Source organism: Metopolophium dirhodum, chromosome 6, assembly GCF_019925205.1.
Source record: "Metopolophium dirhodum isolate CAU chromosome 6, ASM1992520v1, whole genome shotgun sequence".
In the NCBI taxonomy this organism is placed as follows: domain Eukaryota; kingdom Metazoa; phylum Arthropoda; class Insecta; order Hemiptera; family Aphididae; genus Metopolophium; species Metopolophium dirhodum.
Genome location: NC_083565.1, coordinates 22,676,122 through 22,748,210, shown reverse-complemented (window position 1 = coordinate 22,748,210; position 72,089 = coordinate 22,676,122). Strand labels below are relative to the sequence as shown.

The 72,089-nt window shown below is 30.8% G+C and overlaps 5 protein-coding genes and 1 pseudogene across 10 annotated transcripts; 2 read left to right on the top strand and 4 right to left on the bottom strand.

The window, feature by feature from the left end:
• The first annotated feature begins 12,525 nt into the window (after window positions 1–12,525).
• Window positions 12,526–12,995, top strand: LOC132946393 (ubiquitin-conjugating enzyme E2-22 kDa-like; annotated as a pseudogene).
• A 2,434-nt stretch (window positions 12,996–15,429) lies between these two features.
• LOC132946639 (putative phospholipase B-like 2) lies at window positions 15,430–23,301 on the bottom strand. The gene is made up of 8 exons (XM_061016683.1): window positions 23,087–23,301; window positions 21,741–21,978; window positions 21,566–21,660; window positions 20,784–20,939; window positions 20,122–20,347; window positions 17,067–17,389; window positions 15,938–16,108; window positions 15,430–15,833 (listed from the first exon to the last, which is right to left on the bottom strand). The coding sequence occupies exons 1-8, from the start codon at window positions 23,284–23,286 to the stop codon at window positions 15,572–15,574; spliced, it is 1,671 nt and encodes a 556-aa protein (XP_060872666.1). The 5' UTR covers window positions 23,287–23,301; the 3' UTR covers window positions 15,430–15,571.
• Window positions 23,302–37,928: 14,627 nt separating this feature from the next.
• Window positions 37,929–42,173, bottom strand: LOC132947129 (V-type proton ATPase subunit H-like). Its single transcript, XM_061017327.1, has 10 exons — window positions 42,152–42,173; window positions 41,998–42,073; window positions 41,818–41,899; window positions 39,720–39,903; window positions 39,398–39,616; window positions 38,818–39,023; window positions 38,664–38,748; window positions 38,428–38,606; window positions 38,124–38,351; window positions 37,929–38,040 (listed from the first exon to the last, which is right to left on the bottom strand). Exons 2-10 carry the CDS (start codon window positions 42,047–42,049, stop codon window positions 37,929–37,931), a joined length of 1,347 nt encoding a protein of 448 aa, XP_060873310.1. The 5' UTR covers window positions 42,050–42,073; window positions 42,152–42,173.
• A 5,540-nt stretch (window positions 42,174–47,713) lies between these two features.
• On the bottom strand, window positions 47,714–51,329 carry LOC132947128 (cell division cycle protein 23 homolog). Its single transcript, XM_061017326.1, has 7 exons — window positions 50,813–51,329; window positions 50,131–50,367; window positions 49,707–50,052; window positions 49,459–49,636; window positions 49,050–49,394; window positions 48,731–48,977; window positions 47,714–48,664 (listed from the first exon to the last, which is right to left on the bottom strand). Exons 1-7 carry the CDS (start codon window positions 50,944–50,946, stop codon window positions 48,157–48,159), a joined length of 1,995 nt encoding a protein of 664 aa, XP_060873309.1. The 5' UTR covers window positions 50,947–51,329; the 3' UTR covers window positions 47,714–48,156.
• Window positions 51,330–52,606: 1,277 nt separating this feature from the next.
• Window positions 52,607–56,756, bottom strand: LOC132947334 (MOB kinase activator-like 1). Its single transcript, XM_061017597.1, has 4 exons — window positions 56,378–56,756; window positions 56,121–56,287; window positions 54,624–55,015; window positions 52,607–53,206 (listed from the first exon to the last, which is right to left on the bottom strand). Exons 1-4 carry the CDS (start codon window positions 56,389–56,391, stop codon window positions 53,126–53,128), a joined length of 654 nt encoding a protein of 217 aa, XP_060873580.1. The 5' UTR covers window positions 56,392–56,756; the 3' UTR covers window positions 52,607–53,125.
• A 178-nt stretch (window positions 56,757–56,934) lies between these two features.
• Window positions 56,935–69,301, top strand: LOC132946533 (protein Smaug homolog 2-like). Of its 6 annotated transcripts, none has more exons than XM_061016577.1 (6): window positions 56,935–57,242; window positions 64,315–64,705; window positions 64,774–65,003; window positions 65,070–65,404; window positions 65,476–65,644; window positions 69,061–69,301. In XM_061016577.1, exons 2-6 carry the CDS (start codon window positions 64,323–64,325, stop codon window positions 69,237–69,239), a joined length of 1,296 nt encoding a protein of 431 aa, XP_060872560.1. In that variant the 5' UTR covers window positions 56,935–57,242; window positions 64,315–64,322; the 3' UTR covers window positions 69,240–69,301. The 6 variants fall into 6 exon arrangements, with proteins under 6 accessions (XP_060872560.1, XP_060872555.1, XP_060872559.1 ...); XM_061016572.1 differs by lacking the exon at window positions 56,935–57,242 and adding an exon at window positions 62,922–63,278 and having other exon boundaries at window positions 63,361–64,705; XM_061016576.1 differs by lacking the exons at window positions 56,935–57,242; window positions 69,061–69,301 and adding an exon at window positions 62,922–63,278 and having other exon boundaries at window positions 65,476–66,380.
• The last annotated feature ends 2,788 nt before the right edge of the window (window positions 69,302–72,089 follow it).

The following is a 72,089-nucleotide window of genomic DNA, read 5'->3' as shown; positions in this document are numbered from 1 at the left end:
TTATATCCAATTTTGTAATCAGAAACCACTCTCAAATTTGAAAATCAAAGCATTATTTTGTCTACATATCGGGTACTTATATGTATAAATATACAAAAAAAAACACATCGTAAAATCAATAAATGTAATGTATTACATTGTTTAATGTATTAAACAGCTTTATTTATACAATAATTACAATTTATAGATTCTTTATTGTACAGCTAAGTACACGATAGTATTAATTAATATTTTATTCTAGATTGATGAAAAATTCCAAATTTACACGGCCGCCGCAAATTAAATTCGATCCCGGCGGCCGGCATCGAAATAACGACCCCGGGTCATCCGCACCAACGCCTTACCTACCTAACTACCTACTGAGTTGTCGAATCTATGACTCTTAGCCGTTTCGCCGTCCCGGCGAATTACGCACGAGGATTGGACGTCCGCAGAGGGCTTTTGAGCGGGTGATCCCACCGCTTTGGGCAGCGGACGACCGGCTCCGCCACCCTCGGACGTCGTAACGGCGAGATTTTCGAAAAAAATCGAACCCTCCGACGCATGTATTTATGCCCGTATATAGTAATACCCACTCGACGGCGGCGATATCGGCACTCGGCTCTCAGCGTCGTCCCAAGGCCCCGGGACTCGTACCGGAGACGCGCGCGGTCTGTAAATTTAGCGGGGAACGCGAATAAGGTCCGAGCGGGGACGCGGAGAGTCCTCGGATGGAGTAAAGACGAAAAATCCGAAGAAATTTTGAAAATTTTGAAAAAAATCGTGAAAAGTGATAAAGAGCGTTGATAACGCAGCGACGGCTCCACCGCCGCGGGAGACCGCCTATCGAATTTTTTCATTGGTAGTCTCTTACGCTAGTTCAAATAATCGTCAGAGAAGCACCCTCGGGTTTCTGTTTTATATAGAGAGACTAGCTCTCCGAGCGTCGCTGGGGGAGACCCCCAAACCCCCCGGGGTTGGTGAGGAGTGTTGTCGATGTCGAAAGCCGCAGTGATCTTGTGGTCTGGTCGTCAACTCAAGCCGACGCGGTGTATGGGTGATACAGAGGTCTAGTGATAGGGATCTGTGAAAAAAATTAGTAAAGAGGATTTTGGATTTATGATAAGAACGGTGGATTTGTGATAAGGATGGTGGATTATTGATGAAAATAAGTGATAAGGATTTTGGATTAATGAAAAGAATAATAGATTTTGATAAGAAAAGTGGATTACTGATAAGGATGTTGGATTAATGATAAGAATGGAGGATATGTGATAAGGATGATAAATTAGTTAACCGGACAGCTGTAAGTTTCTTACTGCCGTCAAAAACGCCAAATCAAGTAATGAAATTCAAATATTTCGGACTGGCCAACTAATCATATAGCCACCACGATTTATTTGGGCCATTTGGGGTCTAGCCGGTCAGTCACCTACCTCGACGTTGGACTTATATGTCTCGATGTTCATTACTGCTGCAGAAACCGCAAATTAAATAATAAATTACGTGAAAAAAAATGTAAAACATTTCGGGCGTCCATGCAAATCATATAGCCGACGTCTTTTTTTGAGTGTCTAGCAGGTCAGTCACCTCGAATGACGTTTGCCGTAGTAATAAGGGTAGGCTATCCAACTTCGTCGGATAGCGGACAATTTGCGACGGCCGGGTCACGTCTCACTTCGTCAGGTATGCAATCTGACTGCGTCGAATCGCGGACAGCGTTCATTACTGTCGCCGAAAACGCAAAATTAAGTAATAAATTACGTGAAAAAAAATTCAAAACATTTCGGGCTTTTATGCAAATCATATAGCCACCGTCTTTTTAGGGTGTCTAGCAGGTCAGTCACCTCAGTGGTGCGGGTAGGCAATCCGACTTCGTCGACTATACGAAAACGATTTCCTCCACTTTACAAACTTTATTTATTCGGGAAAAATCCTGGTCACTGAAGATATCGTTCAAGTAATAAGTAATAGTTAAAATTAGTTATATACAAAAAAAAAAATATTTATATTTTATAACGTTTATTTCTCTAGGTTTTGTTACCAGCTGCAAATCTCTTGCAATTAAAAGAAATAAATGATTTTTTACAGTCACAACTGTGCCCGACAAATTGTATTTGCATGTACGCAATAGCTGATATTTATAGCTTAATTTATTTATAGCGAAATTGTTAACAAGTTTATATATTTAAGAGCACTTTTCGTAAAAAATATTATTTTTTAATATGAATTTATAAGGACATGTTATTTATTGTTGTTATAATTTGAATCATAGAGAAGTTATTAATGGTGAAGAATTCGTCAATAGGGCAATTAATAAAGCAAAATGTGGAAAAGAGATAAAAAAAGGTGTTGGAAATGGTGATGGAAAAGGTGATAAAACTGGAAAATAGGTGATGGAAACTGGGAAAAGGTTGGTTGAAATGGTGACGGGGAGAGGAAAAGGGTGAAAAATATGGGGAAAGGTGATTGGAAAACAGCTGATAAAATTGGAAAAAAGTGATGAACTGGAAAAAGGGTGATGTAAAATGGGAAAAAGGTGATGAACTGGAAAAAGGGTGATGGAATCTGGAAAAAAGGTGATTGAAAATTACAAAAAAAGGTGATGAACTAGGAAAAGGTGATGAAAACTGGAAAAAAGGTGATGAACTGGAAAAAAGGTTGATGGAAACTGGAAAAAAGGTGATGAAAAAGGTGAGGAACTGGAAAAAAGGTGATGGAAAATTACAAAAAAGGTGATGACCTACGAAAAGGGTGATGGAAATTGGAAAAAAAGGTGATGGAAACTGGAAAAAGGGTGATTGAAAATTACAAAAAAAGGTGATGGACTGGAAAAAGGGTGATGTAATCTGGAAAAAAGGTGATTGAAAATTACAAAAAAAAGGTGACTGGAAAAAGGGTGATGGAACCGTGATAAATCTGGGAAAAGGTGATGGAAAATAGGTGATGAACTGGAAAAAAGGTGATGGAAACCGTGATAAATCTGGAATAAGGTGATGGAAACTGGAAAAAGGATGATGAACCGGAAAAAGGGTGATGGAAACTGTAATAAATCTGGAAGAAGGTGATGGAAACTGGAAAAAGGTGATTAACTGGAAAAAAGGGTGATGGAAAAGGTGATAAAAATGGAAAAAGGTGATAAAAATGGAAAATAAGAAAAAAGTTATGGAAATGGTGATGGTGATAAAAGTTGTGATGGTAATGGAAATTGTAATGGTAATTTTTCTTTCATGAAACTGTTTTTGTATAGTAGTCTGGTTGTTGCATAGATGCCAGCCTGAATTACCTTTGCCATGAATCGTGATGACGAGATCATTGAATGCGGAGCGTAACAAAAAATAGTATGTGTGATTTGTGCGGGAAGGCAATTTCCTCCCTTGCCACATTACTATTTAAATGACAAACCAATGAGTGATTACTTACAGCTGGTCACAATATTTCAATACAATTTTGATGATGTTGCCTATGATTAAGAAACTTTATACATTATTCATTAGACGTTGAAGATGAATATGTAATATACGAATCGACAATTTTCTTATCGATTTTCCTGGTTCATACCGCATTGTGATAGGTACCTACGAAATTAATTCGGTAACAATTCTAAAATACAATAATTTTTTTTTATTTTAATGTTATTCGATGTGATATAAAAAAATCTGCCTCCAAAGGGGAAATAAAGTGGTTGTAAGTATACAACAGTGGCACAAATACATAAACATATTCATTTTATCTGTTTCATCTGTTGGGGTGGTAAACTTGGCTCCCTCATTATGTTTTTTGATTTCTAAGTATTCAGGTGATTTACAAATTCGGGGAATATATTTACAATTATTTATAATGGATTTACAATTGTTTACAATTTGTACGGAGTCGATAGGTGAAAGTGGGGGGGCCAGCTTCATGTACGTGATATTACGATGTCTGCCATAATCCGTTGTCACTGGTTATGATTAGCTGGTGGCTATAGTAGTGTTATATAATTCGATAAATAATTGCTTTTTGGAAAAAAAAAACAATCATGCAAAAAAAAGAATATTGGGTAATTAATACCATTGGTGATTGGTTACAGGTAAATGGTAAACATAATTTGTAATACGTAGTTTATTAGTTCAAAATATGTATACCAGGGAACCAATTTGCAATTATAAGTTGAATATTATCTATTTTTTTGCATAGTTTTGGCAAGCAACTTGACTTGCTAATTCTGAAAACCAACTTGCTATTACTTGCTAATTATTCGCTATTTTTGGGCATACTTTTGATGTGTATTGGTTAACGTTGTTCCATGCAATATTATATAAACTAAAAAGTGTTCAATTACTTTTGGTTTTAAATTTTCCTGCAGAGTGAAATACAGTAATTATTTGAACGGATTACTGAAATTTCGTATATATTGTATTTTATTTGAGTGTTGTATAATGTTTTAAATTCGTATTATGATACGAACGTACAGTTATCGTATTATACATATTATTGTTACGTGCAATATTGAGTATAACACATTTATATCTACTATACGATTGTTAAAAATAATTGTTTTCGTATGCTATTTTTCTTGTGTGCTCCTTTTAACCCCTAACTGCTCAATTATTGAAAATTTAAATATAAAAACGTACCATGACAGATGAAAGTAAAAACAATAATGTTGTTTTGACACTTGAAGTGTATTAAAGAAAAATACAGTAAACAAACTAGAAAAGTACGTTCATTATAGACGTATATTACAAAGAGAAATCAATAGAGGCGATAAAAGTTTTTCAAACTTAAGTCATTAAATTATTTCCATATTTTATTTAACGTTTATATACATTATACATACATATATATTACTTGTATGTACATTTATATATTATATATATTATATTATTGTGAGTAAAGATATAAGATAATGCACGTAACAGTCAATAATTATCTCGATAACGTCGCTCACGAGGGAATACAAATCATCAAGACTTTATCGGTATATACAAATTGTATTTGTAGTCCGTACTTGTAGTGGCGTATTTAGGGGACATAGGGGAGAAATTACTCAGTGGCACGAAATTCCTAGGGACGCCGACGCTAGAGGTAAACAATTTTTCAAATAATTAATGATATTTCTACAATTTAAAATTATTCATACCATAATTATTGCATTTTTTATAATATATTTTGATTTATTGAGAAATTCAATACTTGTAGTGATAACCGTATCTTAATCAAACTAACAATTCCATTTGCACACCACGTTTTTAGACTATGTCTCTGGCATGGTTATTGATATCATAATATATGTAAGTACATTTTTTACCTTTGACCCCCCCCCCCCCCCAAAGTACCAACTAGATTCAATATCCTATCAGAAAAGATACTGATGAAGAAAATCTAAGCATTTTTACTGTCCTAAAAGGTGATGACAGACACAAAAATTAAAAATTAAAAAAAACACACATCATTGTAAAATCAATAAATTCATTGCTCCGCTAAGAGTCTAAAATTGTTGAGGCAAATTTAAAACATGAAGATTATTTATAAATTATTAATATATTTTGTTTTAAAAAAATACTGAATGTACGTTAAAAACGTAAATTACCAAGTTACAACAAACTTTCAATCAAAATTGTACTATTGTATATTTTATAGATTACTATTAATCGTAAGTTGGTATCTGCTGTTCATTAGGTGTCTAGAGACTTTAAATATATAATAAATAATATTAGGCAAATATATTTTAGGGCAAGAGATGCTGTAGCATCCTAGTATCCCAACCAGTCCACGCCTGGGCACCGCCACCACCACCCCCAAAAATCAACGGAGCCACGGCTCAAAAAAAACCGCCTCGCCACGCCACTGAAGTACGTTGTACAATGGGTTAAACAAATTCAAAAATCTATTACAAATATTATGTAGGTATCTTATTTATATTTTACTTCATACCTGCAGGTCCCCACTGACTAAATTCAATTTTTACTAAAACTCAGTGAACCAATCATGAGCTAGTAAATTACCTGTGTTTTATTATTATGTTAATAAGTTCACAATTGATTCAATAAAATATGTTTAGTGCATGCTTAGCTATTTTGCACAGGTTCCACACCTATCATAACAATATAAATAAGTGATCTTATTACATTAATATTTCATATTACTACAGTTTTTAGATTGTGAGCGAATCGATGAATGTATTGATTTTACAATGATGTGTTTTTTTTTTTTATTTTATTTTTTTTAGTTTTTTTGTGTCTGCAACACCTTTTCAGGACAGTAAAAGTGCTTGTATTTTCTTCAACAGTAACTTTTCTGATAGGAAAGTGAATATAGTTGGTACTTTGGGGGGGGGGGGGCGACGTGAAAAACAAAGAAAAATTTAAGAAAAACTTGAATTTTTACGCAAAATCTGTTTTCGAGACAATCGATTTTGGTTTTTGGTGCAACTCTAAAATAAATTACCGTAGGTACATGAAATGTTGACTGAATGTTTATAATAGCATTTTCTATACACCATAACGGACATTTTCAGTTTCCATTTTATTTAGTTTTTTTTTCTATACATATCAATATAATTTTATTTGTTGTTAATCCATAGTCACAATTTTTTTTTATAAGCATTTAAAGTTCAAGTATTGACAAAATAAGGTAAAAATGACGAAAATTTGCAAATTATTTTGAGTTAGAAATTTATAAAAAATTTTCTTTCTAAATCTAAGATTTAGAAATGTAATACAAGATTTCTCATAAGTTTGTCTACTTTTATCAAAAAAAAAAATGTTTACAAGAAAGTCAAATTAAATTTTTATAAGCGTTTAAAATTCATATTTTTACAACATTTGATATTCACTCGATTTATCATGTAACGATTTTCTTATTTTGTTATAATTAAAAAACGAGTGACTGTAGATACTTGAAAATTACACTGAATGTTTATATTAGCATTTCCTATACACGATAAAATTTTGAAAATAATTTGACTCTTTTTGAACTGTTACGGACATTGTCAGTTTTCAATTTTCTAAGTTTTTTTTTCTATAAATATAAATAAAATTTTATTTGTTGGGTAAAAAAGCGTGAAAATTTAATTCAAGGCTCCTGATATAATGTTAAAATATCAGTTGAAAAATATTAAAAATACATAGGCACAATTTTTTTTTATAAGCATTTTAAAATTTCCGTAAAAAAATCATATAGCCGCCGCGATTATTTTGGTGTCTAGCAGGTCAGTCATCTCAGTTTTCCGGGTAGGCAAATTACGTGAAAAAAAAATGTAAAACATTTCGGGCGTCTATGCAAATCATATTGCCACCATCTTTTTTTGAGTGTCTAGCAGATCAGTCACCTCGAATGACGTTCGCCGTAGTAATAAGGGTAGGCTATATCCGACTGCGTCGAATCGCGGACAGCGTTCATTACTGTCACCGAGAACACAAAAATTAATTACGTGAAAAAAAATTCAAAATATTTCGGGCGTCATGCAAATCATATAGCCGCTGTCTTTTTAGGGTGTCTAGCAGGTCAGTCCGACTGCGTCGAATCGCGGACAGCGTTCTTTACTGTCGCCAAAAACGCAAAATAAGTAATAAATTATTACGTGAAAAAAATTCAAAACATTTCGGGCTTTTATGCAAATCATATAGCCACCGTCTTTTTAGGGTGTCTAGCAGGTCAGTCACCTCAGTGGTGCGGGTAGGCAATCCGACAGCGTTCATTACTGTCACCGAAAACACAAAATTAAGTAATAAATTCAAAATATTTCGGACGCATATATTCAAGCCTGTATAAGATAGTAATAGCGACACGACGGCGGAGCTCTCCGCGATGTCAATCGGCCCACGGACTCGTCGCGAACGAAGTGCATGTAGGAGGGAACGCGAAAAAAGTTTCAACGGAACTGTACGGAGTCCGAATAGTCGGTAAAACTCGAATTTTGAAAAAAAATCGTAAAATTTTCGTTAATTACGAATAATATAGGCGGAAGTGATAGCAAAAGGTAAATAACGAAAAAAAAAATATGGATTATCACGGCCGCCGCAAATTAACGACAATCCGGGCGACCGGCATCGAAACCACGACCCGCAAGTCATCCGCCTAAACCTACCTACCTACCTAACTATCGAGTTGAAAACTGATGTCAAATCTATGACTCTTAAACCGTAATGCGCAAGAAAATCTATCACTCCGACGCATATAATCAAGCCTGTATATAGTAATAACGACGTGACGCCGCTAAATTAATTATTGTTGTTCATCAATTACTTATTTAAAAACAATATTTACTACACGTACCTACATAAGCAATATCAAATGGTATAGGCATATCATAATCATAGGCGTGCGCACAGGGGCAGCAAGGTGTGCTCTTGCTGCCCCTGGACGGTTTGAATATTGCATGGGCCGAACTGGTCCAAGCTGGGCCAACACACCGGTAATGGACAATACAAAATGAGTTGGTTATCCAAAAAGACAAAAAAACACATCGACAACAGACTTCTACAGTATTCTATGACCATTATTTATTACAGATGTATCATACTATCATGTGCATAAATGCATAATATGAGAAGTTATCTATATAGTAATAGACAATAGTATAATTGATTGAAAAATGAAAACTAAAAATAAACATGATTCCCGTGTTCCGTCATAACGATGCAGTACACAGATACTATTAATAATTTCATTATCAATTTACCACTGTCCCTCACTCCCTCATTCTATTGCAGTTAATACTTTATTACATTCGATTTGTCATTGTCATATTTGCTGTTGATTGTTGTTGATGCATACTCGCCTAGTCGGCACTTTTTTTGTTGTCTTAAGATGTTTACAATCATTCCTGTTACGAGCTAAATTAACTATTGTCAAGAACAAGTTAAGGAACACTATCGGCCAAGAAAGACTGAATGCTTTAGTTTTTTTATTTGTTGAACAAGAACTAACTAATAGTGTTGATGTAAATAGTGTGATTGATGAATTTAAACACTCATTCCCAATTAAACGTCGGCTTGTATTATAATAATAAAGAATAATGTGTTATTGATATTTGATGTATTGTTAATTTTGATATGGTATACCGGTGTTGAGCAAAAACAATTTATGATTAACCAATGATTATCGTTTGAAATAGTTTTATTTAAAGGTCAAAGGTTAAATTTTGATTTTGAGCTTAAAAATATTAACTTAATACCCATGTATGGGCCGGAAAAAATATTCGCTGCCCCCGACTTGAAACTCTGCGCACGCCTATGATCATAATACAATATTTAACTGCCAGAATTTAATTAAATACATAATAAGTTATATTTTGTCTATTAATATACATAATTTGACTCACCTAAAAACTGTAATATTTTATTATATATTTAATATTTAACCACATAGTCGTTTGACATGGGCTCATAACCTACCTATATGTTAGTTTTTTTTTTAATTTAAATAAGGCTTCAACTCCTGAGGTTATGAGGCTGGCCTACCTATATAGTATCCTCACAACCAAGTTACCTCAATCACTTGAACTGTAATATATTAAGCACAACATAATATACAATACTATACATGTACGTTAGTTTTGTTATTATTGTCTATTCTATAGTTGATTTCATATAATACTCATAATTAAACCTACCTATATAAGTTGTTTCAAATAGTATATAGTCATATAATCATACAATTTAATTTCCAGACCTTAATAAATACATACATTTTTACTATGTTTATTAATATTGTATTATTTAAAATCTGTAGCATCGTTTGTATTTTACACCAAATTTGACTCACCTAAAATCTGTAATGAATGAAGTGGGTACTACATAGTATACATTTAGTTTAGTTATTATTAGATAATAAAAGCATTAGCTGTGTATATTTGTTATATTTTATTAATTTGATTTTATGCTAATGATTGAACCTATCAAACGATGCTTAATAAATGTAGCTAATTATTTATCAAATAGTTTAATTGATCACTTAATACTCACAACTAAACCTACCTACATAAGTAATATCAAATAGTATAGCCATATCTCTATACAATTTAACTGCCACAATTTAATTAAATACATGTAGATCTATTAGTTTATAATAATTATTGTATTATATAGTATCTGCAGCAGCTTTGTATCATACATAAAATTTATAATTAGCAAATTATATTACCTCAAACAATTAACTGCCCTAAAAACTGTAATATATTTAGTACTACCTACATAGTATACATGTAGGTAAATTATATTACTATTGTCTAATTCAAGTATAAAAGAACCGTCCCATATATTCCATAAGTTCTATTTTGTTATTATATTAATATTATTTAGAATCTGTTGCAGTATATTTTGTATGCTACACTAAATTTATGATTACCAAATCTGACTCACCTAAAAACGGTAATATATAATGTACCCACTACATAGTATAGGTATTTCATATTTAATATTTAACCACATAATCGAACCCAATAAATATTACTCAATAAATGTAGACAATAAAAGCAATAGCTGTGTATATCAATTTTTTTATTTACCTTTAAATTAACTGTTTATTAATTTGATTTTATGCTCTTTACTATGTAGTAGGTACATAATATATTGCAGTTTTTAGGTGAGTCAGAACTGGTAATCATAAATTTAAAGTTAAATTGTATAATGGTATGGCTATACTATTTGATATTACTTATGTAGGTAGGTATTGTGTATTTAATCATGAGTATAAAATCAAATTAATAAATAGATAATTAAAAGGTAAATAATATATTACAGTTTTTAGGTGAGTCAAATTTGGTAAACAAAAATTTAGTGTGGCATACAAAATATACTTACCGGCAGTATAGTCATATCGACCAATCGATTAATAATAATATATTGTAATACACTCTGCGTTGAAGTATTCGTACATTTCCGTCACATCCATTGTCGACTCGAGCTAGGATAGCCACCCTCGGACGTCGAAAACGCGATATTCGCGAAAAAAATCGAACCCTCCAACGCATGTATTTATGCCTGTATATAGTAATACCCACTCGACGGCGGCGATATGGATACTCTGCTCTCGGCGTCGTCCCGCGGCCCCGGGACTCGTCCCGGATGAAATACGGCCGCCTACGGCCTAGAAATTTAGCAGGGAACGCGAATACGTCTTCGTCCCGGAGGTCGGACCTCTCAAAGGCGAAAATTTTCGAAAAATCGTCAAAAACGTGACGAGGCCGCGACCACGGCGACGGATTTCTCCGCCAAGGCTCTCTCTGCGAACGGGGTGCGGCCGCGCGCGGCCTATAAATTTATCGGGGAACGAGAATAAGGGGCGAACGGGGCCCGGAGACGTGTCGAAGAGGGCTAAAACTCGAATTTTTGAAAAAAAGGCAAAAAACGCGCGCGACGGCGGCGGACGTAAAGCGCGTCGTATCGACCGCGGAGAGTCCGCCGAGAAAAAAGTACGGCCGCGCGCGACCTCAAAATCTGACGGGGAACGCGAATAAGGTCCGAGCGGGGACGCGGAAAGTCCTCGGACGGAGTAAAGACGAAATATCTGAAGAAATTTTGAACATTTTGAAAAAAATCGTGAAAAGTGATAAGAAGGAGTGATAACGCAGCGACGGCTCCGCATAGATAATATAAGAATCTTATATTATCTATGCGGCTCCGCCGCCGCAGGGAGGCCGCCCGTCCGGGAAATCTGATTTTTTCATTGGCTGGTTCACTAAGTCAGTTCGAATAATCGCCAGAGGAGCGCCCAAAAAATATATGAAATCGGAATGGTCACATCTCAAAAAATTTAATTATTCTTATTGGAAGCTGATAAGAAGATCCGCCATATTTCATATATTCTGTGGTAAAACGCAATTATAATTAGGTTAGAGCGAGTCCGCGATAATTGAGTCGTTGTAATATTACCTATAGGTTTTTCCGTGCTTACATTTTTATTAATCTTTATTATACCTCCAGCATAAACATTAGTCCAGTGGCTAGCTGTTTTAGCAAATATTTCTGGATACTCTTTATATGGTTTGGCAACAACAGCATCTTGTGGATCGTCTGGTCTAGCAGCTGCCATAAGTGCCTATAGAGACAACAGTGCTGTGCGTAAAGTCATAGCTGCAGACCTATTAAAGCATATTAAAATTAATAACTTATTGAATTAAATCATAAGGGTAAGTATTATTTGTATATGACCAAGTTGGAAAGATACTGAAAAAAACTAACTGGTAAATAACAAATTTTAAAAACAGGTAATCCTATATAATCCTATGCATTTTTGTCAATTAATTAATTTGTCTTAATTATTTATCTATTTTTGTTTCTTTTTTTAATGTTCATTTAATATATTATTATAAAGGACTTAGGTCCGTTAAATTAATTATAAAAATAAAAAAAAAATAAAAAAATAACCATAACAAATGTAAAACTATACCAGTTTGGCCATTAAACCTGATAAAGGTTTACCTGTTTTTAAAATTTGTTATTTACCAGTTAGTTTTTTTCAGTATCTTTCCAACTAAGTCATATAAAAATAATGCTTACTCTTATGTTTTAGTTCAATAAGTTATTAATTTTAATATGCTTTAATAGGGCTGCAGCTATGACTTTACGCACAGTACTGTAGATACACAGGCACTTATGGCAGCTGCTAAACCAAACGATCCACAAGATGCTGTTGTAGTGTTGTTTCCAAACAATATAAAGAGTATCCAGAAATATTTGCTAAAACAGCTAGCCACTGAACTAATGTTTATGCTGGAGGTATAATATACAGTTTAAGTAATACAATTACATTTATTAGAGATACAGGTATAATACCTAGTTAAAAAAAATATATTTTTAAAATGGAATATATTTACAAATAGTATCTATCATGTATTTTTTTTTGTTTTAATCGCGTATATAATTTTAGTTGCAATTGCTGTTTTAGGTCCAAATAAAAATTCAAACTTTGACACAGAAGTTCAGCGTCTTATAGATAATATAGGAATAGAACGTGATCAAGCACGTGAAGCATTATCTACTTACAATTGGGATTTGGAACGAGCTATAGATCAACTGTTTAGTTAGGATGGACTAATAGTTTTGGGTTATGATTAAAACTATAAATTTATCATTATATCAATGTAAAATATTAACATTATTATGAGTTTTTCAAAACACTGTGTTATTTAAAATTTTGTTTTACACAATTCTGATTTCTAAGTAAGATTAATAGTTCAATTATGTAATTATTTTTTTATATATTTTATAGCTAAGATATTTTCCTCAGTTCATTGTTTCATTTTTTATTGTATGTTTATTTGTGTTTATAAATTCTATACATATATATTTATTTAATATAATATATGTATAGGTATAATCACATATTAGGAATAAAGACATTTTTAAAGTCATAATTAATACTAAAAATAAATATCATTAATTACGATTGATTTTTTTAAATATATATTTGACATTATGTCTTATATTCTATTGAATTTAAAATAACCGATTTTGAATTTCTACTACTAGAGTATACTATTTACACACAGTATGCTAAACTATACCAAATAATTAAAAAACATCAAAAAAATAAAATAATAATAATAATTTTAATAATTCAATAAATACGCCAGACATGTAAATATTCACTGGGTGCCACTAATACATTTTATATTTAAATAAAATGTTTTGATGTTTAATGTTTATATGACAATGACGCGGCCAGCATTAGTAGCAAGCACGAATATTAAGATATACCTTAATCTTAATTCGTGGTAGCAAGTACAATGTACAAGCACTATAGCGGTCAGTCTATCTTATCTCCAACCACCACTACGGGATGCAAGCAGCGCGACCGGGTCGACTCTCCCACCTTGCCGGTAATGGCAAGGCGGGACGGGGGACCGTGTCGCGTAAGACGTACAACGGTCGGCGGAAAAGGCGATTCGAAGATCCATCGTCGGACCGATATGCTATCGGTCCGACGTTAAACTCATTGCCCGAGCGGCACGTCATGTATTATTATTTGTTGGTCGTAGTATCGTAATACATAATTTGTGACATTCAGAAAGTGTTTGTGTTGTGTTTTTTACAGCAATGGATTTTCAACTGGAGTAAGTATAATTATATATAAATATTTTATTCAAATGTTAATATTTTTTTGAATCTGTGCGTGTATGCTTAATCTGTTCTTTTTTCTATCAAATTTAATTATTTCATGAACTATCTTCAGTGTGTAGGTGTCTGTATTTCTATTGACATTATATTTGTATCTAATTATATCAATTACACTTATTGTTTATCGTATTTCGGGGGGCTCCAGTCGGTCGTGTTTTAAGGAAATGAATATACCTAGGCAATTTAACAAGATGAGTTTAAAATGTCTTGTAAGTGTGTGCAAAGTAAACGAAGATTAGTATGTGTAAGTTTAATCTGTAATCCGTTTTCGGTCCATATTTCCTAGATATGTCCTGAATTATAACAGTAGGCATAATACCGCTCAGTAAATCGGTCGTTTTAGTTTATATTCGCCGTCAATTAAATTACGCACGCGCGGGCATTGACCGATCTTTAATTTATGATCAACTTATTTTTAATTTTAAATAAGCGGTTTTAGACCAATAAACTAAACAAAACTGGAAGGATTTGGTTTGGTGGATTTTAATTTTGAAAACGGATTATAATTAATATTACAATTATTGTTAGTGTCATGATGAATAATATAAATACAAAAATATCATATTTTTATTCTTGGATATCACAACTGAAAATATAAATATTCAAAATTTCCTCTAGCAAAACCTAGTAAACTTTTTAATCAATCATAATCCGTTTTCAAAAATAAAATCTGTCAAACCAAATTCATCCAGTTTTGTCTAGCTTATTAGTCTAAAACTAAAAGTCACTTTTTTTCATCGACTGGAGCCCTTCTAAATACAAACATCATCCAACTTAGCCAATCAAATACCTACCGACACGGAATTTTTAGTTTGTATGAACAGATAAGTAAACTTAATAGTTGCAAAGTGCAAGTCTTTGGCGATTCGTATAACAATAGAACGCTAAATTGATTTGTTTAAAATATGTGTAATTTACATTTAACGGAGTTATCAAGGCAAGGTGAATTCAAAGAAATGAGTTAATTTTTCACGAGAAACACCGTGCAGGATCAGCTAATAACTAAACCTGCTATATAAATAATATATCTACTGTAAAAAAATCAAATGCATAATGATAAAACGGATGACCCTTAATATGCAAATCGATCACAGTTGTCAACCTATTTTCAACAAGGCTTAACACCCGAATCAGTTATTGGGGTTTGGGGTATCGGGTGTTCAAATACCGGAATAAAAAATGTAAACTAACGCTCGGGTTTTAATAACCGTTATTATTCGGGTTAATGTTGGTTAAGAGGACGCTACACCGCATGCGTTGTCTCCGTCTTACAAATGCACAACATAGCAAAAACTGTTTGGCGCGGGACAACTAGGCAATAGGTATGCAGTATGCTCTTTATATTAACTATACGGTTTTCTTTTCTAACATATATTTTGATTTTCTAGAATTTGTTTATAATATAATCTTAAGATTTTATATAAAATGCATTTAAAGCTCGTATGATAATAAACACGACCGTTGATTTAACATAATTACATATTTTATAAAGACCATTGATGTAAAACTGGTTTAAAATTAAAGCAGTCGGGATGACCAAGATGACTGACTTTATCGTTGAAATCTGATTTGCTCCAGCAAAATGGTCCTAAACTGTTGTCACTGCCTTGGGTCGGGCCAGCAACCGCTTTGAATTGCAACTGTTTGAATAGCTGGTTTGAAGTGACTTTAACGTCGGTGGCCCCGTGCGACCGATGACCCAACATTTGCATGGGGTACGTACCATTCACAGGATTCAAATCGCTCCTGACAACAACAAAAAATGTTTTCACACAAGTACACAACCGTTGTTGTTATACAAAGAGCTGCGTAATCAGTATTTAAAACTTATTTGTTCGAGCATCAAATACCTAGCAGATATCGCATTTTCCGCCGAATATGGTGGATTACAGTGGCACCGGGCTTCCGGATCACGTGTGTAGTTATTAGACCGCATCAGATGCAGCATACAATTGGCGCAGTGAATCTTTACGTGATCTCTGGCAAATATGCGAGCCCGAGGTGTTTCGGAGTACGAGAACCTTTAACCGCAAATCACGTATTATTAGTATCTATCGTTAAAAATTGCATCTTCCGTTGCGCAATTAACAAAGTATATAGCCATATAGGGTCATTATACATTATACATAATATAGTATGCACAGTTTACTATATAATATTATAGTATTCGCAATACGACTATAGTTATATATAAAATAATAATTGGTGTAATATTACTTCTATGCTAGGTACTTATTTAAATGTACTCTAAACATTTTTAAAAAATAATTGTAAACCTGTAATATGTTATTGGAAGGTACCTACATACTTAATGTTAACATCTTTGATACTGCATGATAATACAATTGATTATCTACTATTATTTTTAATTCGTATCATAGGCCAGCGGCATATCCAAAGCTCAATCAAGGACGGGGAGGGCCTTTAAAAATTGACAACAGTAATACACCTCAAAATATCGCGAGGGGCCACAACCTACTCCCACCCTCACACACACACACACATAAGTCAACAGTAATTTTTTTTCAATGAAACATTTTTCTCACATAATCAACAAATTAAAAAGTTATATATAAGAAATAAACATTAGGTACCTATTTAAAGTAATAATACCTAGGTACAGATCTTTTTTTTCATTGGCATATCCAGATATAATCACAACTTTTTGAAAATGCCGATAACAACAATTATAATTACACTAAAAAATAATAAACAAATTATAAAAACAACACCGCTAAAATAAATCTAAGGGGGACGATCCGCCTATCAACCCTTTATAAAGTTTATATACGCCACTATATATTAACCCCGATTTTCTGTTTGGCTTTAAGTCCAAGACACAGTGCACGTCTATAATGTAGGCGTATCATGATATGTATTATGGTCTATATGGATCTATTAATATTTACTAGATTCTGATTACCTTATATATTTATACTATATCATCGACATATTTTTGTATCTTAGATTTATATTTACCACGAACCGTGGCGTTGTGCCATGTCATAGTTTCCGCTTACGTTGAATATAAACGGAAAATAGGGCACGTTGTAGCTGGCCCAGTACGTCCGGTTGATCAAGTGACCGGTGAAGTCGCCGTGCATCACGATACCGGGTATCTGTTCGAGAACGTGAAGTACGTCTCTGGACGGCAACGGGCTTCCCGGCTGAAAGGCTGCATAGTTGAGGATCATCCACTGATTGTTGTACGTGCCGCTGTTGTAGAGCTTGAATAAGTTCACCCAGTCGGTAGGGTTGTCGGCCAGGCGGTTCGCGACCATCGCTCGTACAAATTCCAGTACCTATATTACAGACGTATTATTACTGTACATATTAATACATATTATTATTGTACTATGATTATGTATTTTACTATTTTAGGTAAGTATGTGCGTGTGTTATACGGTAAAATATGAAATCGGCCGTTGTACAATGTATTTGCATATATTATGTTGATTATTTTATATTTATAATGAATGGACAATAAATATAGTTCTGAGTATGTATGATAAACAACAAATTCGTTGTTTTTATCATTAATATGATTTACGATTTTATTATTTTAGTACAACATTAGCCATTAGGTAAAAATAAAATTGAGACACATAGAGATAATGAATCAAAAGTACCCAAGATAAATGTGCTACAACTCATTTGCGCACAATTTACTAACAATAGAAACCTTTTTTCCACGTACAGGGTAACTATAAGTACTAAGGGTGTACATAATCTGCGTATAATATTTTCGAGTTGATCAACACTGATAGTGGACAATTATTATACTCAAACAACATTTTCCTTCGCCCTTTAAAAGGAGTTTCTGTCTCTTCATATTCTGATGTTATAGACTTGCGGGTTTAAAAGTGTTGTGTTAGCTATTTATTTTAGAACAGCTTCCTTAGAAAGTAATTATTCACAATTTTGTTAAATTACAAATTACACAAATTACAATAAATTAGGTACAATCATTTTTACAAAAAAAGTCATTAAAATTTACAAATTACAGTTAATACATATTTAATATTTATTGGGAGGGGGGAGTGGCCGAGCAGACTAAGGCGTCGGGTATGACGCACAACGGCGCTGGTTCAAACCTCGGTTCATGGGTGGCATTTTTCTTCGGGCAAGTCACGGTGTCCGGAGAACAAGTACCGCCATCCCCCACCCGGGCATGGCAGATACTTACGGGTGCCCACTTTAAAATAAGCCAAAACTACACACACGTGTTTACATCTACTATTCCCTCCCCCACAGTTTATAAACTACCCAATGGCCTAAGTTGCCGCGGGTTCACTAATAAAAGAAAAAAATATATATAAATATTTATTGGTACGCGTTTGCATCAAAAATGTTAAAAGATCAATTTTTTTAGACTTGTAATCGGAATATATTATTTTCATTTCATTTTACTTTTTTAATAGTTCTATTCTACAGGTATATTTCTTTTTAATGAATTTATTTTTAAACTAGTATCGGCTTGAAGTATTTGAATAATTTGGTGAATGTGAGGGTGGGAGGTATAAAATTGACTATTGAAGTGCATGTGAAAGTTTTCAGCTCCGTTCGTTGTTCTTGGGCTATCGGCTGGTTCACTAACCCAATTAACGGGTGTTCATTGATATCAATAATATTGAACGTGTTGAGCAGCTTAAGACCCTGTACACCCAAAATTGTACCTAAAAGCTAGTTTTCATTGTTTACTATTTTGTGCGCAAATGAGTTGTCGTAAATTTAAAAAATATATTAATATGTGCGCAAACGAGTCTCCACCGATAAATGGAATGAAACTCGCAGAATTTAAACCGCATAAAAAGTAAGGCAGTGCAATATTTACTAAACCCACAATAGAGATCATATCCACGGAAATTACGGAAGTAAATGATATTGAAGTTATAACGATAGATCTAGGAAAATGCACGGTAACATCTGTGTATAAACCACTAAATACTCCGTTCGAATTCTACAAACCAAAAAATGTTACCAAAATGCAAGAATTATTCTCGAAGATTTTAATTGCCATAGTAGAAGCAAACCAGAACCCTATAAATATGGCCCAGTACTGGTCAAATGACTTATGACAACTTGCGGGTAACAAATACTGAAACTACCAAAGCAACTAAAAGTTACCAATATGTTACCAATATGTTACCTAATTATGTTACCCTTATTAATTTGACTTGTTTATTTTATTTTATTGTATGCTATAATATTATATTAACAAAAGTATATTATTTGAACTGAACTGCTGCCTAACACGAGTTAATAATAATTAGTATGTTTGACAAATAACGTGCTATAGACTAATATTAATTATTTTGATATATTATAGTAACTAAAAAAACCGAATTTTACTATTGACTTACTTATCTGAATAAAATATTTAATTTTATACTATTTCGTGGAACATTTTTGAGAAAAAATTGAAAAATAAGTTAATTTGTAATTTATTGATGACTCAGTTGTGTACTACAAAACAATTTCAGGTATAAAGCTATACATTAATCCAAAATTAATTTCATTTGTCGCGTATTGGACAGTTTCCATAATTTATATTTTATATTTTTGGATATTTTTGGTACCTACAACCTACTGTTGCGTATTTTTACTTATAAACTTTATCAAATTGGTGTACAAAATATGTGAACAGTAATCAATACTAATCATATGCGATATATAATTTAATTATTAGATACCTATATTTGGCTGTATCATATTTATTTTTAATTGATAATATCATTGATTATAAATACTAGTATTTATAATCAATGATAATATGTTTGTGTTCATACCTATTCGTATATTATATAGTATACACTATACTTATACGATTTATAATTTTACGACTCACAAACATCCTACCTAAACAGTAAACAGCACCTACTGGTCAATGATCTACTATAACAAACGATAAGAACGATAGATCCGAATTCAATATGTATAATATATCTTATCCACATAACTGCAATAACGGCCTTGATAAAAGAATGAAGACCTAAAATATTATTCGTATATGTATGCATATTATATTATATACCTGACCGATCGGTTTCACGTTAGACCATAGGGAATTGTTATAATTTTGGATAGTGGTCTCCATAGTGGTTAAACCAGAGGATATCAGGTAGAAATCGTCTCCGGATTGAATTATGCCCGGGTACGAACTGAACGACATATCGAACCCGGGTATCAGTTTGTTGGACGTTTTGCTCTTTCTGAACCGCAGACTGTACCTCTTCTGAATTCTCAACATCGTTTCATACCTGCAGAGTGCATGAGGTCAATCATCTAGTAAAATGCGTGAAATAACGTCTACCAGTGGCGTATATAGGGGAGAGGTGGTCAAGGGTTCAAACCCCCCGAAGTTCATTGTTGGTACGGCATTTTAATACGGCGATTAATTTATAATATATATTTATAATTAAATATATATATTTTTTTAATGGTCATAACTTGCTTTTTAATAAAAAAAATATCAATAAAAACTTCCAAGACGTCCCTGATAATAATCTTGCCTTTAAATTTTATAAGAAGTAAATTCGCTCTAATTTTAGAAATTCCTCTTAATAATTAATTTTAACGACGAGGTCACTTGAATTGTATAATCCCCCAAATACGCCAAATAACTCAATTATTGTACAATGAGGTTTTATTAAACTGTAAAATTGGGTTATATTAATTATTGTCCGTCGTGTTTACCCGCTCCACGACACGTGTGACACGAGTATGTCTTTGTTTTCCGGCAACAGCTTGATGAGAGCCGAACATGATCCACTTCCCAAGACTCGGTTACTGATGTCTGACGGATTCAAAGATATGGATACGTCGCGCAAGTCGTACAGGGCGTTTAACCAGCTATAGAAATAGGTATAATACATTAATATTATATATATGGAATTTGCAACACATATAACGAAATAGTTTTAAAATTATCGTGTGATGTTTAATATGAACTATGTGAACAATTTCACATAATATTACTATAATATCAGCTATAATATGATATAAGCGCTAAAGGTACAAAAATGACTGAAATCATTTGAGCCAAAATTAATATAAGTAGTTATTTAAAAATGTCCATCTTATAAAAAATTGACAATAAATAATAGAAATTAATAAATTATAGTTTTAATTATTTGGTTGGTTTTTTCGATCTCATAAAAAATTGTCAATAGACAATAATAAATTGTTAAAATATTATATACATACAAATAAATATAATTTGAATAAATCAGTTGATTTTTTCGATCTTATAAAAAATTGTCAAAAATAAATTGTTAAAATATAATATATAAGTAGTTCTAAATTTAATATCTTTTAACCGTGGCACACAGGTACTCCATATCTAGGATTTTGGCGTTATCGTACGATACAACTTTTTTTTCTGATTTAATTTTGGCGCTTACGTCTTCCACCGACTATAATATCATAATATTATACCTATTGTCATTTATAACGTATGAAAATAACAATAAACTCACTATAAATCGTCCCAAGTCAAATCGGGCGTACCGGGTGACTTGCCTTGCATGTATCCGTCGTACAACCCATCAAGTTGTTTATAATACAGTCCGACCTATATAATATTGTATACCAAAATAATCGTTTAAGATGTACGGTGAGACCGAAAGGTGATTGAAAAAATAAATAACATACCTGGTACCAATAAGGGTCCGAGTCGTTTGATTTCGATTTAATCCAATTTTGATTAGTCGTCATATAATCTTTTAGTTGTTGACAGACCTTCGGCCGGTCGGTGCAATAGCCTTTAGCCGTATTGGACCAATAGCTGTGTATGAGATCGGCGGTTAACGTTCCTTCCAAATACCCAGCACCATAAGCTTGATCTTCGTCTTTGGCTTTTTGTGAAGTCCTGATCTCCAAATAGGCCCATCTAAAATTGTGTTTCAAATAAGTCACAAAAATATATTAAACAAAAACGTGAATCGATAAACACTATAAGGATATCATATACCCTAATTTATTTAAATATAAATTACTCATTTTAATTATTATTATTAAAACGAGTTTCCCGAATCTTAAAATAAATTATATATTATGTATGTGAAACTCAGTATTCATATATTGTGTCAACTTTGGTGTAGGCACATGATGTGAATGATTTTCTTTTCCTTTAAAAGTGTAACTTTCCTTTTTCTACTGAATGAGACAACGGCTTATACATTTCCACCAAAAAATAATTTTTTGTTTTAAATTTTGTAAACGAATTCATAATTCTCATGACTATTGTGTCGTACCAATTGAGACTAAATCAAACCTTGCTTACACATAAAAATAATATTACTTAATAAGCGTCTATAGACTTCTTCGACCTCTACTAAATAAAAATGTTTAGTTAATACCAATACTAAACTAACATTACACATAATGTTACAAAAACCAGTTTGATTCTAATCTATATTGCAACAATATCTATAAACATTATTAATTAAATATTGCAGCAGCACCCCCCCCCCCCCCCCCTATAAGCTAAGCTTGTGCTGGGGGCTCGTTCTTATCATTAGAGTATATTAGCAATAGCCAATGACAATATGTTGAATATTAATTATTTAACAAAACATAGACAAAGTAAAATAATATATCTATAATACATAATACATATTATATAATACAACATTTTATATGTCCATGAACAAAACAGAATAAAGAAAACTGTAATAAGCGTTGAAATATTAACAAAAAAAAAAAGTGGGTGTCACTTTGCTGTACAGTAAAATTATGAGGAATCTTTTATTACATTCTAAAATCTTAGATTTAAAAAGCAAAATTTTATGAATTTCTAGCTCAAAATAATTTGCATATTTTCGTTATTTTTACTTATTTTGTCAATATTTAAACTTTAAATGCTTATCTTGAAATTATTTACATTGCTTATACGTCTAACTATTGCTATTCGATATTTATTTAAAACGATTATAAAAAATTACTAAAATCGTTCTTTATTAAAGTTGTTATAGTTGTCTACTGCAATGTATACGTACCCTGTACTGTTGATTCTTTCTATATACTTGGCTTCACCGATAATTATCTCTTTGGGTTTAGCAATGTAGAGTTTAGGCTGAATAGTTATTCGATTGTTGTCCCTTTTCACCGCTAGCAGCGTTTGGTTTTTTTGTATGGCCGAACACTGTAACGCCCAAACAGACAACAATGAGAGAAGTATACATCTTATTGACAACATTGTTCTACTGATACTAAACAAATGCGTTGTGAATTATAAACTAACGAGTCGTGTAATGGCCAATTGCTTTTGATTCATTTGATAATTAAATTAGTTTTACAAATGTGTATGTTATTAGATAAGATATTGGGAACATATTATATAAGTTGTTCCAAATATAATATTTTTAAGTACCTAAATAACTATAATTGCTATAAGTAATTCCTCAAATAAAACAAAAAAGAAGAAAATATTATTTTTTAAATTACTACCTCATTTGATGTATTTTAATGGTAAAATCATGTGCGAATAAATAATATGTTTTTTTATAGGTACAATAAGCGAAACAAATAATTAAAAATGTTAATAAAACAAACTGTACATTTCTTTAAACGATTGAAATATATTTTATTGGATGCACAAAAACTATTTCAAAGTGAATGGGAGGTATTTAAACATTCTGTACAAACAGCCATACATAGTTTTTCGTATAGGTATTAGGTACATATTATACAGGTCATTACTAATTTACCTAAGTCCGTTGATTGTGCGTAGGTAGGTACTATCATTGATTATAAATACTAGGATTATTAAATTCTTGAATTTAATAGTAGGTACATTATTACTTTCTATTTGTTAATTCTGGTAGATACAGTATTAATTGCAAAAAAATATTGCGATAAGTACCTTATATTATAATTGTAATATATAAATAATAATATAATATACATTATAATATTAATAAACAATAAGATGAATTTCCAATATGAATATACCTACCTGGGCGTGGCACATATAACGCAATTAAATTATTTCTATAAAGAAATCAACATTGCATTCAACTTAAATCATACAAATTCATAATTCACAAATTGACATTACGTACCTACCAATAATCAATATCTAGCGACCTAGATTAACATGAGTATTACGCAATAATAATTTCATTTCGATCATCCATAAATAACATGATACATTAATCGTTCAATTACAAACACATACCAATATATTATAATATGAAAGAACACACAAGACAATGCAGATATTGCGCAACAAATGAGTGGGGATGACAAACTTCGCTATGCCTTATATACGGAGACAACCCTCTCGGAATACTTTTTTTCCTCTCGGCATACTCTCATTCCTCTGGGAATGCACACATCTCTTTTCGTATACTCTATGGATACTATTCAGATCACTTGGATTATTCGGGCGGACTCATTCTCGGACCAATCGTTTCATGGCAGCACGATGTTTTGAAGCACTATGATACAGCCAGTAGGCTGTGTTCAATGAAGACAAAGCACAATGCCCTACGTCTACGTAAAATGATTTTGACACACCTCCATAGTCAATAAATTAATCACCAGTCTTTAATTATTTAAAAATGAAATTAATTCACCGTACAACATCGCCTCCACATAGAAGCGTATGTCCATTTGCAAGCTTTTATACGATTATGATTTTTAAAAAAAAATTTAGAAAAATGCTTGTTAAGCCCCCCCCCCTGCGGACGCCACTGATCCAAACTGATGTACCTCAACAAATAATGATCCAACATTTTGTCCAGTTTTAGGATTTTTTGAAATCATTTTTGTTGATATAATACACCGCCTCCCCACCCTTAAATAGTTATCGGATGGTTTCCCCATCGAAAAACATTGTTTTTAATGATGGAAAACTTAAATATGACACTCACCACTCACTTGTGTCAGTGTGTTACTGATTGACGTTTGAATGTTATTCAAGTAATACGTAGATTTGGTCGAGTGAATTGAATTTGATGAAATTATTTTTTATTTCGTTCTAATGATTTTCATTTTATATAGATACCTAGATAATTGTATTTTAATTAAATATCGTTCGTCTTCTTGGTTCTATGGCAGCCTAGAGTGCCTCTGCAATTTTTAAAAGGTGCCAGTCAACCGAGTTTTAAATCAGAAAGGTCACCACATTTTTTTTTTTTTTTTAAACTTGATTTTTTTGTTTTGTTTTAATTACTATTTACTTACAAAGATATATTTAACATCAGAGACTTATTTATGTTTTTGGCCCCCTGGGGCACTGTTCCTTAAGCAGGGCCTCTTTTAAGAATAACTGTTAACTTTGATATGGGGTGGTTTATTAAAAAACATAACAAAAACAAAAACATTTTCAATACAAGCATATATATTAATGTAAATTAATTAACATTAAAAAAAAAAAATTATAATTTTATACGTGAACTTTGTTTTGAAAATATATTTATAATGTCATAAAAGTTATAAAAAGTCATACAAAAAATAAGAAGGGCATAAGCATAATAATAATAATCAAAATACAGATATTTACCTTATTCAAGACTTAGACTGGTATTATAATACAAGGCATTAGGCATACAACATACTAAAGAGTAAAATACATAGGCAAATAGGCAACAATAACAAAAACTTAAAACAATCGTCACAGTTCACAATATAATGTATACTCGTTGGTCGTTTAATGACTTTAATCGTATATATAAAAGATACGTTTATAATGGTTACATTAAATAGTTGTATGGTTTTGTGAAAAAAATAAAACTACGCACAACGGCTCAACGGTAGTAGGCAAAATGAAACTGTGCTCGTCCATTTTTCTTGGATTTTTCTAAGTGGTCATGTTTCTGATCTATACAATATAACCGGTCGTATCAGGGACGTATATAATTATTATTCTTTCATTCTTCGCGATATTGTTCGTGAGCTTAGTACCTTAGTAAGTCCATAGTAACATTTATTCCCAGCTTGGATTCTTGCTGCTACCTCGTTTGCTCGTTTGTAGTTTGTTTTTCCTAACTATTTCTGATTACTTTTGACCCCAAAAGTACAGAACTAGATTCACTTTCCAACCAAAAAAGATGTTGTAGAAGAAAATTGAATTATTTTTTTTGTAGTAAAAGGGTATGATACACAAAAAAAAATAATAAAAAAAGAACACATTATTCTATTCAGAATCTAAAATAAATTAAGTTTTTTTTTATGTAATTTACTATTTTATACTTTATTTGCATGTAAAAATGGTCAATCAGATATAACTTGGTATTTTTTTAATTCAAATAGGTATTCGTTGTTCGTACTCAATATAATAAGTAATAATTAATAACGATTAACGACAGTTCGACAAAGAATAACTAATAATATTTTGGTGATTATTTTTTTTTCAATCAATACTTTATAGTGTATACCTACTGTTTAGCCACAGAATAAATAAAACGAATAAAATATAAAAATTATCTTATCTTCACTAGGTATATTGTACATTAATTAATGATTACTTATTAGTTATTAATAATTAATATATATTATTTATAATTCATAATATAATATAATGTTCTGAACTAATTTTATTGTACTGTTTATTTGAAACATTGAAAATGCAACAATTTCTACATCGAAAATTACAATCTATTTAGTATTTACTACCTAGTATTTCTATTCGTATTTAACTATATTATACTTATAGCCACCAGTTGGATTATTAAATATATTGTTTTTATTATTTTAGGGTCATTACCCACTATGCCCACCGTGGTCCATAACCATATCAGCCTGATCCATTGGAGGTCTTAGAAAACGGGCTTATGTTCTTGTAGGGAGTCATTATCTTTATGTAAATAAGACTAGTATAGTTCATTGCGGATGGGAACGTTGATGATTGTTTGACCAAAAGTGGCTTCTGAAGAATATTAAAAAATCTTGGTATACTGAGGGTGAAGGCAGTAGGGTATTGTACCAGAGATGGGCATCACCTACAAATTTTTCTTTAATGTATTTGATTTTAAGTTGATCGGGGACCAGAGGCTACGTTAAAAAATACAGTTCGGCTTGTTCTAGGGACTCCTCGGGATGCACTGGGATTAGTTTGCCGTCGTAGGGGGAAAGTTAAAGTAGAATCGAGGCTTATACCTGAGGTGTTTGACATTGAAGTATTATTAAGAATGGGATATGACTGGAGAGTGTGTTATTGCATTTAAGGATAAAGAAACTAGAAAGATTTAATGGTGCTGATGGTAGTGTTTGAAAATTTGAGTTATTTAATTTGATTGAATTACATTTTTTGAATAAATAACCTAACCTAACCTAATTTAAAAAAAATGATTAAGATTAGAAAATATAACATGGTGAAACATTTTAAAGTATTTTACTATTCCGAAGTAGTACCAATAATACCATAAAAAATTATTATTTTACAAATACCACCTAATATACACCTTATAATGTTAATTTAGGTATCAATAGAGTGCAATAATAACGGGATGATAAAAATATTGAAAAATATTGTATGGAAATAAAAATACAAATCCCTATACAATTATTAAAAACAAGTGATAAGATCGTCTTCGGGTGCAATAAAAATAGTCAATTCAAATCAGCCATACGGACAAAGTTTATATTATCCAGAAACAACCCACCAACGATCTATAATATTCTACAAAACTAATTTAACATTTTGGTAAACAGGGTCAACAATGGGGAATGAGCTTAAACTTAGGTATCTAAATGTCACCCAGTATAATTAAATCATACTATAAGTACCAATAAACTTGATTCTATTTATTTATGTGTTAAAGACCTCGCATTATGATCATAAATTATCAAACTATTACAAATAGGCAATAGCTTTTAAAAAATTACCTTTAGTAGGTATTCTTGGAATCACTTAATAACAAACCTTTTTTATTTCAATTTTTTTTCCCAATACTACCAATACACGTAAAGTAGCGGCTATATCATTACTTGTTCACTATCCTAATAAAAGGCAATTACAAATAACAATCCTCCTTAATAATTAGAAGTTGCATGAAGCATAGAAGCATGAACACCATAATTAATTTATAGTATATTTTTAATTGAAAAGGCATCAGATAAAGATTCCACATTTGCACTTTTCTAAGAGAGCACACGGTAGACTTGAGTTCTAAAAAATTAATACGATATCAACCATCCGATGTTTACGAATTACGATTTATGCAGCTGCGAGGTGTACTTGTGACGGCTTTTTCAAAACGAACTAAATGTATATATTCAAAACCTTTTGTACTTGAAAGGGTAACCAACATAGATTCAAAATTATAAGTATATTTTTTAAGGCTTTTTTGGCGTGGATTCCAAATATATATGTTTTCGAAACCATTTGAAATCGAAAGGGCATTCAATAATGATTCATAATATGTACTACCCAAGTGCGGCACGTGGTGGACTTCAGCTCCAGAAAAAAAAATACGATTTAACTATACGATGTTTACGATACTGCAAGATTTCGGCTACGCGGTGTACTTAGGAGCGATTTTTCGGCATGAACACTAAAAATTATATTTTCAAAACCATTTTTAATCGAAAGGGCATTGAATAAAGATTCAAAGTATGTACGACCCAAATGCGGCACGCGGTGAACTTGTGCTCCACGGTGTATTTTACACTTTGGTTTTCTAGGACTCTAGGCCCTGTAACTATTCAATCCTAGTTACGCCCATGGGTATGTTCTCAACTTCGTTCTGCGCATGTTTGCAACGTCACTGTCCACATTATCCGAGAATGCGCGCCAAAATGTAATTTAATGTTGTCAATAGGTATTATAGTAGTTCACATGACAATGACGGTCAAATAATAATAATCTTTCTAGGAAAATGTTCTCAACTTTATGTATACATGTATTTATATGTTATTTATTACATTAATTACTTATGTATTTAATATATTATGTGGTTTTCGTACAAAACGTTATCTTATATATTGTGTATAATATATGTGATTAAAATCATGAAAATAATTTGTTTTCTATGATTGATAATAACATTATTACAGAAGTAAGCAGTCAATTAATGACAAATGTCAAACACTTTCTTAAAACAAAATACTGAAAATCTTTAGTGCCTTACCCAAAGCTAAACCAGTTTTCTGACATTTGAAATACATACCTATAATGTACCATAAATAATTGATAATATTGACTATTGTTGAGGATGAAATTCATACAAATCTAAACAAAGCTGGGCATTAACGAGTTAAAAAGTTAATTTAATTTTAACTTTTTAATTTAACTAGTTACTTTTGGCTTTTCATTTACTTAACTGTTAACTTACTAGATTTATTTCTTAATTAACGTGAAATTAACGAGTTACTTTTTCATTTTAAAAAGTAAGTTAAGTTAATTTATTTTGTTTTTAATTTTATAATATTTCACTATTAGAGTCTATTTCGTTTTCATGTCAAAAAATATGTATCGTAAATTGTTTAAAGTTAAAAATTGATATCATTCGAATCTAACTTATATGGAAATACTGCATGAAGTATTAACACTATACGTCTATATCCTATAATTTAGTTTTGGGTTGGAAAAGGCTAGCGTTGTATAAAAAAATTAACTTTTTTTTAAATCAATAAACGAAAAACAAATAACTTTGCAATAAAATAAAATATGATATCAATAAACATAATTTATTAATAATAATTAATAAGCAATGAACGTATAATTTGTAACATAAAATAATAATTATGAATATTACAAATAGCATTAATAAAAATAATGTTTGTGCTTTTATTCTATTTTTATAATTTAACCTGTACAATAATAATGAGTACCATTGACGACGCTTAAAATATGTCATAAGTAGGCACGTTATATAATTTATATTTATATTCCCTATTGTAATTTGTCTTAATGTGTGATTTAATTTATTATAATGTTACGTTTTGTAAAATGAAACCATATCAATAAGGACAGTAAACGAATCATTGTTTCTGTTTTAAACGTCCTAAATTGATGTTACACGTATTTTCCAACACAGTTTTGTGGTTTTTGAAATATTAGGGTAAATTATTGAGCTTTCATTAATTCAACTATAAAAGCGAATTATATAGCCTATAGGTATTTTCACGTTTTTATATTGCATACATTTATAACTACCCAGATAAAAACCAATGAGATAATAGGTAAAATTACTTTAATATTAAAAACGACGACTAAAATATTATTTTATTATACACATATATATATATATATATATATATATTTAATACTACATATTCCATCATTAAAAATACAAAATAAATGTATAAGAAATACGGAATGTGTTTCTATAATTAACTTTGAATTTCTGTACTTACAGTTTATTCTAATTTATATTGTATAGTAATCCTTAAATACGTTTTTCTCTAAAATATGCCATGAAACCTATCCTATAAGCTCTTAATACGTCGTCAAAAATTTCAGATATTATGAAAATACAACTGAGAAATTCACAATACAAAAGCCCTTACCTATGTGTCTTCACGACGTATCGTAATCCGTAGACAGGCACTCTACATTTTTAGTTTTGACTTTTCTAAAAAATTATCGATAAACACGCGCGACGGCGGCCTCGGTTTGCACGTTATCTCTGCCGCGGCGGGCACGCCGGGAACAAAGTACGACCGCGCGCGGCCTGTATATTTAGCGGGGAACGCGAATAAGGTCCGAGCGAGGACGCAGGAAGTCCTCAAAGGGTGTAAAGATTGATATCTTCATACACAAACTAAATTATTTATATTAATAGATTAATAAATAAGCTAATCAATAAAATATAAAAGTGTTGATCTTTAAATATAAATACAAAGTTCTTCGTAAATATACCTTTTTTTATCTGATAATATTTTCTATATATCTTCAAACTCATAATCTCTAAGTTCTTCGTAAATATACCTTTTTTTCTGATATATAATATTAGAAAGCAGAGGCCTGGGAGACCGCCCATCGAATTTGTTCATTGGCCGTCTCAAAAATCGCCAAAGGAGCGCCACACGGGTCTCTGCTTTATAGTTAGGTTTATATTTTATATTAATATAACAGTACCTTTTATTCTACCTATTATTCTGTTGAAATAAATAAAAATTCAAATACACTATTAATACGAAAAAAAGAAACAATATTTTAACCACATAATTTTTATTTTTTTTGAGCCGAAAGAAGTTTTACACAAAATTGTCTGATGACATATATAAAAAAAAAACTTATTGCTGGTGAGCAAAGGATAAGTAGTTTGACGCAAAATGGTCTGAATTAGTAGTAATATATAAACAAAAAAAAATGTATGTTTGTTGAGCCGAAAGATAAGGTTTGACGCAAAGTGGTCAGAAAATTTAACAATTTTGAACATGAAAAAAATGATAATATTAATAATAAAAAAAAAAAAAACACCAGACAAGACACAAAAGCGGGGGGATTGATACGTGATGGCGAGGTGCGTGCAGATGCAAAGGCCACTGGTCACCTCCATACGTTTTCGCGGCCGGTCCCTAAGGCGGACGAGTGTGATCGCTGGCGCGTTTGCTCGCGGGTGACGACCATCGTGACGGCGGGTTGGACCCGACTGCGAAGGCCGCGGGAGCGACATTGGACGACGATTGACGGCAAGCGGCTAGTGCGCGATGTCATGCGCGTCGACGATGCGCAGGTGCTGAAGACGACTGTTGTGACGGCGACGACGGAGACACCAAAGCACTGAGCGAGCGAAGACAGCTATTTGGGGCTGTGGAATCAGCGGCGACCGAAGGCGCGGCTAGGCCGGCGGAATTACCACTGGACGAAAAGGGGAGAGAATCGGCAGACCACAGCGCAACGCACCGTGGTCCTGATACCCTCCGTGATTTTCGTCCTGGCTTTCCGACTCGGCCGGCGGGACCACCACTGGACGAAAAGGGGAGAGAATCCGCGGACCGCAACCACAACGCGGCGCGGTCCTGATCCTCTCCATGATTTTCGTCCTGGGGTCCCGTCGGCACAGTGTCAGCCGCGCCGATGGCCCCTCCGCCGTGGGGTCGCGCACCGCCGAACCCTGCAACTTGACCAGTTTCTGCGGGTCGGCGATGCAGCGACGTCCGTGTTCCCATAGCTTACCTTAGCTCTATCGCTCACCCATCGTGCTCTGAGATCTCCGCCGCTGCCGTCACGAGTCGCCTTCTTGCAAGCTGCAGCTATCGTCGAAATACCGTCGGGGCGGTATCGTTATTCGTTGCCCACGTTGGTCTAGCTAGCCGTCGTATGTCGTCGTCGTCGTCATCCGTCCGTCGCTCCTCTCACGACCTACGCTGCTGGGCCATCGCCGAGCAGCCACAGATGGTCTCGCGTGTCGGCAACCGCGAGCTCGCGACGCCATCGACCACGACCTCGTCTTTCCGCGGGTGACCGGAAAACGTACTGGGTGACTTACCGCCGTACACCGTAAAGTGCTCTGTCACGTATCAATCCCCCATGTCGCCGCCGTCTTGTCTGGTGTTCTTCGGTCCGAGGAGGAGGGAGGGGTGGACTGCGGCTTCACTCTCCTCGGAGGCATCCACACAGCATCAGGCGTGTGACCCGCCTCACACCCTTCCACGTGGTGGCCACTATTCGCCTTGCGCGTCCACGTGGAGGTGTGGGGTCCGCTGGTTTCGGTGCTTCCGATTCAGGTATCCTGTCCAGTCCATTTCCGTCCCTCTCTGTGCCCTCGGCCGGTGTCTCTGTCATCTGTTCCGGAACTTTAACTGTCTCTGCGTCTCCGCTGGCCATAGCCTCCGATGAGTCTTCGTCGCAGACAGCTTCAACAATCTCACCCAAAAGGGTGTTTACGACGTCATTTGGGTCTTCTTTGTCATAGATATCCTCTGGAACCTTTTCGTCCATAGGCTCTTGATGGTTCTCGTTTTCAATATCTCCTTGATTTTTGCCGTTATCCAAATGTTGCCCTTCGTCGACTTTGACGCAGACAGCTTCGACTATCTCACCCAAAAGGGTGTTCACGACATCATCTAAAGCTCGGTCTTTCATGCTGTTGATGACCTCTGGAACTTGCTCTTCATCGATATGCTCTTGATTTTCGTCGACGAAAAATTCGTCAATAAGACTGTGAATCATCTCCCTCAGGATTGCGTCTATATCGATCTCCGTCGTGGCCATGTTATTTTATTAACAGTGTTTTTTTCCGGTATAGTATGAAACAAGTATCTAATACTGTTGGAGACAAAATTGTAAGTGAGTTATAAAAAACAATTTCGGTCTAAGCAGTCACCGAAAAATACAAACATTGCCTAGACGACGGTTACGACGTCGTTTATTGCTAGCCAGCGTGAGTACGACCGCGTCGTTTATTTAACGGCTTATTTTCCCAAACATCATTATTATCGATACGTACTTATGCCTACGGGTAGGTACCTATAATATAATATCATTTTAACGAGGATTCGTCTTTCGAATTGTATTGGTGCTCGTCTTATACTTTTAGGTGAAGTCTTTTACATTCACTGGGCGGAACGATGAATGTATCAATTGTTTTACAACGACGTGTGTTTTTTCGAGTACGGGCGTACACGTTTTATAGTAGTTTGGACTTCGAGTTTTTAGCCGATTTCTAATAGCATTTGCATTTACTTGGTACTTTTAAAAGGTGTCAATATATTCTTTGTTATCATTGCTGGTTTTTTCGAACCTATCGATTATCTGCAGTTAGAGAACTTGGATAGTTATTAATAATTTCGTGTGGTATTTATTATTTTTCATGTTTAAATATCTTAATTTATAAATCTAAGAAATGGCTCCTAGGTTTGCCGATATTATTTTTTTTCATATCATTATGTCCTTTTGTGCAGCGATCAACAATGTGTATACTAATTAATCCTTTAAGCATTGTTACGCGAACACCCAAAACAATACACCAATAATACCATAATAATTACGCATATAATAATAATATATTATTTATTTAGCAAACAAATAATTGCATTCAACGATACAATATATTATTATAGTAAAATAAATTGTAGTGATAACAACTCTCCTTTAAGCTATAACTATAGTGTGTGTTGGTGGGTATAATATAAGTCTGAGTGAAGTACAACACTATATAGTTTTATGCTAAGTGATATTTACAAAAATAAAAATGTTTATGAATCGAAAATATTGTTAAGACTAATGTTATTATGTATAATAATTAATTAATTTCTTTCATATTTATATATTAACATAATTTAACATCAATAAAATATATTAGTTTTTATCTTTAAATATAAAAATACAAAGTTCTTCGTAAATATACCTTTTTTTCTGATAATATTTTCTATACATCTTCAAACTTATAATCTCTAAGTTCTTCGTAAAAATACCTTTTTTTTCTGATATTTATTATTACAAAGCAGAGACCTGGGGGACCGCCCATCGAATTTTTTCACTGGCCGTCTCTTACGCTAGTACAAAAAATCGCCAAACGGGTCTCTGCTTTATAGTTTTAGATTTATATAGGGAGATGTAATATAATAATCATTACCTATTGATTATTTTAAACATTTTGTTTTCTTTATAAGGATTTGGGTTTGAACCACGAGTCTATAAAGAGGGGCTGAAAAGTAAAACCTTTTAGGGGGGCTAAATAGTAATACGGGAGGGCTAAGCCCCCCCTAGTTACGCCGATGAACATACCAGTGTATTTAGCCATGGGTGCGGGTTCATCTGTCAGTACGCACTTCGGGCGGCAGCAGTTCATGTCGTATGGTTAAACATTGCCGCCCGTACCCGACTTTTTTTGCATTTTTTTTTTCGATTTTTTTTTACGTAATTTTACGAATTATTAATCTTTTCTCTTTATTATTATTATATACAACTTATACATTTACTTTGTGAATGTACCTATTGATAATTTTTTTTTTTAATTATTCTACTATATTTCATCATTAATTGTATCTATTATACATAGATTTTTTAAATTATTATTTAACGACAATACAACATAACAATAAAGCGTTTAATAATATTATGTTGGTTAATATTGTTAATATTACATTATATAAATTTTATTTATATAATATATACCTACTTAAACTGACAACCTTTTATTTAATGTCTTATTGTCTTATAATAAATAGGTATAGGACATAGGTATTTATTAAAACTATTAGTAATTTTACTTTTATATAAATGGTGTGTTATACTGTGTTATATGGCTTATGCATATGCATTATGCCTTATGTATACATAATAATGATATATAAAGTAGGTATATATCATAATATGCATATATATGAATTAATAGGAGTTAGTTGGTAGACGATTAATGTAGTTCAATATAGGTACACTAAGAAGTAAGAGTACATAATATTAGTTTGAAAGTATATAATATTATAATTAACACACTAGCTGATCCCATGCACTTCGTTGCTATTAAAAAATGACAACTATTTAAAAAATTGTGATTGTTCAAATCCTTTTGGATGTAACTCGCAACAGTAAGTGCAATTCAGCCACCCTGGTAGGCAGACAATTTGCAACGGTATATCAAGTAGACAACCGATGAGAGGCTATAAGTGAAACATATTGGTTGGCAATATGCGACAATCGAATTTGATGCATGCCTGATTAACCAATATACAAATAAAATACTAATACTAATATGTCATTGATAATTTAACTAACGATTAAACAATGGCAACCAATAATAATTATTATTATAGCTTTAAACCATTTATAAACACAAATTTCCACTGTAAATCTCAAAATCCCCGTTTGAACACCTCCCTGTGTTGGACCTAGAGGTATCAAAAAAAGTTTACTTCACTCTCTCAGACCTACTAAAAATACATACAAAATTTCATTAAAATCGGTCAAGCCGTTTCGGTGGTATTTGGCGACATACATTTTTCATATTGTGACACGATACATTTTTATATATCGTAAGAGATATATTGTAATAAATTAGTAATTACTAATTGCCATCTTTAGTGTATATAGTGTTTTAGAATTATATAATTATAGGGGGGGGGTGTCTTAGAGTTTGACCCCCCCCCCCCCATCGGCTGTATTTTTTTCACTATTTCATATGCGTATTACAATTTAATATTTTTTTACCAACAATATCACAATTATTGATTAAGTGATTAAATTAATATAATAAATAAAAATAAATGAATGTATTGAATTTGCAATGATGTGTTTTTTATTTATTTATTTATTTTATTTGTTTGTGTACACGATAAGTAGTCGAAATAATTCTTCGATTTTCAACTTCAGTATCTTGTTCGATGGCAAAGTGAATCTAGTTGGTGCATTGGAAAGGTCAAAATCCCATACTCCCATTAATGTTAAAAAGCGCCGGGAATTTTTACACTAAATCGGTTTTCGACCAAATCGATTTTGGTTGTTGGTGTAACTTTAAAACAAATGACCGTAGATACTTGAAATTTTCACTGGTTGTTTATATTATCATTTTCTATACACGATAAAATGTACTATTAATATTATTTGGATTTATTTTGAACTGTTTACGGACATTTTTGGTTTCCAATTGTGTTTATTTTTTTTCCATGAATGTCAATAAAATTTTATTTGTTCTATAAAAAAGTGAAATACTTAAGACATTTTAACAAAAACAGAACGTAAACTTAATAAATTATTAACCATAATGTAAATCTAAGTTTTAAAATGAAAATAACTTGATTAGCTTACGGTATATTTCGGTACTATTTAGTAATAGGCGAACTACCATACCGGGTATGGCCTAACTAACCTAACCGGGGGACTGTTTTTCAAACGGCCGTGGTATGACGCGTATAACTGGTATCCGTTCATGGTTTTAATTTTTTCGACTGTGTTACGGAAAGAGGCGAAGCATCTATAGTAGGTACATATTCGAAAATCCAGGGAAATTCTCTACAGTCTATACATGATGAAAGTAAATCTAGAGTGCACGTGACTTTCTAGATAGGTACTGTAATAGTTGATAATTTGCATGTGGTTGTGAGTACCTAATATTGTAGTCTGGGGATTTTTTTTTCCAAGATTCATATTCTGCGATAAGGAATACGTATTCTGTAATGGCAATGACGATGAAGGCTCAGGATGAGCAATGACGACGCGTTCGGCGGCTCGTGCGATCCATGTCGGGGCCCGGGTCTTCACGCAGGCCGCAGGCCACACTCGACCGCCGGTGCCGTGTTCTGTTCCTGACCTCACAAACATTGAAAAAAAAATTAGCACAGAACGGCGTACATTAATGATGAAATTATCCATAAATCGGAGTTGTCGACTTGTTTACGAGTTAATCTGTCTGTCTCGAATTTTTGTTGACAATCTATAATTCGCGCCGTTCTGTGCTAATTTTTTTTTTCAATGTTTTGTGCAGTTCAACATTTTTGAGGGAAATTCTCTACGTGATGAAAGTAAATCTAGAGTGCACATGGCTTTCTAGATAGATACTGTAATAGTTGATAATTTAAAGAAATTTGTCTAATAGTCACCAGCATATTCCTATAAACTTGATAAAAACATACAAAATCGCCTGAGTGTATCGATAGTAAATCGAAAAAAAATTAATAAAATTTTAAATTTTAAATGTTTATTCAAATAGTTAAAAATAAAAAAACCAACCGGGAATTAAAAAAAATACTTCCCCATTGCCGTAATGCAGTATGCACGAACTTAAGAATTCTACCAGAAATCACTCTCATTATTGATGATTGAAGAATTTTTTGTATAAATTATTTTTATCTTTTCCTGTAAGAGCGGTAGTTATGTCTGTACTGGTACACTTTTCTTTCCCCAACTGAGGACTAAGATACTCCCTAAAATAAATTTAAAAAATCAAATCAATAATATATTAATTTAAATTATTAACCAACAATTTATGATTTAAAATCTTACCATTAGACAACCATAAATTTTTGCATAGCTATTAGTGCTTCATAACACACATTTGCATCTTCGTGAATTAACATTTTCATAACAAGTTGTTTTCCACCTAGCTTTTCAATAATGCTGTAAAACATTAAAGAAGATTCAATAATATGAAATAAATAAATTTGTTATAATAAAAGTAAAATATATAATTTTATACTCACTCTTTTCCACGGGGATAATGTTTTACATATTCACCAACATCAAAAGTAGCAACACTTAAAACGAGTGGGTCTCTGCTTGTATCCAACAACTGCACTAAGATACGCAAAAGTTCATAGTTTCTTTCATTTAAACGAGATGCGTTTTCTCGCCAGAATTGTACTGATCTATGCACAGGACTCCATTCTAATTGGCCAGATTTTACTTCAATTGCATACCCATCAAAGAAACTGTAAAATAATAATGTTACAAACAAAACTAGTGAATTGCATTACATTATATAAAATTAAGATTCTTCTACAAAACCTAAGATCTTGCACCGTTGCTTGTAGACGTTTATTTAAAAATTGTATATCTTCAACAATATCTTCATCATTAAAATTCCTTTGTTTAAAAGTATTAAGTTGTTTTAAAACTTTGCTCTGGATCATTGCAATGCAATGTTCTTTGGAAATAGTGTTATCTTCTGGTCTCTCAATTAAATTCTAAAATTTGATTAATTAGAAAAAATGTTTAACTAATTTAATAAATTAAAAATTTACCCGGAATACAGCAAATATAATTCGTGCAACTTTTTCTCTCTCAATATTACCAAGAATATCTGCCAAAATTGGAATAACATTAAATCTATACAAAAGAAAACACAGGTTAGTTAATAATTATTGAATTTAGGTTTTTTTTTTATTGAAATCTAACTTGTTGAATTGTTCAGCCCAGCGTGGATTAAATGTCAATAGCCACACGCAGAATATCAGTTGATATTGAAGTTGGTTGTCGGCTCGCCCTGATAATATACTCAAAAGAGTAGATATACCATCAACATAAATGAAAGCAAGTCTGTATTCATGAAGACGAAGTAACCTTTGCAAGAAGCGAACCACCGATTTCATGTATTCATTGTTCTAAAATCATTAATCAATATTTTGAAATTAAAATACCATTAAGAAATCATTATAAGTCTAATTGATCATTATGATGAAATACATAGAATAAAAGTAAATTGATTCTAAATATTTTTGGTGTCTAGTTTAGTAACGGGTGAGATGTGTGACTTATACCTATATAGAAATAAATATAATGATTCAATATTTCTATTTGGCAACATTTGCATCGAAAATATTCTAACTTAGTTTGTCATAAGAATATTGATGCAGCTTTGCAAATATCTCGAACAATATCCCAACCCTGTTGAAATACTTTAGTTAAAAAAGTATAATTGCATACATAAGTATACTAACTAGATTAATTGTTTCATATTTGTTTTAAAGAGACTTACAGCAGATAGCAGTTGCACTTTAATCCAATTTAAGTAAGACGTAAGATAATTTTCATTGATGAGATCAGTTGAATAACAGGCAAATTTTGCTATGATTTGAGCAGACATATTTTTTATAAGCCCATCCTCAGAAATCAACAGGTTAAAAAAAATGTCACACACTTGTTCCTTTTTTTTAAGAGCATCTTCAAAAAATATTTCCACACGTGATCGGTCTTTCTGTGAGATAACATTTTTGAAAAAAAAATTATATTTACCATATTGTTGATTACCTTCGACTAATGATTTGGTCAGAAATCTTAAGAGGAAAGAAACAACTCACGGTCAACATATCATCAATCAAAACAAGTACATATTGTATTGTCGATTTGTCAGAGATATGTTCCAATAGACTGAAGAAGGACTTTGCCGACTGTAGACGATTGTCATTCAAAAATTGGCTTTTGGTATCGGTCACATCGTAGGCACTGATGAAATCGAACACGTCTTGCGATATCATTTGAGACCTGCGACAGAGTTAAGCTTAGGCTAATAAGCATACACCACGGCTATCAGTGACGTAGCCAGAAAATTTTTTTTCTCTTGCCTTTGAAATGCTATAATATCTAATTATGACCCCTTCGTTCATTAAGTGTATCTACTCTGTTTATGACTATTGACTATATATTATTTATGTTAACAACTATGATACCTACATTTAATATAACAATATGTATTAATATTATTGTAAACCAGGCACCGGCAACCCGCGGCCCGCGGGCCGCATGCGGCCCTCGGAACTTTTTGCTGAGGCCCTCCAAATATAATTCATGGTGTTTAAAATTTTAATTTTGTAGCTTAAATTGTTATAAATATATAAATAATATTTAATCAATGCGAGATAAGCTATGATCGAAAACGATTTTTACGTACAAGAGAATAAAATCAAATTGTTTCAAAACCCTTTTTCTGTCGACATTGACGATGTTGAATCTAATTTACAGATGGAAGTCATAGAATTGCAAAACAACGATATTCTTAAAAATGCTTTTAAAGAAAGTAATGACCTAAAAATATTTTATTCAAGTCTTTCTGAAATAGATTTTAAAGGCATTAAAAGTTTTGCTAAAAAAATGATTACTGCTTTTGGTAGCACATATATTTGTGAGCAGACATTCTCAATACTTAAATTCCGAAAAAATAAATATTGTTCACGGTTAAGCGATGAACACTTGAACGCTGTTTTAAGGATATCAACATCCAATTTAAAAGCGGATATAAATGAATTGGCGGGAAAAATTCAACCTCAAAAATCACACTAGTAACTTAATATTTGTATACTAAATTGCATTCAAGAATTAATTAATAATTATTTTTAAACTTTTAAATTGTCTCTACTAATGTATTTAATTAAAAATTAGTTAATAAGCACAACTGCAATGTTAAATTCATAATCTGTTTGTTGCTATCTGTAAAATTATTAGTATTATTTGTTAAAATTATATTTTTTAATATTTTAATTTTGTATGCGGCCCTCCATTAAAAACTGAAACAAATTATGGCCCGTGTAGGTAAAAAGGTTGCCGACCCCTGTTGTAAACCATAGGTTAATGTATTAATTAATATATATTATCATTATATCTAAATGTGTTGTAAACAAAACATTCCATATTTTGTTCGAATATTATTAAAATTTACTAACAAAAATACAAGACTATATTAGGGCTGTTGAAAGCTGGTTGTTTTTTTTTTTTATTTAGACCTATAAGCGGGAAAAAAATATGCTTCCAGAAGTCCAATTTGAATTTCGAAAAAATATAAGAATTTTTCCCTTTATGTCTGTGTTTGTAGGAAGCGAATTTTTTTTTTTTAGTAATACTAAAGTAAAATTGAATTTTGAAAAAAAAAAGAAAATTAATTTGGTACTATACTAACTAAACAATACTACAAAGTACAAATCAAAAATCCATTTCCTACATAACCTAGAAAAGAGAATTCAAATATGTTTTCAAAATTAAATTAGGGCTTTTGGTGCTGGGTGAATTTTTCTTCCGCTTTTTGGGAGTTTCGTGGCACATGGGAATTGAACATTTTTTTATCACAAAATATAGTGACGTGACTGCGCGTATGTACGTTACTGAGGTCCAAGAATCTTAGTTGTCGTTTATTTTTAATTAGTAATTACATAAAGCGTTCGGGGAACTCACACTGCAGCACTAACGATGGATGTACAATATTTCCTAAATCCCGACCACTTCAAAATGGTTCGCTTTGACAGCCCTAACTTTTAATTTTTATCAAACGTATAATATAATATAAAACAAGCAAAAAAAAATTTCGGCGGGGGCACGTGCCACCAGTGCCCACCCCCTGGACAATATTATCTATAGCCGTGGCATACACACACATATGGGGTGATATCGAATAAAATAACTATTTACTGTAAATAAGAAGACCAATTGGGTTTCAGGTTCCTTATTTCGGCCGCCCGTTGTTGCAGAACGCAGGTGGCGATATACATATCTGCGAACATAAACAAGTCCCGATAAATTGTTTAAACGGGTCTTCGTGATGAATATTGTCCGGAGGTACACGCACTTTTATTCCGGACATTCGCTTACCGTTATATTCTTTCGCTGGCAGAATTTGTTCCATATTCGCTGTTCCTGTCATTCCACTACAATTTCTGATGAGAATCTAGATTCGGTGGGTTCGGTGAGAGAAATCGAGAAAAAGATTAAATTATTAGTGTGGATTCAGAATATATCTACAAACCTTCTGATGGTGGTCGTTGTTTTTTTACTATGAAGTATGAACAATGAACATAGATTAAAGAATAGGGTGAAGTGTACTATTATTGGCACTTTTTTTTTATTTTAAAAATATTAATGTACATTTGAATATATTTTTCTTTTTATTAGCTGGCCAAACTGTCAATGTTTCGTTATCAGTTGTTGTTGATTTCGAGTTTTTTGTTCGTTATTTACACGGACTAAGATATAAAAAACGTATGACTGTAGAAACTTAAGAATTTCACTGAATGTTTATATTAGCATTTCCTATATACGATAAAATTTTGAAAATAATTTGACTCTTTTTGAGCTGTTTACGGAAATAGTCAGTTTTCAATTTTTTTAGTTTTTTTTTCTATAAATATTTGTATTTGTTAGGTAAAAAAGCGTGAAAATTTAATGTAAGGCTCCTGATATAATGTTACAATAGCAGTTGAAAAATATTAAAAATACATAGGCACAATTATTTTTTATAAGCATTTAAAGTTCAAATTTTGACAAAATTTATGAAATTTAAAATTTAATACTTATTTTCAAGGCTGGGCAAGTCAACGTTTTTTTTAACTCGTTAAGTTATGTTATTTTAAAATAATAAAGTTAAATTGATTTAAAAGTTACTCGTATTTTTTTCGTTAACTTGTTAAGTTAAATGTTAACTTTGAAAAAAAATGTAACTTAACTTAGTGTAAAGTTAAAATTTGCTAATTTGTAAAAATAAAAAATTCCAGACACATAATATGGTTTATTAGTTTTTCTTTACGCTCAAGAAAATTACTGGGGAAATTTAAATTAATACATCAAAGTTAAAACCCATTCAAAAATTTGCATTATTCTTCGGACAAAAATTAACTTAATTTAGATACTTTTGAAATAAAATTAACTTGAAGTTAACACGTTAATCTTGAAAAAAAGTAACTTTTTAAGTTAAAAATTAATTTGGAAAAAAAGTAACGAGTTAATTGACTTTACATTTTAACTTAATTTTAATTTTTAACTCGTTAATGCCCAGCCTTGATTATTTTGTCGTTAAAAATGTATAAAATTTTCAACTTTTATTGCTAAGGTTTGTAAATTTAAAACAAGATTCCACGTATTAGGTTATATATAAATTACTTTATTCACAATTATATCATCAAATATACTTGATAATATCATAGGCTGACTAACCGTTTTCGCTCAGAATCGTTTTTCTTATACAATGATATTATATCATTGGATTCAAATTTAACACCATCCATTACAGTGACCCACTTGTAACCTACTGTACAGCCGAGCGACATCCACTTACCCACCTTTATTTTATTGGATTTGAATACAATATTTTTTTGTACACTTGTTTACCTAATGTACCTCTTTATCCAAACAACACAAATATGATATGTCTTAAAATTAAATATTTAACAATGAAAACAATGAAATATTTTATTATTTTCTCGGACTGTCTTGCCTATAATTGTTGTCTCTAAATTTAAATGTTTGTTTCATTTTTTCCATTTGTATTCCACTTTATTATGAGCATCATTCTAATAAAATTGTGTAATTTTTTAGTTAAAATATCTGTATATTCACTGCACATATATGGCATTCCTTGTTATTTATTCTAAAACTCGTTAGTTCAATTTTTTTTAGATTTTCTCTTAAACTGTTTGTACTATTACTACATTGCAAAGAAATTGAAAGTAAAATATTGCTTTAAATATTACCAATAAACCTATTTAAAAAATATTACCTTTTGTCCTCCTCCAAAATATGAAATTCCATTCGATTATACATTTTACCATTATAATCGGTGGAGGATTTAATATCAGATTATAATTAAGAGTATAATTTGATTCCGGGTCTTATCATGTTCATATAATAAAATAACCGGATTGAAATTTTTCGGGAACTTTTTCATCGTCTTAAATAAAATGCCTTAATAGTTATAAAATGATAATATATAATTTGCTTTCGGGATGTTCAATTACACAGTTTACCTGTCAAACGTGTGACATCGCCTATTAAATAGCACTAGATAAAAGCACCCAGAAATTCATTGCATCATTTGTATAGAATATACGTTAAATTAAAAAAACGCTTATATTTATAAAAAATGAAAATATTAAAAAACTGTCCGGCCAAAGCACAGAAAATATTCTTCTTTATAAAATATATAATAGGTGCATTTACTCCATGAACTAAGATAGTAATTACTCTAAATCATGAACTAAGATAGGTTCAAAAAAGAATCTGCTTCTTAAAAGGAAAAACTTAAAAGACTTTGCCCAACTAGGTGGGTTGAACGTTATAATTCAATAGAAACGTTTAGTGAATTTTTTCCTGCAATTATTTATTGTTTGGAAGAAATGATTATGTGGAAAGATATTGATACATCGAGTAAAGCTAATCAACTGCTTTTGGCATTGCAATCTTCTCAATTTAATGTAGCCCTTGGTATTCTCAATTACATTTTTCAATATAGGTACACAGTCTCTTTGTAAATATTTACAAAATAAAAATATTGATTTGGTGGAAGCTGTTGAACATATTAATCTAGTAAAAAATCAATTGAGTTTTATTAGGGTAAACGCCACTACCGAATTTAACAAACTATTTGTTGAGATCAATAAAAGATTAAATGATTTTTAACTTTCTATTGAAATGCCTAGAATAGCTAAGCGTCAAAAAAAACCGAGCTAATAATATTCCAACAAAAAATCCCGAAGAATATTTTAGAATCACTTTGTTTCTACCATTTCTTGATTTGTTTGTACAACAATTAAATGATCGTTTTGTTAATCATCAAAATATAATATGTGGATTTCAAATGTTACTTAAAAGTTCGGCGTTTGATGAAGAAAAACTTAGAGAACTCGTTGAGTTTTATGCCAACGATGTTGATGATTTTGATCAAGTTAAATCAGAAACTATTTTATGGAATCGTTATTTGACTGACAGTAATATCCAATATAATAGTGTAATTCAAATACTTAATGAATGCAATCCCGGTTACTTCCAAATATTTATAAGCTATTGCAAATACTTATCACACTTCCAATTACTCCATGTGAGGCGGAGAGATCATTTTCCACACTTAAAAGAATCAAAAGTTACTTGAGAAATACCACATCAGAAAGAAGACTCAATGGATTAGCTGCTCTCAATATCCACTACGAAGACAGTGTAACACCTGAGGAAATAATACATCATTTAAGCAGTACAAAACATCGCTTAGATTTCATTTTATAAACTATACAACATTGTACATACCTACCTTTATTTTTTACATTTAACTATCATTCAGTTTTATATTATAATTACAATATTTACATTAAACAAACAATAAAATAATAATTAAATTTGCATGTTAATTTAAAATACCTAATTATATTTTTGGACCCCCCCCCCCTTTAAAAAAATCCTGGTTGCGCCACTGGGTCAATCAACTCTAATTTTTAAGCTGACGGAGCTAAACGTGATCTGCTGAGCGTAAACGTTCCGAACTTGTAAGACGAAGACAACAAATTACCGTGTAGCGTCCTCTTAACCACTAAAGCCTGGGCCTATATCCGGGCGTTTCCTGGCGAATTCAAAATTAATTGTCTTATATTATCAGAGGATAGAGAGCTATACACGACGGATGCGATACACCGCGTTTTGAACGCCGAAAATAAATATTATAAACGCTTACTCCTAATTTTACATTGTTATAAAATTTAAATGAACATGGGTTGTACTGGTGAAAACGCTGCGTTTATACCATAATTATTATAGATACAATAATTTATCGTGTATATTATGTTATATTATTCACTTTTAAATGTAATGATGTAAGTGTAATGTAATGCTTAAATACAACTTTGTTAGAAAAAAATCACATTCATAAATATAAAATCCTATATGTTCGTTTGACAATAGTTTTACATAAATCTAACAATAATAAATATTAAATTGTCTATCAAATTTAAAGACAACATAACAAAAAAAAAATTAATTAGTTAATGATACACTTACACTTCAAATTAAATATCTTTATGGTACTTATATTTATAACATAATAATATCAAACAATAAGACATTTTACTTATGATATTTTAAGGTAACTTTAATGCCGACTAACAAGTAACAACTAACTGACTTAGGTTTACCTTTCACAATAGAAGAAAATTGTCAAACGCGCAAATAGTTTTTTTCGGTGTAGTGGTATTTGGTTAACTAGCATGCTAATTTTAAAATACTTTTATAACTTACCTACATGTATTTAATATCTCGTAATTTATGTTGTCAATTAACATAAAATAAACACGATAATTTTTATTTTTTACATTTGAACAAACTTTGTAGTGTTTGAAGGTAAGTTTATCTTTGTAGTCCTTTCTCAAATTCGTACATTATTTTGGTAAACTATATAACTTATTAAAGTAAATTTAAGTTATTGATTGAATTTGAAGCATACTTACCACCACTGAGTACCTATAGGTCAGGACCATCGTGTATATTGTCATAGCATTATAGAGCAGGGTCACCAAATGGCGGCCCGTGGACAAATTTTATCTGGTCTGTACAATTATTATACTGATGATTATTTACAGTGAAATCAATTGGTCAATATGGAATGTTATGAAAATTCTATATTCATTGTTAATTTATAAACGAAAAACACTCTGGACACTTTTTTATTGATATTCTTAATACTATCATAATCTTATTTCTATTAGGCACACTAGTTATTACTTTAGGTATAAGTTTAATGACATGGTCAGCTAAAGGGTATGGCTTAGGGTGTAGTTACATGATAACGGAAACTTTCTAAAATTGATCAAATTTTTATCAATGTTTGATCCCAATAAAAGAACAAATAAAGAGAATATCATTGGGAGAAATCAATGATTGTCATTATTTACAAAAAATATTATGACTAATATCTTCTAGTCTGTTATATTATGTTTGGGTATCTTAATCTTGGCTATTGAGCTAACATGCTATTTTATATTTTTTACAGACATTGGATTATTATTTTCACATTTATCATGCTCTGTCTCCAAATATGTATTTGAAAATGTATCTAATGAATTTACAATACATAATGACACTGTAATAAAATAAGTGGTATAAAATATATTAATCATTATTACATTTTGAGACATTTTTCATATTACTAGTTAATAGTAAATTTTTTTCTTCCTATAAAATATTTTGTTGGGCCAATACTTTAAAATTTCAATTAAATACAATTCACATTTTATACTAAACAAAAATAGCATTATGCGGTGGCCAAATAAGATAGAATTTACAGTTTGATTGTTATGCTTGGAGAAATTTGAATTTTATTACAGAAACAATATGTAAATGCAAACTGGTAACATATTCATATTCCTTTGAGTAAAATGCAATCAATAAGTTTGAATTCATATTACTTTAACACTCAACACATCTGAATAAAATGTGATAATTAACAAATCATAGAAAATTACAAAATATATAGTATTTTTTATCACGCATATCTGCGTATAGCTTAAGGTAAATTAATTTTATTTTACAATAATATGTACTAAAAATATTAAAACAATTATACATATAGTTTAATTAAAAGTAGAAAATATAGAAACATTTTCAATGATAACATTAAATACTACTCATAAAGTTTAAATGAATACTTTATCAGTCTTATTGACATAAAATATAGATATTTAATAAAAAAAATACAGTGATCATAATCAAGATTTTAAGGAAAAAATATTGGAGTGTATCGATACGTATCGGGTCAATTTTGAGTGTTCAAGAAGTTACAAGTAATAATATACAAGTGATATGTACCCACCGTATAGGACTCAGATTTCAATACGAGTCAGCACGATTGAACGAAACTAATTCCTGTCGATACTTATTAAATTTTTCTTCTTGAAAATCTTGAATTTTTTTAATTGGAACAAAATTAATCATAATAAAATTAAAATATTAAAATAATCTATTTCAAAACTTTAGTTTATAGTATTTTACAAACTTAAATTACTCTGAAACACTATCTAAAACACTATCTGATTCACTGGGATCCACCAAAATCATATACCTTGATATAGAATTACACAAGTGTTCTTCTTCATCACTATCATCGTCATCATCATCATCAACTTTATTATCTTCACTTTGATTCACTTCAGCTTTTTGAGTAAGTGACAGCAATTCTAACTGTCTGGGCATTTCTTCTTTATCGTAATCCTTGGATTTTTTCTCATCCATCGAAGTCAATTTAAGTATGTTATCAATTTCCATGTATATTCTTTCATGAACTATAGTTTTTAATAAAGCTTTAGCTTCTTCTTTGGTTTCTGCATAGTTTAAACATTTTTGTGCATAATGAAAAGCTTGATCAAAGTTCATACGAGTCAGATTGTAATTTGCAAGGAACATATAAGCATAGCTGTGATCGCGAGTCTGTTCATCCAGTCCGTGTTCTTCAATGTATTCTAAAAACATTTTTGCAGCATCATCTGGTCTATTTATAACTACGTACAACCTGAAGAAAAAAATTACATCAGCATGTGAGGCAACAAATTAGCTAAATAATGTAATTTGAACTCACTTTGCTAAGTATATGAGGCCAAGCTTTTCATCGTCACCCATTGCCCGCCCTTTTAGATAACTTTGAAATGCCATGTCGACATTACCTAATTTTTCATAAACATTGCCAACGGCAATTATCATACGGCTGTCAAACGGTCTCAGTAGCTGGGCTTGCTTGAAAAAATGAAGGCTGTGTTTGAACATTCCAAGTATTTCATATGTTTGACCCAAACCATACCAAGCTCTGTACTCGTATTTGTTTATTTCTGTACCAAAATAATGAAATTAACTATATTTTTATAATCTTTAAACATTATAATGGATATTACAACACACACCCAAAGCTTTGCTGTAACTTTGTATGGCATCGTTTGAATTTTTAAGTTCCATGTATTCTTGGCCAAGTAGTGTCCAGGCAGCCAAGTATAGAGGATTCAATTTAAGAGCGCGATGAAAGTAACGCATTGCTTTTTGATGTTCCCCGTGAAGACTATAATAGTTTCCCAAAATACAACAGGTTTCCACACGATATTTATCAATTTTGACTGCTCGCTGAGCAAGATAAGCTAGTTCAACTCGTTGATGTTGCACGTATAATAAATTTGAATAAGTATCCATATTTTCCAGTCGACAAGGTTCAATTTCAATGAGCTCTTGAAACTTTTGAACTGCTATTTCAATGTCTATAACATATTAAATATTGATTGGCATAGATTGAACTATACAGTAATTATGTCTTATACTTACATCTTTTGTTGTGGTAACAAACTGCCACCCTAGATTGGAGAAATATGCTATCACTGAAACCACAGTTGAATAAATACTGTGTCATACCCAACATCTGTTCATTTAACTGCAAGTCCAAATATTTTTGACAGTAGAAGAAGTTTTTCATCCAGTGATTGGGTAACTCTAGCTTTGATAACTAAAACAACACAAACATTTATTGTTGGCAAATAAACTGGTTTATAAATAATTTATTTTATTTTATTTACCTTAACTCGATCTACAATAAGATCCCCAAGTTGCATCCACGCATGCCAATTGAGCGGCACCTCATTTATAGATTCCACAAGCATATTAACAGCTGCCTCGTATTGTTCTAATTTCACATATACCACACCAAGTAAATATGTCAAATACCCATCCCCCCTTTTTTGTTGTCTTATAGACTCTAGTAGCTGAGATAAATAGTCTAGGAAATTTCGATATTCTTTAAACATGGAAGGTGTTGCTTCACTACCAATGTTTTTAATATTACTGTCAGCAGCCAAATAATCTGAATACATTTTCAGAAATAATGGTATATTTGAATAACAATTTTTTAACCAAAATGATGCTCTGAAAAAAAAGTTATGTCTCAGTAACGATATTGCATAATATAGATTTTGGATTTTAAATTTTAAATACACAAAACACCTCTGATATTCTTTTGCATTGTAACATGTTCGGGCATGAAGATATAGTTCCATTTCGTGATATGCTATTGGAAGTTGGTCTATGGAATATAAATCTGTAGGTTTTGAAACCGGCATACGTTTAGGTACAGAGGTTAGACAACTACGAGTGATTTTTGGTCTCTTGTACCCTTCTATCTTTTTGGCTAATGGTTTTGGATTATTGCCGACCTCAAGTGATAGGAGAAGATCTGCAGACCTGGCCATGATGAAAAAAATATAAATTATATATATATAAACATTGTTACTTACTAAAGCTTAGCAGTAATTAATTTAAAAATATTACAAAATCAGCAGCTTAAAAATTATTTTTGTTCAATAGGAAGTAACTATTAATTTTTATTAAATAGTATTATGTCAAGTTTATTTTTTCAATAATCTTATAAAATTAATGAGTTTTTATAGTTTTTTTAATATGTCTTATAGCATCAATATTAGGTAGAAGATGATAATAATAATAATAATAATAACAAAAGGTAACTTTTATTAATGAATTGGTCCCAGAGAAGTTTTTTCTGGCAAGTAGCCAACAACTCACAACTATCAATTCTCAGAGGGGTCGGTTGCACAATGTACATAACAGTCAAGTAGACTTCGGAGATGTGCAAATCAACAGGGAAACTTAAAACAATTAAGGAACTCACCACTGGCAGCTGGTTTTCAGACCTCGAGCATACAGTTCGTTCATGCTGACGAGGAGCTCTTTTTTAACGTCGTCCATTTTTGGAACGAGACAACCGACTTTTGCCACATCGACGTCCATAGCGTAGTTACTCATAATTTCTATCGTTCCACCGACGGAGTCACGGACACGAGTGTATATTTTGAAGGCGGTGTCAGTTTTCAATCTTCAGAGACATCGACCACCAATGATTGATGAACAACTGAAAGAGTGCCGACTGCAGCCTACAGGCCGATGTCCAACCTGTATTTTAATAAAGTTTTAAGTTCCAACCGTTTAAAAGTTAAAATGTTCAAGCCGTACTCAACAATCAATGAATCAAGTAGTCAACCGTTCGCCATGCCGACTGATAAGCAATAATAAATTATCGCCGACCACTGATAAGTGATAAGCCGATATATGGCGGTAAAAAACGAGGTAAAAAATAAATAAAAATTGCAATTTGTACTTTTGCAGTCGAAAATGACCAAAATCACACTATCACAGTTAGCTTGTCAGCAGAACAATAGTGTTATACAGTGTAAAACATTACAGCAACTGGCTGAACATCAAATGCATAAGCAAGGAGATAGCCCCCCCCCCCCCCCCCAATTGACGTATTTATTTTTGCCTATATTATAATATTAAAAAAATGATTTAAAATTGCACTGTTGGACATCATCTATTTGTCTCAATGAGAAATTACATTTTAGTACCCAACTAGACACTAGTAACTACAATACTAACTAGATGACTATATTAATTAAACCAGTCTGACTTGAATATTCATCGGTAATTAAAAAGTAAACAATAATTAAACATAACAGCCATTAAGATGGGGAGCACTTTGCTATCAAAATTATTTAATACCTACATAACTCTTACATATTTTACATTAAATTATAATATTGTCATTAATGTTTTACTTTGGAACTTGAGTCTACTTAAAGGTCAAAATGTTTCATTAAGCTAGAAATTGCATTGTTTTAAATATTACTACTTATTGAGTATTGATTATCCAAATAGTAAGGTGCAACCCGTTACTAAGTCCCAAATAAAACTTTTTATATACAATTATACGAATAAATGTCTAAATTGTTTTTAATTTTATTCTATCAAATATATTGAACTGTATATGAGATGGTTACCTAATGAATATAGCGGCTAGTGAATACTGAAAAAGTATTGGGTATTTTGTAATTGTATACAGTATAGTATAATAATATACTATTATAATTATGGTTTGGTTTAGAATTTAGATAATAATGGACTAATAAATATAGTAATTGCAATAATATAAATTGGATAACATCATTTATGGATACTTGTGTACCTATGTAACAAGTAGCAACATTTAATGCCCTAGACTCCACTCGAGTTTTCTCAATAGTCAATAAAGTCCAGTATTTCTCTATAAGGAAATTAAAATAGACACTGTTTAATCACAGCAGTGGGTGGTATTATGGGGTGAGTGATCGGCTTGCCGATCAAGATAGTAGTTTAAATATTTCATGTTGTCAATAATAAGTAAGAAGATATAACAATTGGCCACCAGATAACCATAATAATATTTAATTGTATGCCAGTATGTATGTTGTAGGAGCTTGCATCAATCTATTAAATCTACTAGGAATAATATATTGAGATGAAAAGAAAAATAATATCAATAGCCAATTCATACAGTAAATTGTTTTTTTTTCCGTTATATATTTATCACAAGTGCACCAACAATAGTTACTGTTTAAATATTAAGTATAAAAGCAATAACACTATAAAATACGATTGCAATATTGCAATATAATATAGTATAAATTACATTAAAAATAAACATTTCGTTGTTCTGATAATTTTGTTCAGAGATTCCTACATATACAGTAATTACTATTCTGGCACACTGTATATACTAAAAATAAATAATTAATGTATATTAGTCATTGATAATATAAATAATATATATTAGTAATTCTATTATAAAATCGTACAAAATAGTAGTAAAACTGACACTATACTTAAATGGATTTTCTTTGGTGGAAGATTGTCTAGACAATATACAGAATAGTGCTTAATATCAATGATTAGCATTATAGCATTGATAATTTATAGTATTACATAAAAATATATTTGTTTGTACATATAATGAATGCCAATTGACTAACTTCCTAATTTTTAATTTTTATAAGTGTTTGTGTATGAGAACTATTTTTTTAATAAAAAAAAATAAGTTATCACATCAAAAAGATTAAAGCTGTAAACTCATTGTGCTAAGTTCAATTCTTCAATAAGCACCGTAAGTCGCTTATCTAGTTTCTCGGCCAGCCAATTTATCAATATAGTCTTGTAATGGAGCCAATTCTCTTCGATCAATTAGTACGAATTCCTGTTGAAGACAAATAACAATTATCAGAATTTAATTTTATCTATATTAATCTACCCAGGTAAAATAATTCTAAAAAAATAAATATACTTAGATAATAGTTCTAAATTTAACATTAAAATTCTATAAACTCAATAGTATATTATTTTTTCTAAAATGTTGATAGGTGAATATCCAGTAATTAAACATTGAACTAATAGTTGATAAAAATTCTATATATACAGCATTATATCATAAGAGTATAACACTACTTTAAATAATATGTAGAATTAATACAGAAAATTCAAAATTTTACACAAGTCATATAATTTGGCAACTGCTATATTCATAGAGTTCAGAAGTCGCTTTCTTAGAAAAGCATGACACATTAAATTAACATTTTGATTAATTGAACCCATTTGGTTTAGTTAGTTTTAATCATAAATATCTCATATAAGCAGCTTTGTATGACAACTGAAAAAACAATAGGAAAATAACAGTTGACTAGTAAGTAATGACTAACTAATATATTTGATAACTTGTTTGATGAGTCCAACTGTCCAAGGTATGATGTACTAGTATGATATTATATTATAGATATTCAATAATAATTTTAACTATCGTACAATAAACTATGTAATTAATCTACACGTAATAATTCCAGTACATAAATTAAGTACATATTTTTGAGTGAATACGACCAAAAATTATTAAGAGTATATTATTTTCAATTTTTAAATTAAAATATTTGAAAAAGTTTAGTATTTATCAAAACAAAATGTTTAGATAACAAATTATTGTATACTGTGTCACTATAGGCGATCTGTTAGACAGGCAGTACGCTATGTATTTTATAAATAAAAGTTCTCTCTCTCTTAGTGCATCTAAAATATTTTAGATTCTGAGCGGAGCAATGAATGTATTGATTTTACAAAGATTTTTTTCATTTGGGTCTGTGTACACGACAAGTAGTTGAAATAATGCTTCGATTTTCACTTTCAGTATATTGTTTGATGGGAAAGTGAATCTAGTTAGTACATTGAGAAGGTAAAATTTAAAATTACTAGTAGTTTTCAAAAGTGCCGGAAAAAATAAAAATAATAAGGAAAAACAGTAATTTTTACACAAAATAATTGCGTGAAAAATATTTTTTAGATTTATAATTGATTAGGTACAGTAAAACTTCTGTTAACGGTCATTATTTACAGTCCCTTCGGTGACCGTTATATGGAAGTTCTACTGTATATAGAAAAATTTAATCTTTTGTGGTGTGTGTTAAAGTTAAGTGTTTTAGTTTTTTTAAACAGTGGGGGGGGGGGGGGGGTATGTTAAGGGTCTTATTTTGACATTGAAGTATTGAACGCAGAAAAACAATTAATTAAAAAAAGCCCACTCTTTGTAATATATCAAGTAAGGAACTGAAAATAATTTGCTAGTTTACCTGAACAAAGTAAATAAAATGCTTAAAAGATGTGTTGAGATGTGCTTCCTCGCCCAGCGTAACAATTGAATCGAAATGTGTATGATATATATGTGCATACACCCTGAATAACCGTTTAAGTATTGTCTTAGCAATCGATAAGAAGTTCTTAGGAAATGGGACACCGATTTTTGAAGGGAACAATGTTTCATCATCCAATTGATCCTGAACCCAAGTCATCAAATAATCGATGTATTTTGGAGCAGAACACTTTATGGGTTTCTTTACAGTCAGGCCATCTGCCCAATGATATTCATATTTGGGTCCAGCGGACATTATAGAACAACTTTCCTCGGTGCAGAACTCTGTTATGGTACCATACAACATGTTTATTTGATTGAAAAAATCAACAGCTGGAACAAAATTTAACTTTGTTTAATACTACAATATTTTTTAACTAATTTATATTAATATGTTGAAGTTGAAAGATAAATATTTATTATAAACCAAAATATATATATTTTATTCAAATTAATGATACTAGATTAATTGAGGTATTATAAAAGTTATTCCTAATCAATTGCAATGATATACAAATATTTATAGTTATTTAATTCAATTAAATAGTTTTTCAAACAGGAATACTGTATAAGTAAAATGTGTTAGGTAACTGTTTTAAACACTGATTAAATAGGTAGGTACTAAGTTTTATATTTTTCCTATATATATCTAACACAATTTTATTAACATTTTATTTTTAGTACTATTAAAATATATAGGTATGCTATATCAAAGAAGCCTTGTTAAACACAAAGAAGTATAAATGAGCAGATACCGAATAAACTTAAAATATAAAACATAGTTAATACTACAATATTATTTAGGTGAAAAGTGTTCCTAGAAAATTTAAAGTTTAAAAGATTATTTATCATATACATAAATACATAATTATTACACTATACTTCCAATTATAAACAAGATATTTTTTAAGAGTATTATATTCATCATTATTCATTATCTACCACAAATTGACTACAGGAAAAAATATGAGAAACAATACTTATGTCGATAAGACTAATAGTATAGTTAGTAACAATTAGTAGTTTAATTATAGTTGAATTAAGACCAAATAGTTATCATAGTAATAATATGGTTTTTACCACCTAAAAGAATCTAAAAAACAAATCTTTTCAATTTAGTTATTCACTGACTTTTATAACAATCAGAAATTAATTTTAATGCATTTTAATTAAGAACTATTAATAAATTAAATTTAAATCATAAAAATGATCCAAAATATAAATTGTTACATACGAGTAATATGACCATCACGATAGATTAAATACAATATAGAGAGAAATATATTATCATATATCTTTTGTAACACTACTATTTTAATTTTAGGGATACAAATTTTTTAATTTTGTTGGTACCTAATTTAAGCTTCTTTTGAATACATACTTTCTCAATGAATACTTATTTAAAGTTAAGAATGCGAGAATACGCATTGATACTTACTGTTGACGGCAACCCATTCATTGAGATCTTCACCCTCTGGTAGTAGTACAGCCAATCTCAGGTTGCCCGAACCAAGAGTGGCTGCAGCGTGCTTCATCAGATCGTATTGGTGGGTACCTTCTGGTATATTCTTCTTGGGTTTAAAAGTCTTCGATGATCTGCCTCCGCTGCAACAAAAATAAAAAAAAAGCTTACAACCATGAATAACTGTTGTCTGGACTGCCAGCTGCAGCCAATGAACATTGTAAAAAACTCACAATAGGAAGCTCATTATGAATTTGCCTAGAACATAAACCGGACGTCTCTTGACAAACGATCGCGATGAATACCCTCTCGCAACAATACGGACATTTACCAAGTACCTCAACACTAAAACGATCACTGGTATGGTACACCAGACAACAAACACGAACAATGACGGTGGATGAGGGTAAAAATATTAAGACACAAAAATTAGCAAAAGAAAAATAGAAAATACTTAATCCGTCTGTTGCGTTACTGCATTGCAAGACGCGAAATCGATGCACATTAATTCAGAATCTGTTAACGACTAGAATATTATTATTATTATTATTGCAGTTTTCCGGAAAAGAGTTGCAACAACAAAAAAACCCATAAAATTATCATGATATTTTATTTATCATGAAAACTATAATGTGTTAAATCAGCGTTAGTCAGCTGTTAAAGTGTTACACCAGAGGGAGTTGATAAGGAATAAATTACAATCATGAAGACTATCTATTTTTTTTATAGAGACCGCGGTTATCTACTGTAGATAATCGTGAATGAGACCAAACTCCGCTTCTGATAACGTCCCGAAACCCGCGTAGTATGGGGATTATTCACGTTTTTTGCCTTTTTTTGGAAAATATATGAATTATTTTTAACCGTGACCCTCTTTAGATTGTATAGCTTGTATGATTACGCATTTATACCTCATGTGCATGTATATAGTATATTTCATAAACGTGTTGTTTTTAACTCTTAAGAACCAAATTTGAGTGTAACGATACATAATAATATATCGGTATAAAAAGATCGTTCAAATAAATACATTTGTGGTGTATCGAATAGTAACGGTTTCAGACTTGCTGTGAACAAAGATATTATATAGCCATATAGGTAGGTATAAAATAACTAGATATATTATATTATAATGTTAACGGATTGTACAATTTAATTATCTACACAAAATAAAAATAATATTTATGAAATATAATGCGTGTATAAATGCATTATCCATAATCTATAAAATCCAAAGAGGGTCGTGGTTCAAAATAATGCAAATATTTTACAAAAAACGCAAAAAACATGAATAATTCCTATACTACACGGGTTAAGTAGCAACGCTAGCGTACGCAGCGCAGCCGGTGCCTGTGTAATCGTGCGACTCATTTCTGTACGTTTTTTAATGCGGGCGGCCGTACCGAGTTTGGTCTCCTTATATTTTAGTCTTTAATATTTATACAATAGTGTTTATGCCATGTCCATAAAGTTAGGTACCAAATACGTGTCAAATTTAGTATCAGTCTCGGAGCATAGAGTACGTTATACGCACGGGCACGGACCTAGATATACCATAGTCCGTGATTATACGAATGGAAATATGAAATATAGCCATATTATTATAGGATCGAGTCACTGAATCACGTCTTCTGGACAAATATAATATCATAGCAGGAAAAATGTCTCGTTAAATTTTCAACATTTCATTGTGTATCTACTATCCATACTCTATAGTAAATACTACATAATGATACATCATCATAGACCTATTAACTAAGTTATTAATAGTTATTAACTAACTTATAGTTTATAAGTCTATATGTACATCATAAACGCGTGACGCGTTATGGCGAAACGTTTCAAGTCCCTACGAATGATACTTTTTTTTATAAGCATTCATAAAGTTCAAATTTTGACAAAATATATCATATTGAAAATTTACTAATTATTTTGCAGTTAAACATTTATAAAATGTTCGATTAAAAATGAAAAATAAGGTTCCGCGTATATAGTTCATACTGTAACCAACAATTTAAAATATATATATATATATAAACACAGTTTTTTTTTAAATAGTTTTTTGAAGTTCAAGTTTGGACGCATAGACCTATAAACTTTGGCTGCTTGGGAACTTGAACGTATATTAATTTTATTATTTCATAAACACAATAACATTTTAAAATGATATGTTTTCGGCAAAAGATAAATTAACCTACTGTATTAGTGTATTACTAATAGTAAAATAAATTACTTTAATTGCACTGCGATATCATAAAATGTAATTTGCTATATAGAATCGTTTTTCATATAGTTTAATTCAAATTAAACACATCCATTACGTATATTAAGACTCAGGTCTCACGGCTTTGAATAACACGAATTGCGATCATTATTCTATAATTTTAAATATTATAGGTACCTCAATTTTTTTTAAAAAAAAAAAGCAAACAATTTAAATATTTATGGACTGGTGCAAAATATTATTATTAACAGAAAAAGCATCAGGCATCAGCACTGTTTTTAAATTTATATTTACCTCTGTTCAGATTTCATATGGGTTAATTATATATTCCCGTGACCAAAAATCTCAGTATGTGTATTGTGATTTGGAACGTAACAAGATTTTTTAATAAAATGTTCACTTTACATGGATTTAAAAAAGGTCATTATATTCCGTTAGTATTTTGTTTACTCATAGATATATCACACCAAAAACACTTGTTATAACTCCGTCAAAAAAAAAGCTAAGCTATAAAAAAAATAAATTTAGTAATGATTAAATCTTTAAAATACGTGATATACTATGGAAACTAAGTAAAATGCCATTTTATAATATTACAAATACCTATGATGACAAATAAGATCAATGTATTGTATTGTTAAATACTTAGTTAACATATTGTTCAACTATTTGGCAGGACGTAGAAGTTATAACTTATAAGTATACTTAAATAAATACAAGTAAGTAACCACTATCGTATTTTTCGTTATTAATATAATCATTGATTATAAATACTAGTATTTATAATCAATGATATAATGTATCAACAATATGTTGACTAATAAGTATTTAACATTACAATTGATCTTATTTGTCATCATAGGTACTTGTAATATTATAAAATGGCATTTTACTTAGTTTCCATATTATATCACGTCTTTTAAAGATTTAATCATTACTAAATTTATTTATTTTTTTAACTTAGCTTTTTTTTACATGAAGTTATAACGAAGTGTTTTTGGTGTGATATTAGCTATTTTTTTATGAAATAAGTCGCGATTTTATTTGACTGTATATAATAATAATAACTTATAGACATATCGTTACATCTAACCCATATTTTATTATTATATTTATGATGACGAATTCACCAAAGAGTAAACAATCACAGTCGTTAGCTATACACGAAATGGTTGCCGGCGATCGGCATTCGAAGGACCACGCCGCCGTCGTGATGAGAGGGGAGACGGACATTTACGATATTTTCGTTCCGTACGCAAAATCGGTCTTAAAAGTACTTGGATATTTTTGCTTATAACTTATAAACCATCTAACCAATCTGCTATCGAGTTCCTCTGTTCCCATCTGCACAACATTTCTGATCGATTGATATCTTATACGACTTTATATGCTCAGCCGTTTGCCCTGTAGAGCTTGACAATGGATTGACATAAATTAAGACGGGTATTTAATGGTAAAATTCTAGCTCCTGTTATTATACGTTAATGGCTACTCACTTATTTTTTTTACTTAGCTTCGCGCCACTACCGTCGCGCTGGATAGGTCAAAACTTATGAAATCGTTTTTACTATACTTTACTTTTTTTATAAAATTTTTGAAAAGTGTAGTACACTTGGTTTTCCCTTATCCGAAAAGGTTACCGTTGATTTCGGATTAGCAATTAATAAAGCTGTAGAAAATGTATGGCCGAATACAACAATAATTGGATGCCGATTTCACCTAACCCAGTCATGGTGGGGAAATGTTCAAAAGTGTGGATAAACTTCTTTCTATAGATACGAATCTTCACAAATTGGTAAATGGATACAGCATACATTTGGTTTGATATTTTTAAATCCAAATGAAGTAACAAATTGTTTTGTTGAGGACCTACTATCCGACTGTCCAGTAAATGACAAATTAACAAATTACTGTGACTATTTCACCAATACCTAGGTACATCTCAGAAGATTGTTTATTTTCACAAAGTATTTGGGCAGCTAAAACCTCGGAATTAATAAGAACAACCAACGCATGTGAATCTTTTTTTAACAAATGTTTTTATCATATTTCTCCACCAATAAGTGTCTGGTTGAGTGTCATAAATGAAATTCAAACTGAGGTCTACTTTAAATTAAATGGTGTTTACAAACTTGTCCCAAAGATAAAAAAATTATAGACCGACAACAGTAAATTTTTTTTTATTCATATTATAACAAAAACCAATATAGTTTTGGTCGAAGTGTTGCATACACAATACAACATTTGTGTGAAATACCTTTTGGTGAACTGTCATTTGTTATCGGACCTTGGCATGGCCAATATTAGGTAGGTATTTATAGACACATATATTAAGACATAACAATAAATAAGGACACTACTTTACCGGTAATAGTAACTGATAAAAAAAAAAGGTTTTTCGTAGAACAGAGCTAGTTGGATAAGGCTGACCCTCGTCTTGCTGTCGCGTTGGCGGCAGCCTTTGTTGTTCCTTAGTTCACCTATCGACTGTCACCCGTACGTAGCTGAGACTACAGTGGAGTGTAGAGTTTAATCTATTAATATGGTACCAATTATTTCTATATAGTAGAGTGTAGTACAGAAGTCTGTGTATAGTACCAATTGCCGCTATCAACTAATGATTGTAAATATATAAACATTAAAATATATACAAAATTCCTCAATTGCAATGATTTTTTTCAATAGACTAGGTTACCTACCTGTATAAATACATATTATGTTCTGGCTGATTTATCACAAATTAAAAAGGTGTTATAGTGTACCAGGAAAATACCTATATTTTAACAAAAATATCCACTGTTCAATGATTATATTACAAGATATTGTAATATTTCTTGATATTTAATTTAAAATACAAATACTTAATTTAGAGAAAATATTTTTTTAAATTCTTTGCTCAAGTATTTTAAGAAAAAGTATTCGAATAGGCACCTCCTTTATTAGTTTTTTTTTTTACAATTTAGTTTTACTAACTTTAAAACATTAACACATTTTGTATATTTTATTATACATTTTATATAATATCTTCAGTGGCGTAATTTGTTCATGTTTGTCGGGGGAGGATTGAAACATTTACCCCCTTCCGCCACTCCCATAACTATTTTTTTTTACTTATACCATAAAAACCACTCAGTCCAACCATTGTGATTTGTAATCTGTATAATGTAATTAGGTACATGTATAAATGCATGCATACATTAAAATAAATACTATAATACTGAATAAAGTTTTAAAATGTACTTTTTCGAGTAGATTCATGGAATAATCTGCGTAGATGTAAAATACTGAAAATTGCAAACTTCAAAGGTTATAATCTTGGTACTAAGTCTGACCGACAAATGCTGATTGCACTATTGTGCTTAACTCGTTGAAATATACCTATGCCCTATAGGTTCCCGAAAAAATTCCCAAAAATCGAGCTAAACTGCATTATTTCAATATATTTGTGCACTATTGCAATAGTGATTATAGTGTTAGTAAGTGTAGTGTAAGTAATATTATCTTGATTACCATAGGGGTTGTGGGTTTTTATTTGTTGTTTCTATAAAATATACTAAATCAGTAGGTACAATAGTAGGTACCTATAAATAATAATATTTATATAATTAATTAAGTAGGTACAAAAATATGGTTCGCCAGTTAAAGAAAATAGTCATGGGGGGATATGACACCCAAATTCCCCCCGCCATCTTATACTATAATATTTGAATACTGAATATAGTTAAAGGCTACAACATGCAATACTGCAACATGTAAATTTAATTTACATAATAATAATTAATGTGCATGTAATATTTTAATACTTTAATTTTATGATGAACTGTGTTCGAAATTATAAATTTGTTTTTATATAATATATATTTATTTATTTAATTTGTCTTTTTTTCCGTGGATTTTTTTTCTGACTACCACATATAATAATATGTGTTTTATATATTATGTATTGATTATCATTTATCATGCATTTCAACTCCAATAAGAATAATATTAAATATCATATTTAAATAATTCAAAATATAGAGTTGAGTAACGTTTAGTTTAATTGAATATAGAGATAAGTTGTTTTAGGGGTAAGTCACCAAATCATTAGTAAATATTACTTATTACTTACTAACTAAGTATATCTACTGACTACTATATGCGATCATAATGTAATCCAGGCAAATTATCTAAACAAAGACATATTTTATTATTTAACAATTTATGCTCCAAATTATACTGTTAATTGAAACTGTTATTAAATTACTATAAATTATGCATACGATAGAATTCTTTCTTAAGTACAGAATAGATTAAAATTAAACTTTAAAGTTTAAATTTAATCTATTTCGAGGTTTAAGTGTTAAACATTAATATTTCAAAAACATTTGCAAAGCATATTGTATAGGTAATATTGTATATTATAAATTATAATTGTATATTTATAATAAAATTGTTCAAATCATATTTATTATTATATAGGTACCTCGTACCTACACAACAATATAAAATCATTTATATTGGAATATCTAGTTGAAATAAAATCAACGATATATTAAATACAGTAACATAAATCCACTGTTATTGTATATTTGTATGTATATATTATACTATTATTATATATAGTTACGTATAAAAGAGGGATGCTGGTATATAGTAAACTGCTACCTACCTACCTACCTACCTAATACTTATCGCATGCTAAAAAGTGGTTTTTGAGAGGGGGTATTGGAAAAAAACAACCTCGAGGACCAGACGATCAAGCGATCAACCAACAAACCGTGTTCTGGCGTTGAAGTGAAACAACCGTCGCACTTTTCAAGACAATTCGTACGTCTTTTCCATTCTATATACCTATTACCCACACATTTACTACCTACCTATAGGTATCAAACGTCGTAATATCGATTTATCAACTGAATATTTAAACAGTAAGTGTTCACATTTTATTATTTCATAAATAAATAACAATCTATAAAAATATATATATATATATTAATAATATTATAATAGTAGGTACCTACTGGCTCACCGCCACCGAAAACTTTAAATTAAGGTTTCATTATTTATATTACCAGCTATGTTTGAAAATGTTTAAAGGTATGTTACATTGTTACATAATATACATATAAATCAATATTCAAGTCATACCTAATTTATTTCCTCATTTAACATAGGTACTTACAAGTATACTAGTATTAAATAATAAAATATAAATATTTTTAAACCTTTTTTGAAAAAACACATCAAAGATTAAATAAAAATGTATGAATATAAATTATGAATTACGATCTGTTGGTCCAAAAAACTTTTTAAAAAAATACACTGTTCAAAATTCATTCAAATGATATTTTTGTCTGAATTGATTTTAGATAGGTACCTATGATCTTAAGAGGATGTCAGCCCACTGATTATTTTCTTTCACTGGCCCACACACAGCATATTAAAGACAACACATGCACGCAAAATCATTTATTATTTACGTTTTTGAGTAATCATACATTCTTACGGTAAAATCACCCATTATAAAAATTGTAGAGAGTAAGATTTGTCTAAATAATGTCTCAAAACAATTTATAATAATATTCATTTAAATGTACACATTTTTTATTTTTAAAAGTCTAATTTAAAGTGAAAAGATAATTCCGGTATGTGTAATCATCAAATTTATTATTTTCTTTCATTTTTGTAATAGGTTCATTTTACTCTAAGATTTCTCAAAAATCATAAACACGATTCTTCGTGAATGCGTTTTATCTATGTGTCACTTTAGTCTGAGAGATTACACAAATATACTCTTAAGAAATTTATATAATTTAATGAATATGAAAATATAGAATTTCATTATATTTTATGTCTTTAAAAGTTGATATATTTAGGTACCTAACGTGACTATTTATAATTATTTCCATTAAAAAAATTATTTTCTGTGATTTTCTTAATTCTTAATGTTGCTTTTATTTTCAGTGGACGAAATGAAACAACTAGCAGAGGCATTAATGCAGTGTAAATCATTTAAAGAGCGACAAGAACGTCTGCGTGAATCTCTAGATCATCTGTCATTCAACTATCCTGATCTATACACTGTATTGTATAGAGGGATGAAAAAAAGAGAACTGGATTCTAATGATCCAAGTAAAATTACTAAATGGTTAAATAATCCATCGTCAAAATCATTTGTAAAACTTCATGAAGCATTGATGTTGGTAAAAAATAACAACATAATGGCCAAACAGGAGTATATGTACAATTTAAGACGTATGCTAAACCAAACAATTGAAAATGGTACCAACATTGAGAAAGCAGTGAAAATATGCAATTTGATTCAGAAATCACCAAACTTAACCATTATTCACGAGTGAGTTTAAACTTTGATTTTTTTCAATACATTTTTTCAACTCATAACACCATTTTATACATTTTTAGGAATTTGAAACATCTAATTCGCCAAGTAAATCAACTGAACAACAGTGAACGCCACATGCCGACAGAAACCTTAACAGGAAACTTTTGGCCAAATTATTTTAGACCACCACAGATAGATCCTTTCCAACCATTTAATGTTCAGCATGCTCAACAGCCAAATACCTCTGTTTGGCCAAACATTCTTCAACCGACAAATTTAAATTCTGCTCCTGGTCTACCACATTTTAGAAGTAAGAATTAATCATTGACCAAGCACATAACAATATTTAAATATTATGTACAATTTGTTTTTTTAGTGGAATGTTTTGGCTACAACCATCTGGAAATGATTGCAAAGACTAACAGGGCCACTACTTTGGGAGACCCACAGTCACTAATCGACCTGACGATTCTCAATCAAGAAATGGATGGAGCCGTTGCTAAGTGGCTTCACTACTTAAAACTACATAAATACCAATGGTTCTTCAACAGCCTCAGTTATCTGGAAATTGAATTCATTGATGAGGACAATATTGATGATTTCATAGCTAAAGTGAACAAAAATTCCATTACAAAAGGTGCACAAAAAAAGATATGCTTATCAACTAAGGCGTTAAGGGATCGGTCACAAAAGTTGAATAACTTATTATTGGTAATATACTGAATACATATATTACTTTTGGGTAAACAAAACTAATAAATAGAAATTACTTTTGATTACAGGCTTTGGATTTGGAAGTTACTCCCAATGAACTGTGTGAGTTCATGACGTACATGCGAGACATATTACATTATCCCATACCAAACAAGAATTGTGTGGTTGGCGACCAACTACAACAAGACATAGTCCTTGTCATGGAGAAACTGCTAAATCAACTGCTCGAAAAACTTGGTAAGATTCGTTCTTTAGCTGCTCAGAGTCTACTTGGAATGTCTGTCAATAAATACTTGGAATGCACTTTATTAATAATCGGTAATCAAACATTCATGAAACAGCAAATTGACAAGACATTGATGTTAGCTGAAACTTTAAAATATAGAGTCCATAGACTTCCAAGAAACTTTAACTAATGTTTTCAATTTTCATTATTGTTCAATTCGAACTTCATATTACATATGCATTTTTTATTTTTATCATTTTTGTTTGTGACTGATGCCTACTAGATTTATTTTAATATAATTGTTTTTCTATAATTTATTTAATTGTTTACGATCTTAATTTTTATATTTTTATACAGATGCATGTTTTATTAAATTGTTAGTATTCACAATTTATTGTTGTTAACTTAATGATTCAGTGCTTTAAACACTTGAATAATATTTATTACCAGCATAATTGTATAGTTGCCAAAACATTTTATTCTAATACTATTTTACATTTTTACGTAACCAAAAGACTGGTTAATTTTTGATTTTTATAGTTGTGTGTTAATTATATTTAGAATCTATTATGGTTAAGTTTTTTTGATTTTGTGTTAATTTAATTTAATCAAATTGTTCTGTTTTAAATGTTTTACATTAATTATTATTTATTGACCATTTTGTATGTAACCATATTACAAGACTCAATTGTTTATTTTAGTATTATTATTTTGTTTAAAGTTAGTTTAAAGAGCTGACTTTTTAAACTTTTTTATTTAACTGTACTTTTTATGGTTACATCATTTGATATAATATTTTTGTTCATAAAATTACTAGATTATTTTATACATTTTTCATAATATAGAAGTATTTTATTAAAATGTTGACTACTACAATTATTTATTGATTTTATTTGATTTATTGGCCAGCTTTTTTAATATGATCAGAATATATGTGTTTTTTGGCAGAACTTTATTTTATTTGACTATTTTAAGTACAACAACTAGGTATAACACTTAATTGAGTATTTTTCTTCACTATTTTTGCAGGGAACAAAGCAATAGGTAGAATTCAAATACTTTTTAGTTAACATTTATACAGTTATAGGGTTGATAAAAAATGTAAGGAGTTAGTTTTATAAACTTATGCATTATTTATTGTTGTTTTCTTTATTAATTATAATCATATTTAATCCCATAAATTACAATACATTAATCAATGAATTTCATTTTTATATAATATAAACAAAATATTCAGTGTAATATATTTTTGACATAATATGTAATGCAAATATTAATACTTTTTTTCATCATCATCTCTTCTGTGGCGCACATTATTGAACTGTTAATATTATTTATTTTTTATTTATTGCGTTGGTAGTACCTTCCTAATATAGGTATTTGACAGTAGGCACATAATTACCATACAGTTTTATTACATACAGATTCGTTTTATGTTTTTATTAGTATACCGTTTATTCTGTTTGCATTGGTTATTGATGAAAAAGTGTTAGGCAAAATCTTTAAACATCACCCACACATTTTTTTTCGTCCTCGGAAATTTATTTTTAAAATAAAACAGTATAATATAGCATATTGTAATAAGTTAATGGTACTGGAAATTAAATTAATCACTAATGCTGACCTAAATATCATTGGATAACATCACCCTGTCTCTGTGAATTGAAAATTTAAACATAGATTTATATTTTGAATGAATGATGGACTAGTAATATTTCATATTTGTCTAATAATTAAATGATCATAATGGAATATAAAATACTTCAAAATGTATTCTTTTTTTTTCTTTTATTACCTAATTAACCCGCGGCAACTTAGGGATACTGTAGGTTATTCATCTCTTATATTATTGTTTACTATTTACATGTAGTATTATAAGAATTATTATAATTTTATTGTTTTTGAATCTATAGATCCATATATTATGTTGTTATACCAGTAGTTCAAAAGTATTAAAGATACACAAGTAGGTACAATTTTTGTTTGAAAGTTCAAATGTTCACAAAATTCTATAAAATCACGAAAATTTCTATATTATTTTGTAGGTTGAAAAATTATAGAATGATTAATCTATATCGATACCTAATGATTGAATATTAATTTAAACAAGGTTTCTCATAAATATTTACTACCGTCGAAATCTTCCAAAATATTCCTTCAGCCTTGTTAGAATATGAGATTTGTATTATTATTTATTTTTAAAAAGTACAATAGCCAATAGGTATTTAATATATTATTAGTTTGAATAGTTTCAAGTATTTCAAGTATTTTATTATAACGATAACACGGAACTCTGTATAGGCTATTTAGCTACGTTACTGTCGCAAGTGTATTTTTTTCTGTATCTTATAATTTGGCAATAATATTAAATTGCTTTCAGTTTAATCGTTGTGGGTATCAGTGCCACAACAATTGGGGGTGCTAGGGGTGCAAAGAACCCCCGGGCCCCCGTTAAATCATAACAATGGACCCCAGGGCCAGTGGCCGAACTATTTGGAACTTTTTATTATTTTAATGTGTTTTACAAAGTGGTATCTTACTATCTTATTATTTTATCAAAAAATATAAACTAATGAATTTGGGCCCCCACACGAGTTTTCTCAGTGGGGCCCAGTATTTCATATGTATATGAAAATTTAAAAAAAAAATGAATACATTAGAATCATAATTATTATTATTTAATATTTATTATAATATAAAACAAAGTCCTAACTATAATTATAACAAAATAATAAAAATAATAATTTCGAATGGCCGGGGGCTGAATTATACCTCCAATGTCATATTCTCGAATTTCCTAATTTTTCTATGTTGTGACGGCTGATGATTTATTACATTTAAATTGGGACAAGAAAAAAAATAAATGGTTTTAAGGGCCGCATACTACTTTGCTCCTCAGTCCTCACCTATCTGTGTACAATCAATACAATGTGCAATGTGTTCAATGCTCTTCACCTACCTGTAAGCACTGTATATTATATTAACTACATAATATAACGTATAAATAGCTAAAAACAACAAGCAATATGTATTTAATGACCTATTGGTACATGACCATAGTCGCAACTATTCTTAAAAATTCTGGGGGGCTACAGCACACCTAACAAAACTATTAATTTAAAATAACCTATAAACGCCTTATATCTAAATAAATAAGGAATATTTTTTGGAGGGGTCTGAATCGTAGTTGGGGGGTGGGGGCTATAGCCCCCCTCTCCCCTCCCCTGTAGTTTTGCCTCTATACATGGGCCCTATATATTTGGTCGCACACCCACCAATATGTACCAAGTATTGCGGCACTGGTCCCAATTATTAGAAGCTAATAATATAGGTACTTAATATTTATTGTAATATAATATAATATTAAACTCATTATACTCAGTTATTACGATTAAGTAGAAATAATATTTTTCAAATAATATTACAGTGTCTTTGTCGAACAGTCAGCTGTACGAAGTTTCCGCTGTGCCACAAGGCGGGTCGACGCCGGTCGCTGAACATGGGAAGTCCTCAAGTCCACCCAGCATCGTATTGATGAATCAACCATACATCTTACATCTTACATCTAACATCTTACATCTTACATCGATCATTGCAATCTTATAATTATTCACCTGAATGCATGTAATCCTGAATGTACAGTTAATTTATTACTACCCATCTACAAAGTCAACACTGTATTAATAAAAGTATTTATTGTTAAAATAAAATTGAGTTCTATATTATTTGTAGGTACTTAAAAATCATTTGGGTATAAAGGAAACATATTTTAATCATACAAAATTAGATAAACTAAAAGACAAAAATAATAAGTAAATACGTCGTGTTAAAAATAGTTTTTAATTAATATAGGTAGGACAGGTACCTATTATGTAGGTAGGTACTTATCCAAATCTCGTTTATCAGGAATTAAATAAAAAGGGAGGTCAATTGAAAAAAGGTGGGTAAGTGGATGTCGCTCTGCTGTACAGTAGGTTACAAGTGGGTCACTGTAATGGATGGTGTTAATTTTGAATTCAATGATATAATACCATTGTATAAGAAAAACGATTCTGAGCGAAAACGGTCCGTCAGCCTATGATATTACCAAGTATATTTGATGATATTATAGTGAATAAAGTAATTTATATATAACCTATTTACGTGGAACCTTGTTTTGAATTTTTAATCCTTAGCCATAAAAGTTAAACATTTTATACATTTTTAACTACAAAATAATTAATAAATTATAAAATTGATAAATGTTGTCAACATTTGAACTTTAAATGCTTATAAAAAAAAATTGTGTCTATGTATTTTTAATATTTTTCAACTTCTATTAGAACGATATATCAGCAGCCTTATATTAAATTTTCACGCTTTTTTTACCCAACAAATAAAATTTTATTGATATTTATAGAAAAAAAAACTAAAATAATTGAAAACTGACTATGTCCGTAAACAGCTCAAAAAGAATCAAATTATTTTCAAAATTTTATCATGTATAGAAAATGCTAATATAAACATTCAGTGAAATTTTCAAGTATCTACAGTCATACGTTTTTTAATTACAACAAAATAAGAAAATCGTTACATGAGAAATCGAGTGAATATCATATGTTGTCAAAATATGAATTTCAAACGTTCATAAAAATTTAATTTGACTTTCTTGTAGACATTTTTTTTTTGATATAGGTAGGTAAACTTATGGATGATCTTGTATTACAATTTTGAATCTTAGATTGAAAAAGAAAAAATTTTATGAATTCTCAACTCAAAATAATTTGATAATTTTCGTGATTTTTCCGTATTTTGTCAATATTTGAACTTTAAATGCTTATAAATAAAAACCGTGACTAAGGATTTTTAATTTTTTTCATCTGCCTTTGAAACAATAACCTAGGAACCTTCTATTAAATTTTCAAGCTTTTTTAACCAACAAATAACATTTTATTGATATTTATAGAAAAAAAAACTAAAATAAAATGGAAACTGAAAATGTCCGTAAACAGCTCAAAATAAGTCAAAATATTTGGAAAATGTTATGATGTATAGAAAATGCTAATATAAGCATTCAGTCATTTGTTTTAGAGTTGCACCAAAAACCAAAATCGATTTTCTCGAAAACGGACTTTGCGTAAAAAATTCCCGTTTTTCCTTTGTTTTTCACGTCGCTTTTGAAAACTACTGGGAAAATTTTACTTTTGACCCCCCATAGTACCAACTAGATTCACTTTCCTATCTGAAAAGTTACTGTTAAAGAAAATTCAAGCACTTTTACTGTCCTAAAAGGTGATGACAGACACAAAAAAAAAATAAAAAAAACACACATCATTGTAAAATCAATACATTCATCGCTTACCTCAGAATCTAAAAAAAAAAATTGGAATTGACTCTGCTGAACAGTAGGTTACAAGTGGGTGACTGTTATGGATAGTGTTAAATTTGACTTCAATGATATAATATCATAGTATACGAAAAACGATTTTAAGTGGAGACGATTTGTCAGCCTAGGATATTGTATACTATATTTATATTGATATTATTAAATATCATTAATACCGTAGCCGTTTAAGTTGAATTATTATTATTTGTTTATTATCGTATTTGTATATGATAATATATTTTAGACGTTTCAATTACCCACGAATAATATTTTTAAAATAGGCATATGTATATATTACAAGTAACAACGAATTAAGAACGATATTGCAAAAAATAATTGCCGGAAATCATTAGTTTTTAACTGAAAACGTCAGGGAAGTCTGAACTTGGCGGTCAGTCTTATTTTTAAGTTGTATGTATTATAACTAATTGAAATTTTTGGTATTTTCATATGTACCCGGTGTACCACACTGCGCTTGCTCGAACAATTAAAATCAAAAACATCCCTCGACTTGTTATGTAAAACCACCATGGATGGGTGTCAGAATTATTTTTGCATCATCAATTTTAAAACGTTGATTTACCTAGATTAAAAAAAAAATTAATTTGTAATACTTAAGCTCGGTAAACTTTAAGCGTTGTACGTGTGCGTAAAACACCGAAAATCGTGAACTTCGTAAGGCTATACCATAAAAACCAATGATTTGCAGGTAGTCGAGTTTTGGACAAGTACCTACATAGGTAACTTATAATAATTCATATTGTAAATTAATTAGGTACCAAAAATATATAACTTCTCAAACACTTTGTCTATTGGCACTGAATGTATTAGAATGTCTATAAACTTGCGGACCAGTTTGTATAGTTAAATTTGGCATGCGAACTATAATTGAAATAGAAAACCAGAATAGGTGCACTGCAGATCACAAAGATTTCTGTAAAAGAACATACGATTTATAAATTATTTATAATAAATAATATACCGTATAGGTATACTGAGTACTTATATAATAATATATAAGTTCTTTGGATTTATCATAATAAATAATATATTTTATAATATCTATGGCAGTCGTCAATTGTCGAAATTCG

What these genes read in the sequence shown, in the direction of transcription:
- LOC132946639 (XM_061016683.1), bottom strand. Translation starts at nt 23,286, where the DNA reads ATGTTGTCAATAAGATGTATACTTCTCTCATTGTTGTCTGTTTGGGCG. An exon ending in CGGACCCTTATTGGTACCAG is followed by an intron (nt 21,661 to 21,740) that starts GTATGTTATTTA and finishes AATATTATATAG; the next exon opens with GTCGGACTGTATTATAAACA. An exon ending in GCACAACGCCACGGTTCGTG is followed by an intron (nt 16,109 to 17,066) that starts GTAAATATAAAT and finishes TTGCGGTTAAAG; the next exon opens with GTTCTCGTACTCCGAAACAC.
- LOC132947129 (XM_061017327.1), bottom strand. Translation starts at nt 42,049, where the DNA reads ATGACAGGAACAGCGAATATGGAACAAATTCTGCCAGCGAAAGAATAT. An exon ending in GCCAGCGAAAGAATATAACG is followed by an intron (nt 41,900 to 41,997) that starts GTAAGCGAATGT and finishes TTATGTTCGCAG; the next exon opens with ATATGTATATCGCCACCTGC. An exon ending in TGGGCTGAACAATTCAACAA is followed by an intron (nt 38,749 to 38,817) that starts GTTAGATTTCAA and finishes TCTTTTGTATAG; the next exon opens with ATTTAATGTTATTCCAATTT.
- LOC132947128 (XM_061017326.1), bottom strand. Translation starts at nt 50,946, where the DNA reads ATGAGTAACTACGCTATGGACGTCGATGTGGCAAAAGTCGGTTGTCTC. An exon ending in AATGCAAAAGAATATCAGAG is followed by an intron (nt 50,053 to 50,130) that starts GTGTTTTGTGTA and finishes CTTTTTTTTCAG; the next exon opens with AGCATCATTTTGGTTAAAAA. An exon ending in AAGTTACAGCAAAGCTTTGG is followed by an intron (nt 48,978 to 49,049) that starts GTGTGTGTTGTA and finishes ATTTTGGTACAG; the next exon opens with AAATAAACAAATACGAGTAC.
- LOC132947334 (XM_061017597.1), bottom strand. An exon ending in TGAATGGGTTGCCGTCAACA is followed by an intron (nt 55,016 to 56,120) that starts GTAAGTATCAAT and finishes ATTTTGTTCCAG; the next exon opens with CTGTTGATTTTTTCAATCAA. An exon ending in ATTTTATTTACTTTGTTCAG is followed by an intron (nt 53,207 to 54,623) that starts GTAAACTAGCAA and finishes TGTCTTCAACAG; the next exon opens with GAATTCGTACTAATTGATCG.
- LOC132946533 (XM_061016572.1), top strand. Translation starts at nt 64,296, where the DNA reads ATGTTGCTTTTATTTTCAGTGGACGAAATGAAACAACTAGCAGAGGCA. An exon ending in AACTTAACCATTATTCACGA is followed by an intron (nt 64,706 to 64,773) that starts GTGAGTTTAAAC and finishes ATACATTTTTAG; the next exon opens with GAATTTGAAACATCTAATTC. An exon ending in TCAACTGCTCGAAAAACTTG is followed by an intron (nt 65,645 to 69,060) that starts GTAAGATTCGTT and finishes ATAATATTACAG; the next exon opens with TGTCTTTGTCGAACAGTCAG.